General features: G+C 39.5%; 2 protein-coding genes and 2 long non-coding RNA genes across 4 annotated transcripts; all 4 read right to left on the bottom strand.

Annotated features, from left to right (window-relative positions):
* Window positions 1-17,775: 17,775 nt before the first annotated feature.
* Window positions 17,776-29,518, bottom strand: LOC307121080. The gene is made up of 4 exons (XR_013815926.1): window positions 29,318-29,518; window positions 28,073-28,120; window positions 27,449-27,630; window positions 17,776-21,821 (listed from the first exon to the last, which is right to left on the bottom strand). It is a non-coding gene; the product is annotated as an uncharacterized lncRNA (long non-coding RNA).
* A 204-nt stretch (window positions 29,519-29,722) lies between these two features.
* On the bottom strand, window positions 29,723-38,150 carry LOC307121079. The gene is made up of 4 exons (XR_013815925.1): window positions 37,939-38,150; window positions 37,187-37,364; window positions 32,932-33,009; window positions 29,723-31,127 (listed from the first exon to the last, which is right to left on the bottom strand). It is a non-coding gene; the product is annotated as an uncharacterized lncRNA (long non-coding RNA).
* Window positions 38,151-40,830: 2,680 nt separating this feature from the next.
* LOC307120559 (uncharacterized protein) lies at window positions 40,831-52,588 on the bottom strand. The gene is made up of 4 exons (XM_079807659.1): window positions 52,540-52,588; window positions 52,383-52,416; window positions 45,098-45,175; window positions 40,831-41,993 (listed from the first exon to the last, which is right to left on the bottom strand). The coding sequence occupies exons 3-4, from the start codon at window positions 45,168-45,170 to the stop codon at window positions 41,188-41,190; spliced, it is 879 nt and encodes a 292-aa protein (XP_079663785.1). The 5' UTR covers window positions 45,171-45,175; window positions 52,383-52,416; window positions 52,540-52,588; the 3' UTR covers window positions 40,831-41,187.
* Window positions 52,589-58,412: 5,824 nt separating this feature from the next.
* LOC307121181 (uncharacterized protein) lies at window positions 58,413-67,632 on the bottom strand. The gene is made up of 2 exons (XM_079808672.1): window positions 67,561-67,632; window positions 58,413-61,858 (listed from the first exon to the last, which is right to left on the bottom strand). The coding sequence occupies exon 2, from the start codon at window positions 61,854-61,856 to the stop codon at window positions 60,660-60,662; it is 1,197 nt and encodes a 398-aa protein (XP_079664798.1). The 5' UTR covers window positions 61,857-61,858; window positions 67,561-67,632; the 3' UTR covers window positions 58,413-60,659.
* Window positions 67,633-72,089: the final 4,457 nt, after the last annotated feature.

Raw genomic sequence — 72,089 nt, 5'->3', positions numbered from 1 at the left:
AGGAGAGAACCCGAGCATCCTGGTCGCCTGAATGATTGCTTTCTCTCCGGCCATAACCCTTCACCTCTGGGAGCCTTCCATTCCTCCCCGATCTGCACGACCAGATCTCGGGGGCATGGAGGAACCCATACTCGGCCCGGATATTTCGGCATCAGTGTGGGAACTTCGCTTATGTTGAAGGATCTGCTGAGTATGGGTGTGTGTCAATGCCTCCGATTGATGAGACGTTTGCGAACTATCTCGCATCAGGGAGGCCATCGACACTGAGAACTCCCACACTGCCGTCTAAAGCGCTGAAAAACACCTCGCGCTTAAACGGCAGGGCGTACACGTCAGCGGGTCAGGCCGCTGCAGCACTGCATACTACCGCAGTGCTGCAGGCATTCCAGGCCGACTTGCTGAAGGATCTTGATCAGGGGGAGGGCTTACCCCCTGACGCGATGGCTGAGCTCCGCCTCACCACAGATCTGGCTCTCTGTGCTTCCAAGCAAACAGCATGGCGACTATGGTAGCTACGGAGAGACATCTGTGGCTGAACCTTGCGGACATCGGGGCGAAAGAGAAAGCCTTTCTCCTCGATGCCCCGGTTTCGCCCTCTGAGCTCTTTGGCACCTCCGTCGAGGCGGTGGTGGAAAGGTTCAGAGAGGCGAGGGCGCGCTCAGCAGCATTTAGATCATGCATTCCGCGGAGATCCGGGGCCGCGCCCAGGCAGGCGGGAGACCCTGGTCCATCGCGGCCCGAGGGTCAGCGACAGGACCAGCGAGCCAGTGTCGCCTCTCGTGCGCCCCCTCAGTGGTGGAGTAGGGCGCAGAAGAGGCGGGACTCCCGCACTAGGAATAGGAAGGACGCCGGGCAAGGCCGGTTCCAGCGAAGAAGACCACGCTGGGACAAGTCTCCTCCCCCAAGGGCACGTTGAGTGAGGAGGGCGTCCTTCTCCTAGTTTTTTCTCCCCAGGCGCTTTAACACCAGGCTGGGCGGGCCCATGATGAGCGGAGAAAGAGCTACGTCAGACTCTTACGGCCTGCCTGGCCTGGTTGGTGAGTGCGCCCCCTCAGCCCAGGATATCAGGATATCGAGGAGTGCCGCAGGCGAGCGGGTAAGTCCCTTATAAGGGAAATTATTACATATTTTCTGTAAGCTTACGCTCCCTGTTGAGGGCTTCGGGGATCGCGGGATGCAAGTTTTAAAAGGGCCTGTAGTTCCCCTGTTGGGTCGGCTAGAACGATAAAATGTCATTTTAACAAAAACCAGTTGCTTAAGCCCTGTACAAATAAGCTAGTATTGCTAGTGGAAGCCAGCGAACACTATATATGGTACATGCGTTGAGAGCTGTACAGCCCTTTTATTCTCAAGCCTAAAAGGCAATAAAGATGCGTTAAAAATTAGCGCTGGGAATACCGCTCATTTCGGGTGTGTAGCGGTTATATATATATATATATATATATATATATATATATATATATATATATATGTATAAAAAAAAAATAAAATAAAAAAAAGGGGTTTTTTTGTGTTAAGAGAAGGCTAGGCATTTTCCCTCCTAGTATTAAGCTGTTAGCCGCCTCAGGGTAAGGCGGTCTGTATCTTCTCTCAGTGTAAATTTCTGAAGAATCCAGGATCAGGCCATTCTAGAACTGCAGTTAGATCTAGAGCCAGATCTATTTAACGACTGGCACTTCTACCCGAGTGCCCCTTTTGCATGGTGCAATAGTAGCGGCCCTTTTGTGGACCTCGGGTACAGATCTAGATTGGCCTAGGCTTTCTAGGGATTACGGAGATGCACGCCAAGAAGCGTCTGCACTCCGGGTAGCTGTTCCTTTTTTGAATCTAGCTTTATTATTGTCCCTAATGTAGCCTCCTCTTGTGTAGAGTAGTCCGGCCAAGGCCCGCCCCCTTACCTGCGTTCTGGGGCTTTTTCTAGTAATGCAGGTTGGTGCTGTGCAGAATTGATAGCGACTTAGCCAGAAGTCGTGGGGCAGGGTTGAGGCGTTTTTCATGCAGATACAAAAATTCCGTATGCATAGCTCAGCCCGGCTTTCCAGAGCTAGTTTCTAGAGGCCACCAGTTTTTTGGCAGGCGCTGGCCCTGTATAAAATGCCCTGGCCAGTTGATAGTACTCCCCTGACAAGGCAGGGTAGATTTGAGTACCTCCACTCCTAGCTCTGTATCATTCTGCCTCACCCATGGCTCGGGTCGAGCAGCACTTTGCAACCCTTTGTTTATGTTGGTTTGGTCGTGAGCTCCCTTGTAGCCAGAGCATTGCCATGGCATTACCTGTGACTCTTATTTGACTGTTGATGCCCTCACTTTATTTCTGTGTAAAGATGTTTTGTGTGGAGATGAAGATTGTGAGCTTCTTATTAGCAGGAGAGAAAATGAAGAAACGCTTCACCCACAAACTCCTGACATGCACAGAGACGACAAACATCCAGCAGACGAAACTCATGAGTGAACATTAATGCAAACATACATAACCTGTAAATGTAATCGTTCATTTACATATATGTGTAAGATGTCGAACAAAAAACATGTGCGACGGAATACACTTTAAAGTTTGTTTACAAGGTGAAGCAGGTGTGACTCAGCATACACACTTACCAGAACATCTCACGCAGATGTTTTAGACACATTTTAGTCTGTTTTTGCTCTATTTCGTGAAAATAGTTTCAAACATATTTGTTCTGTTGTGCATCTCCAAGCAACGGTGATTCTTGAATTAATCTGCGTTTTGAGCGATTGAATGAATGATTCGCACATTAAGACTTGCCACCACCTACTGGCGGTTTATTTCATATTAACACTTTACATAGACTGTTTCTATTTAAAATATCACACTTTTAAAGTTTAATTTTTACATATTTCTAAATTCAAAAATCATATTTAAAACATTCACACAACATTATGAGCTACACAACATCATGTGTCTAAATACCACTTCAGATGGAGCTTCTGTGCCACACAAAGATGGATCTTTTGATGCTGATTTCATCTGATTGGTAACTTTCTTATTGTGTCTTATTGTTGTAACTGAATTTATTGTTTAATATAAAAAAAATGTATTTAAATTTAAGAAATTGACAAAAGATGATGCGTACATTTCATAAGGTTAGAAAAATGTGCTCTTATGATGGTAAAAATGCCCCTGGAAATGAATTTGAAGGGGCAAATATCACCCAGTATTGGGAAAGTTAATGTCTGCTATTGATCAGAAAGATCCTAAAAAAAATTTTTTTTTTAAGAAAAGTGTTAACGCAGAGCCCTGCAATCTTCTGTGGATTAGTTTAGAACTATATTTATGAAACAGAGCTAAAACAGGCAATATTGTGTCTAAAATGTAACTCAATGTTAATTTTTGTTTGTTGAACTGTTTAAATAAAATCAGTATCACATTTGCAATCGTGCTGATGTTCAGAAAAACAGCACTCTTACGACATGAGTCTAAAAAATTATGAAAAGTCATCCAGATTATCCTCATATCTTGATATTTTGGGGGAATTCAAACTGCATCATAATCACACAGTGAAAGCGTGCACTCTTAAAGCGCACGTGCAGGAGTTGATCTAAACGCTCCACAAACATCCAGCAGAAGCTGTTTATCCACCCAACAGATCAAACCACATTTCTGTGCAGATAACACAAAGAAGAAACCTTTGCAGCATCCATGACCCCCAAACCAGTGAAGAACATTTATAGTGTTTGCCTGCATTACAACAAAATGAGAGAAATCTGCATTTGGTTACCAGAGAGATGAAGTATTTCGAGTGAAATACTCAAGTTTATAACAAGATCTCATTTTTTTGATCGCAGACTTTGGTATTTTGTCAAATCTGAGTAAAACAACTCTTTTTGAAAGTTAAACGTGAGTTGGTCTTTTCTTCTGAAGAAACTGAGAAGTGTCGAGGCCTGGATCAATGTTTCCTGAATGTTCAAGCATGATGAGCTTACACAACAATCCTCATAGTTTAACTCTATACTGTGTTTGCTATATAACCATAACAAGACTTTGAAAAGCATTCAACGTCTTTAACAAGAGAAGAAAAAGCCTGTGAAGCGCCGACTCAGTGTTGACTCAGTTCTGATATAAAGATCATAGATCTAGTGACTAGTGTAATAATTTACAAAGGAAGCAGGCAGCCATTTTTTTTTTACAAATGAGAGTGGAGAAAGAGATGAGAGAGAACTGTTGATTCAGAGCATAACTACTTTAAAAGTGTTTAAATAGAGTGAAAAAAAGTTACTTTCCAGTGAAATCCGGGAGTTCCCTTTCGAAAGGGAACTCGCACTGCGTCAGCTTGACGCTACGGGGAACGCCCACGGCGTGACAGGTGTCTGAGCTACAATCGAATCACATCAGTCCTACTGACCGGCGACAGCCGATGACGTCATCCAGATGCGACCAGGAAGTATAAAAGGGCACCTCTGCCAACATGACACCGCCTCTTCGTCTTCAGTGACTGTTCTGTCTGGTGTTACAAGATAGAGAATTGCATTAGTAGGATGAAGGGCTCACAGAAGACCCGACACTTTAGAAAGTGTGCGGATCCGTGCCCCAGGTATCTGACGCCTGAGGACACGCACAATCTCTGTGTGTACTGCCTGGGGGAAGAGCATGCGCGGGAGGTTCTCGAGGGAGCCTCTTGCGCGAACTGCGAGCGTTTCCCCATCCGAACGCTCCGCTCTCGCCTGGCCCTCTTCTCGAGGGAAGAGGGGCCAGCGTCTGGGGACGGTCCCGCTCACGCCGATGCTGAGCGGTGACGGAAGTCCTCGGGTTCTCAGACGGACTTGGCTCGTCGTCTGGAGGAGGGTGTAATCCTCACAGACGACCAGCCAGGTCGCGAGGGGCGGCTGACGGGGGAGGAGTCGGATCTTTCCTCCTCGTCAGCTGATGCTCTTCCATTTGAGCAGAGGATGGCTGGGCAGGGTGGTGATGAATCGGTTGGAACCGAACCCTCTCAGCCATCTTGCCCCGTGTACACAGAGTTGATGGAGGTTATGGAGTGCGCCACCAACAGGCTGGAGTTACGCTGGCAACGCGCTAGGAGAGAACCCGAGCATCCTGGTCGCCTGAATGATCGCTTTCTCTCCGGCCATAACCCTTCACCTCTGGGAGCCTTCCATTCCTCCCCGATCTGCACGACCAGATCTCGGGGGCATGGAGGAACCCATACTCGGCCCGGATATTTCAGCATCAGCGTGGGAACTTCGCTTATGTTGAAGGATCTGCTGAGTATGGGTGTGTGTCGATGCCTCCGATTGACGAGACGTTTGCGAACTATCTCGCATCAGGGAGGCCATCGACACTGAGAACTCCCACCCTGCCGTCTAAAGCGCTGAAAAACACCTCGCGCTTAAACGGCAGGGCGTACACGTCAGCGGGTCAGGCCGCTGCAGCACTGCATACTACCGCAGTGCTGCAGGCATACCAGGCCGACTTGCTGAAGGATCTTGATCAGGGGGAGGGCTTACCCCCTGACGCGATGGCTGAGCTCCGCCTCACCACAGATCTGGCTCTCCGTGCTTCCAAGCAAACAGCATGGCGACTATGGTAGCTACGGAGAGACATCTGTGGCTGAACCTTGCGGACATCGGGGCGAAAGAGAAAGCCTTTCTCCTCGATCCCCCGGTTTCGCCCTCTGAGCTCTTTGGCACCTCCGTCGAGGCGGTGGTGGAAAGGTTCAGAGAGGCGAGGGCGCGCTCAGCAGCATTTAGATCATGCATTCCACGGAGATCCGGGGCCGCGCCCAGGCAAGCGGGAGGCCCTGGTCCATCGCGGCCCGAGGGTCAGCGACAGGACCAGCGAGCCAGTGTCGCTTCTCGTGCGCCCCCTCAGTGGTGGAGTAGGGCGCAGAAGAGGCGGGACTCCCGCACTAGGAATAGGAAGGACGCCGGGCAAGGCCGGTTCCAGCGAAGAAGACCACGCTGGGACAAGTCTCCTCCCCCAAGGCGCTTTAACACCAGGCTGGGCGGGCCCATGATGAGCGGAGAAAGAGCTACATCAGACTCTTACGGCCTGCCTGGACTGGTTGGTGAGTGCGCCCCCTCAGCCCAGGATATCAGGATATCGAGGCGTGCCGCAGGCGAGCGGGTAGGTCCCCTATAAGGGAAATTATTACATATTTTCTGTAAGCTTACGCTCCCTGTTGAGGGCTTCGGGGATCGCGGGATGCAAGTTTTAAAAGGGCCTGTAGTTCCCCTGTTGGGTCGGCTAGAACGATAAAATGTCATTTTAACAAAAACCAGTTGCTTAAGCCCTGTACAAATAAGCTAGTATTGCTAGTGGAAGCCAGCGAACACTATATATGGTACATGCGTTGAGAGCTGTACAGCCCTTTTATTCTCAAGCCTAAAAGGCAATAAAGATGCGTTAAAAATTAGCGCTGGGAATACCGCTCATTTCCTGCGGGTGTGTAGCGGTTTATATATATATATATATATATATATATATATATATATATATATATATATATATATATATATATATATATATATATATATATATATATATATATATATATATATAAATAAAAATAAAAATAAAAAAGGGTTTTTTTTGTGTTAAGAGAAGGCTAGGCATTTTCCCCCCTAGTATTTAGTATTCGAGCTTTCCTGTAGCTCAAACAGTAGAGCATGGCGCTAGCAACGCCAAGGTCATGGGTTCGATTCCCAGGGAAAGCAAGAACTGACAAAATGTAAAAATGTGTACCTTGAATGCAAAGTAAGTCGCTTTGGATAAAAGCGTCTGCCAAATGCATAAATGTAAATGTAAGCTGTTAACTGGTAGCCGCCTCAGGGTAAGGCGGTCTGTATCTTCTCTCAGTGTAAATTTCTGGAGAATCCAGGATCAGGCCATGCTAGAACTGCAGTTAGATCTAGAGCCAGATCTATTTAACGACTGGCACTTCTACCCGAGTGCCCCTTTTGCATGGTGCAATAGTAGCGGCCCTTTTATGGACCTCGGGTACAGATCTAGATTGGCCTAGGCTTTCTAGGGATTACGGAGATGCACGCCAAGAAGCGTCTGCACTCCGGGTAGCTGTTCCTTTTTTGAATCTAGCTTTATTATTGTCCCTAATGTAGCCTCCTCTTGTGTAGAGTAGTCCCGCCAAGGCCCGCCCCCTTACCTGCGTTCTGGGGCTTTTTCTAGTAATGCAGGTTGGTGCTGTGCAGAATTGATAGCGACTTAGCCAGTAGTCGTGGGGCAGGGTTGAGGCGTTTTTCATGCAGATACAAAAATTCTGTATGCATAGCTCAGCCCGGCTTTCCAGAGCTAGTTTCTAGAGGCCGCCAGTTTTTTGGCAGGCGCTGGCCCTTCCTGTATAAAATGCCCTGGCCAGTTGATAGTACTCCCCTGACAAGGCAGGGTAGATTTGAGTACCTCCACTCCTAGCTCTGTATCATTCTGCCTCACCCATGGCTCGGGTCGAGCAGCACTTTGCAACCCTTTGTTTATATTGGTTTGGTCGTGAGCTCCCTTGTAGCCAGAGCATTGCCATGGCTGACGCCCTTGCATGGTATGGTAGGCCGCTATTAAAGCTAGGACCTCCATGAGGTGGGTGGCGTATGTGGTACTCCCCCCGCTTAGGGGGTACAGGGCGTTTGGTTTGCCGAGTACCCTGCTATAGACAATGTGATTAGGTTCCAGTGCTTGTAGGCACTGCCGATAAGACTGCACCATTGTACAGTTGGCTCCAGAAGAAATTGGAGGCCTCCAGGATGGGTCACCCAGCTAGGCTGGGATGGATTGTAGGACCAGCTGGCTGTGAGTAGCCAGCTGGGGCAGTCTTGGCAGTAGACTCCAGGTCAGGTAGTAGGCCTCAGAGACAGGCCTCCTTGCGAGTGAGTCCCGACGGTTGGGGAGGTTGGCAATTTATTAGCTGCAACCTGGAAAATAGGTAGTCAGCCTTGGTAGGCCTCTGCAAAGTTTGGCCCCATGTGTATTGTGGTATATATTGCTCCCCAACGATGTCGGCTTCAAGTAGCAGAATTGCCCAACTAATAACCCTAGTTAGCAGTTGGATGTTAATTTTTGTCAGCCAGCAGAGAAGCTACTGTCAGCCCAAGGTTATAACAGCCAGTTTTTCACTCCTGCCACCAGGAAGCCGTCCCTGCAGGCCTGCTGTGAGGTGGTAGGCCCCCATTGGGCCTCCCTGAAGGCAGGCTCCCATTCACCAGTCGCTGTGTCAGCTAGCATGGGCTGCTAAGCTGTTGATGGGTGGTAGGCCGCACCAGGCCTCCCTGAAGACTCGGCATGAGGTAGCAGGCCTCACCAGGCCTCCCTTGAGGGCGCAGGCTTGGGCTCAGTCACTTGGTGGGTTGTGATGAACCGTTGGCAGGTAGTAGGCCTCACCAGGCCTCCCTGAAGGAGCACTCCTGTTTGCCAGGCGCCGTGTCAGCTAGCACAGGAACTGCTAGGCTGCTGCTGGGTAGTAGGCCGCACTAGGCCTCCCTGAAGACTGGTCGCAAGGTAGTAGGCTTGGCCAGGCCTCCCTGAAGGAGGGCTCCTGTTTGCCAGTCGCCATGCCAGCTAGCACACAAACTGCTAGGCTGCTGCTGGGTAGTAGGCCGCACTAGGCCTCCCGGAAGACTGGTCGTAAGGTAGCAGGTCCCGCCGGGCCTCCCTGAAGGAAGGCTCCTGTTTGCCAGTCGCTGTGCCAGCTAGCACACAAACTGCTACGCTGCTGCTGGGTAGTAGGCCGCACTAGGCCTCCCTGTAGACTGATTGTAAGGCTTTGCTGGGCCTCTCTAAGGGCCCATTATTGAGTTGTAGGCCTCACTAGGCCTATCCGACTCCTAGCATAAGGTAGTAGGCCTCACCAGGCCTCGCTGAGGGCATGTTTCTGGGCTCCTGGACCATCAAAATGAGAAACAGTTAGCACGAGTCACCTGCAGGTAGCAGGCTGGGCCTCCCTGCAGGCCCGCTATCAGGTAGTAGGCCTCACTAGGCCTCCCTTGAGGGCGAGTTCCTGAGTGAGGATGCTCGGGTAACTTGCAATGCTTGCTGTCAGGTAGTAGGCCTCTACAGGGTTCCCTAAAAAGCCTTTTATCGGGTGGTAGGCCTCACCAGGCCTCCCCAAGGGTGAGTTCCCGAGTCAGAGGTGCTCGGGCAGCTGGCTTAGTTTGCTACCAGACGGTAGGCCTAAGCACTAAATCTCCCCTAAGGCTCGCTAAACAGGCCCTAGGGGCTTGCTATCAGGTAGTAGGCCTCACAAGGCCTCCCTGAGGATGAGTTCCTGAGTCAGACGCTCAGGCAGTTAGCAAAGCTTGCTATCAGGTAGTAGGCCTCACAAGGCCTCCCTGAGGGTTACTTCCCGAGTCAGGATGCTCGGTTAACTGTTGTAGCTTGACTATCAGGTAGTAAGCCTCCCTGAGAAAACGAGTTTCCGTTTTTAAGCTACTTTGACAGTCGGCTTCAACTGCGATCAGGTAGTAGGCCTCACCAGGCCTCCCTCTAAGCGAGTTCCTGAGCCTGATTTCTCAGGCTTCTCTGGCATATATTCCTATTATACAATGGGCCTCACTAGGCCTCCCTAACGGTCTTTGGTTCTCAGTACGAGGACTGCTAACTGGCGTAACGCTGACAGCCAGTGGTGACTTGCTATCAGTGATCTGGCCCTTAGCCGGCAGCATCTGGTCAGGTCTTACCCTGGCGCGACTGGTGTCGCTTTTGCTACTTGGTCCCCAAGGAGGGGATTTCAGCCTGCAACCTGGTTTACCTACCGGGCAGCCCCCTTTAAGCTCCCCTCCTTTCGGAGGGTCGTATGTGAGCTGAAGCTGCCTGGGCCTGATCGGGTGGTCGTAGGCCCCTAGGGTGGCCTCCCAATTAGATCAGCTTTTAGGCCTGTCTGGCCTCCTGAGTGTTTCTATCTGATAATAGCTCAGTAGATCCTAGGATCGAGCAGATTAACTCCCCTCGCTGGCAAGGGTAGAAAGCGCTATGCTGAGTACTGCCCTCCAGGATTCCCGTCTCTGAGATCCGGTCTGAGGAGGACATTATCATTCTGCAGTCCCTTGGACTGGATGCCTCTCCAAGAGGCGAGTACCCAGAGGCTCTGTTATTGAACAGACAGGGATGGCCCGGCTGAAGTGCCCGTTCTAAAAGGCACCAAGCTAGGCCTCCTTGGTGGCAGTAGTGGCTGGCTGGGGTGCCCTAGGGCCCCCTAGCTACATTCCCTTAAAGGAGCCCCCTTCTTTCGAATGGGTTGGATCCAGGCCTTTGAGCGGCCTGGGTAGAACTTCTCTAAGTGTTCGAAGCTTCCTACTCAGGCTTATAGCTTGGGCTATGACCGTAGGGAATGCTGTCACTGACAGCCTTATGTGACCAGAGGGGGAGTGGTTCAGGCATTTCTTTTGAATCAGTTGTCACTGCCAGTGGGCATGCACTCCCCTCGGCATGGCGGCGTTGGTATTTCGTTCCCCGTAGCGTCAAGCTGACGCAGCACGAGTTCCCTTTCGAAAGGGAACGTCTCCGGTTACGTATGTAACCTAGGTTCCCTGAGAACAGGGAACGAGACGCTGCGTTGCTTTGCCATGCCTCAGGGTTTGCCTGCCAAACAGTCCCTGAAGACGAAGGGCGGTGTCATGTTGGCAGAGGCGCCCTTTTATACTTCCTGGTCGCATCTGGATGACGTCATCGGCTGTCGCCGGTCAGTAGGACTGATGTGATTCGATTGTAGCTCAGACACCTGTCACGCCGAGGGCGTTCCCCGTAGCGTCAAGCTGACGCAGCGTCTCGTTCCCTGTTCTCAGGGAACCTAGGTTACATACGTAACCGGAGACGATCTTTCATACTTTTATTTCAAGAAACTGTTGGGGGTTTTTTTGTTCCTGTTGATGCATAAAGCCTAGTTCACACTGCCCGATTTTAGCCCTGATTTTGACTCTCCGACAGGTTTTGTGAAATCGCCGACAAATGCCTGAAATCATAGGCAAATCGGTGCTCGAGTGACAATCACGCAATGTGAATGACCAAAGACGCGATCAGAGAGACTCGCCGATGAGACACAGACGCCCGTGAGATATTTGGCATGCTAAATATCTGGACCTGTCGGCGATTCAAACTCCTGCTGTGTGAAATGAGTTATGACTGAAAAATACATCCGCGATGACCAACAGACAATGAGAGAACAAGATACAGGACAGTGGGAGGTTCGGGGAGGAGTTATAGACCAGAATATTTGTATTTTAATAGATATAGGCTATGTACAGTTATATCAAACAGAAACAAAGCACACACATGTGCTTGATCAGCCGCAACAGTAGCACATTGCAATATTATTTATTTACCTCAAACTCTCTTTGCAGAACACAATCATTGCTCCCTGTGTCTCCACAACCATTTCCTCCGCCATAGCCTAAACTTTTTTTCTCCCTTTTGCTGCAAATCAGAGCACAGACCGCAAGTTTCTGCACTGCAGTCTTTATTTTAATAACAATTCCAGTCTCGCACGAGAACTCCAGTCTGACGCACGTGTGATCTCGCGTTGTTTCCTTCTCACTTCTCGTGTGTGCTTTGTTGTGAAACGTAATTTACCGGCGTCTGCGATTATTCCTCTTGTACAGTCATGCAGTGTGAAACCCCCTGTCGCCGATCCATCGTGCAGTGTGAACGCAGCAATGACTGAATACTGGCCCAGATAGTCATGCAGTGTGAAAAGAGCAGTGATCCGACCAGTTTGAAAATCGTGCAGTCTGAACTAGGCATTAGTTACTTCTCGAGTCAACCTTGGACGAGTGTACGGCGAGCTAACAGGGCCTAACTGATGTCACAACGCGACATCCTGATTTTCTGGAGCGAATTCAGTATCCTTAATCCGTTATCACTCCCTGGAAGCAGATAAGAGAACACAACACACACACACACACACACACACACACACTTCGGAGACTTTGATTGAAACTGAGTTTAAAACTACCCAGGTAGTAAATCTTTCTTCTGTCACGTGACTACTTCTACTTTTTTTTTCTATTTTTTCTTTTTTTTTTTTCCTATTTTTTTCAACCTCTTCAATTTCTTTCCCGGAAGGATCAGACTTTTGAAAAAAAGATACAATTAAGAACATTAGGAAAAGACTTTCTGAATTGTGTTTGGAACATTTTTTTTTTTTTGTCATAACAAACTAGCCTGATTGTATTTACTCTGTTATACTTACGGTACATTTTCAGCTGTTGTTCAATTGACAGTATTGATACAATACAAGTTTTTTTTTTCCCATTTCACATGTTGTAGTGAAATTGCTGTCTCAAATCCTCTTTACGAACTTAGATGTTAATTATAGTGTCATGCTACTGTACCCATTCAATCTGATCTTTTCATTTAGAACTCTACACTAGAGTGTTATTACGGGTTACAATTGCATCAAAACTCGTGTCATCAAACCAAATTATGTTGTTACCCAAAAATGTGCCAAATAAATCTAAATGATCTATAATATAAATGATATATATTTAGCTATAAGCAACCCAATTTGTGTAGATCTGTAATATTACTTCCCTTGTGTAACAAGATTGTCTTAATGTTTAAAATGATCAATTATATTGCATTTTTTTTTACATGTTATGCTTTGTGCGAGTGCTCAGCCTCACAAAAGTATTATGTACATAAATAAACATAAATAAACAGGGAAAAAATAGCACAACAGAACTCAAATCGATGTTTACAGAAAGCAACCGCCCCGCTCCCTCTTTTTTTTTGGACAGTGAGCACCAGTATTGCATTTTCTTTTGCATCTTATCGTGCTTCAATCATAACATTATGACCACATTTCTAATATTGTATTGGTCGCCCTTTTGCTGCCAAAACAGCCCTGACCCATTGAGGCATGGACTCCACTAGACCCCTGAAGGCGTGCTGTGGTATCTGGAACCAATATGTTAGCAGCAGATGCTTTAAGTCCTGTAAGTTGTGAGGTGGGGCCTCCATGGATTTGACTTGTTTGTTCAGCACATCCCACAGATGCTCGATTGGATTGAGTTCTGGGGAATTTGGAGGCCAAGTCAACGCCTCAAACTCGTTGTTGTGCTCCTCAAACCATTCCTGAAGCATTTGTGCTTTGTGGCGGAGCATTATCTGCTGTAAGAGCCACAGCCACCAGGGAATACCATTTCCATGAAAGGCTGTACATGGTCTCAACAATGCTTAGGTAGGTGGGACGTGTCAAAGTCACATCCACATGGATTGCAGGAACCAAGGTTTCCCAGCAGAACATTGCCCAAAGCATCACTGCCTCTGTCGCCACGCCTTCTTCCCATAGTGCACCGGGTGCCATGTGTTCATCAGGTAAGCCACGCACACACACCCGGCCATCCACGTGATGTAAAAGAACACATGATTCATCAGACCAGGCCACCTTCTCCCATTGCTCCGTGGTCCAGTTCTGATGCTCACGTGCCACTGTTGGTGCTTTGGGCGGGGTCAGGGGTCAGGGGTCAGCATGGGCACCCTGACTGTTCAGCGGCTGTGCCGCCCCATACACAACAAACTGAGATGCTCTGTGTATTCTGACACCTTTCTATCAGAACCAGCATTAACTTCTTGAGAAATTTGAGCTCCAGTACCTCACACAGAGCTGCAGTTTTGGAGATGCCCTGACCCAGTCGTCTAGCCGTCACAATTTGGCACTTGTCAAACTTGCTTAAATCCTTACACTTGCCGATTTTTCCTACTTCTAACACATCAACTTTGAGGACAAAATGTTCACTTGCTGCCTAATATATCCCACCCACTAACAGGTGATGAAGAGATCATCAGTGTTAGTCACTTCAGCGGTCATAATGTTATGCCTGATCTGTGTATATATTTATATGGTCCTGGAATGTGTTCAATATTTCACCAGTATTATCAGTACTTGGACTTTTCACCATGTGTGTCACTCTGCTTGTCTGTTTGTGCAACTTGCATCATTGAGCCAGTAGGTGGTGAAAAGTGACTGTCTTTATGAGTGAGAATTTAACCATTAATTTAAACTGATTAGACCAAAAACATTGATTCGTTCAGGAAAGAAACAAGATGCAGAAACTGATCTTTGATGCTCACTGACATCCTTTTAAAACTATTGTTATCCAATGTTTTGGCCTTCAAATACCTTAAAATGCACATGTGTAAATCTGAAGAAAAAAAAAAAAAAATCCACGGGGAGCATGCCCCCGAACCGCCCTAGGTTTTGGGACCTTGGTATTTAAATCCTGTGCACGGCCCTGTTGCAGGATTTACCCCTCAGAACAACTATTTTCAGGATGGGGATCCCCCATAAGACTTGTTTCAACTCGAGCACTGCTATGGCCTAGAGATGGCGGTTGGCGGTTACAGCCGTGGACTCCTCGGCCGGATGATGTGACAAAAAATAATATTTTAATCAAAGTCGGGCGGGCGGCGGTTGAACCTATCAAACGAAAAAATATATATACATTGTTAAATATTGTTACCAACATCCAAAAACAAAACAAAAACGAGCACACTTTGAAATAGTCCAACTTTCATCAGGCAGTAATTTGGCCTAGTCGCGTAGCCTACAATTTATGTTTTAATTTATGAACACAATTATGTTTGTTCAAAGAGAGGGATGGCATATTTCATTGTCTAATTTCAGTTTTTGGTGGTGATTGATAGCCTTACGATGCACATGTAGCCTATGCCGGTTTTATTTTATTTAAACTGTTTGCCAAAACATAGGCTGCTATATGCCTACTACATTAAGATATTTATTTATTTTAATAATTTTTTACTGCCTGCTGTTTCTTTTGGCACATAAAATAGACATGATAGTCTGATAGAGAAGACAATAAAGGTTCATGGAACACACACACGTACACGCATACACACACACACACACACACACACACACACACACACACACACACACTAAAGTTTAAATTAAGTAGCCTATGGTAGCCTACCAGCATTGTTTCCTCTCCAGAGTGCAATAATAAAGCAGAATACAGTGCAAGTTGACGATGATCATCTCTCATCATGTCGCGTCTCGTTGCAGCGTCTGGTAGGCCACTGAGCAAATCTGCAAGCTATGAGCCAGCGGTCAGTATGGAGGCCTAAACGTCTCACAGATGAGACTGCCTGGGTTATTTTGTTTCGATATTAGTTTTATTTTAAAACAGCCAGTCATTGTAACCTACCACTCTGGGAATAGGCATTTAAAAGAGAGACAGATTATGAAGTGATATCAGAAATGACATCGGGCAATGGCAGCGCGAGATATTCAGAAGAACACAAGAGCTAAACTTTTACAAGCTCAACAACTTCCACAGAAAAATAAGAAGGTGAGAAAAATAGTCGGAAAGCTTTGCCCATTAGATTTGCCCTTTCAGCGAATTTTAGTGAATGAACAGAGTCTGCGTTTCTTTAATATCGAGGCTCCATCGTTTGTTGATGCGGATAGATGGCAGATGGATGATGAGTTTTGTTATACGGTTGTGGAAGAAATAAAAGCTCATCTCTTCTGTGGCCCACAGTTCATGTCTGCTCAAATGCAACAGTTCTGTGAGGAAAATGCCTTTCTACATGTGAAGACAACACCAACATGGGCGCAGACAAACGATGAGGTGATGCGTATTAAAAGGCATATGAATATCTCAGGGGGAGGGGCTAGACTGGAAAGAGTCCATGTACAGATTTACTGACCACAATACTACTGGAAAAAGACCTGAGGAGTTGCTTTCCATCAGGAAAATCATTGGGAAGCTGCCATACTTTACCACACCGCACAATGACCAGGAGACAAGAGATCATGATGCTGATGAAAACTTTACACCGATCACCACCGAAGGGTCAGAGATTCACAACTTGAGGTGGAGGACCAAGATCTGGCAGGACAAGAAAACACCAACAACTCCATTCAGCCAAGATCCATAAACTACTGTGTCCAAAGAGAAATTCTGTGTTCACAATATAAAAGGAATACCAGGTTTGTGAAGAAATTCTTTAGTGAGAAAGCAAACGACACTCCAGCTGAACAGCAAAACCAATCAGACAGAACTAGTGGAGTCAGAGACAGAAGATCCTGAGCAAATAACTCCTGATAACATGTCAATTCAGGCTGAGCCAGTAGGAGGAGCTGTTGCTCCGCAGATGAGACCACAGAGACAGAGCTGCCAACTCTGATTTGGTGGGGTCAACACAAAATTTGCAGCACAAAAAAGTATATATATATATACACACACACATCACAGAAAACACTCTCTCTGCATTAGCATTTGAATGGGGTAGTATTGTTTTTGTTGTTGTTGATTTCTTTTTTGCCTTTGATAGATAAGTATTAATTCTGTCTATTAGTGTTGTCAAAAATATCGATATTTCGATATGTATCGATACTGAAATATCTGAAACAATACGATATTCCTTTTCTACAGTATTGATACCAGCCACGCTCTCCTCCACGACCGACAGCGAGTTGACACGCACCCACCAGGTTTCAGAACAGCTGAATTGAGGTAGTTTAATCAACTCTGAGTAGACTGACTCTGAGTTAATTTCTTTTTTGCCTTTGATAGATAAGTATAAGTTGATAATTAATTATGTCTATTTAGACAAAATGCATCTATTTCCGCTTTGTATCCAGTATATCCTATAGACACACACACATACACACAATTTTAAAGCACTATGTGGAGGCATGATTTTGTCTAAATAAAACAAATTGATTATACATCAATCTACAGTATACTTTTACAGGGAAAAAAAAGGAAAAAATCTGTCTGTCCTGTCTGTTGCTCTTCTGTCTGTTGTGCGGCTCTTTTTCGCTGTGGCTGATCTAAAAAAAAAAACAGTGTTGTAGGAAAAACTACTTTAAGTAGTTAAGTTACATTCAAGCTACCCTTTTGAAAAAGTAGCTACCCTACAAGTTACTATCAAAAGTAGCTAGCTACATTAAAACCACTTTTTTATTTTTCTTTACAATGAGAACATTATAATATTTGGGGTTTCAAGCTACATAATGTAATGTAATTATGATTTCAAAGAGTATGTGGTGAATTCAGGGTTAAGGCCAATTTATACTTCTGCGTCGAGTGTACGTTGTAGGCTGTTTGTTGCGCGCATACCCTATGCCGTACCCTGACACGCACCTCTCCAAAAATGTAACAACGCGTCAATTCTATGCAGACCGCACACGCCATGATTGGTCTGCCAGAACCCCTCCTGAACTTATTTATTATGAAGTTTATTTATATAGCACATTTCATACATACTGTTAATTCAAATTGCTTTACATATATGCATAAGAAATAAAAATACCATGTATAAGAATAATTTAATTTATAGAATTGTACTGTATTTACTGAAATCAAAGAATACAGTAAAATTCTGTAAATTAAATTACAGAACTGCTACTGTAAAAATTACAGTAACTGGCTGGCAACCCTGCTGCCAGTATTTTACCGTAAAATTTACAGGTAATTTTTAACACTGTACGCCCCGCAGGGCCTCCGCTTTCTTGAGTCCGCTTCTTGGCACTGTCTGCTACCATTTTATCTATGCCTTTAGCACGTAACGACGCTATCAGCGACTTCTTATACCATTAACCCTTAGTATAATTATGCCTCACTCTTCACAGGGCTTGGAATATCTCACTTTGCATGTATTGAGTCTATATATTAGTTTCCCTTTTAAGTTAAGTTTCTGAAATAAATTAACTTTTCCACGACATTCTAATTTATTGAGATGCACCTGTATAAAAACTAGAAACTAGGCAAACTATAGCAACATACCCAAACAACAATAAGGGTAAAACTGATGTAGCCAGACATTTCATTCAAACTCAGTCATGTGTGGGGTGAAATATATTTAATTAGGCAACTAAAAGCTTTCTGGAGAAATTTAAAATACAGAAAGTCCCAAAAGTAATCTTCATAATATGGCTTTTAGATTTAGGTAAAATTATGAATTTATTATTGATGCAAGGAGAATAAGCAAACAATAAAAATGGACAACAAAAGTTGAATACTTGATGAAGCAAATACACAAAGTAAAAGTGGACACAAACGACACAGATCTATTGACAAACAGGATATCAAAGCATCTCAAGAGATTAAAAGTGAAGGACATTGCAAAGCTACATGACAGTAAATCTTACATCTGTGTGTTTCTAAATACCCTATAAGAATAACTAGTTGGTTTACAAACAACAAAGAACAAGTTAAATCAGCCTCAACAGTTTGAACCAGTAAAAACCTTCTACTTTCCTTCATAAAAGTGTCAACAAAGAATAATATACAAGAACTTCATCTTTGAGTTGATGTAGATCTCACAGTTGAAACTGCTGGTCTAGAGGATGAAGCGCGTTTGACTTCAGATAAAACTTCTAGAGGATATAGAGCTGAAATATCATTACCACAAACCATCCTGAGTGCTTGTGGTGTGATCGGCACTACTGTTTGACGCAATGGTCACTTCAACTAGAAACAGGAAAATGGTGGTCTCGCGGTCTGGATGGAAACATGCCGGGGGTTCGGATATGAATATCATTGGTTTAGTTCATGTAAAACATCCATCATTTGTTTGGCATTTTTTGCACAATAAAATGTAGTGTTTAAATTGTGTTCATTTAACTGTGTTGAATGTAATTAGGGCCTGAGCACCGATGGTGTGAGGACCCTATTGGAATTGCTTAGCCTATTATTATTCTTCTCCCAAATGAATCGCATTTTTGAGGTCTAAACATGCTCAAAAACGAAACTTTGCATACGCGTCAAAAGAAAAATGTGAAAATGTACGTCTGATTTGGGTTTCAGATAGCCTGATGTTGTCGTACTCAATTCTAGTCAGAATATGAGTCTGATACTGCTCCGTTGGGCTGTGATTATGGCGTTTCAACCGAACCAGGAAAGACCTCAATTGGATAGACCTACAACCAATCAGAGCAACGGAGCGACGCATAACGTTAGTTGTCAAATGTCAACAGAACTCGTAGTGTTGCTAAGTCCGCAGTTTTCCCGCGGGCTGTTTTTCCACATCCACGGGTTGAAGCGACCCCAATTATGTGATATTTAGAGCCAGGAATACGAATTTTAGCAGGCAACCCTGCCAAAAAAAACACATTTTACCCCCCAAAGCCCATTTTTCCGGAGAACCCCTACGGAAAGCTATTGGGCTTGTTTTGAGTAGCAATTGGGCAGGTTTTGTTGTGAAAACTTGGCAACTCTGTCACACACGCTGGAAGAAGTAGAAAAAGATGATGAGTGTAAACGATCTTTGCCGGTGTTGTAAAAAATAATTTAAGGATAAACGGAGTACTTACCAACATGATCATCATTTCTGAGAGAAAGAGTGAAGGTGAACGCATATACGAACAAGTTCTCCGTTTAGGATTAGAACAAATTCAACCCAAGCGCTCTTTGGTGACTTGGATGCTTACGTTACTGTTTATCATCTGTCCATCATCGTCTAAAGCCAGCCCTGACAATTTCATTGGTCCAAACAGCTCCTGTTCGGGGATATTTGCTCCACAACGGATCAAGTCCAGATCGAACTGCCCGACCTCAAATGTTGTGGGCATGGCTAAGTTCGGCTGGCATACAGGCCAAGTTTCAGAATTAGGCGTGGCAAAATGGCTCGATAGCGCCACCTAGAACATTTCAATTAAGTGCCATTCAAGCTACATTTCACGTACAAGTATGAAATGCGGTAGACACATGTAACAGCCCAATACCTACAAAAAAAACCCTAGGTGCAAAATCTAAAAACCCAACAGGAAGTGAGATATTTAGAATTTTCTCTGCAACATTTTTGTCATTTTCAGACGATGTACTTTAACAAACTCCTCCTAGAGATTTAATCAGATCAACACCACATTTGGTCAGTCTAATCTAAAGGCCTTAGCGATGCTAAATTGTGAAGATCTTGAGTTTTCGCTGAAGGGCGTGTCCGTGGCGGCCTGACAAAGTCTGATCTTTCGCCATATAACTACATACATACATACAATGTCCGATCTGCCCCAAACTTCACATGTTTGATAAGAGTCCTGACCTAAACACATCTACATGCCAATATTCAGTTAGTCACAGCGCCATGCTGGCACCAGGAAATGGCATGCTTTACACTCCCAGAAACTCATTTAAATTTGCCATGTAGTACCAAACATGCTAGAATCACATTAAATCATGCAACAAGTGGCTAAGTGCTAATGTATGCAATTAACGCCACGAAACAGGAAGTTGTTGTAACTCAGGCATACAGTGTCCGATCTGCCCTAAACTTCACGTTTGATAATACCTGAAGACATCTACATGCCAATATTCAGTTATAGTCAAAGCGCCACCTGCTGGCAGCAAGAAGTGTGGCACATCAAAATGACTTTGCTGTATTTCTCCTATATTTACCCGTTTAAATGCATGTCACCCACTATTCACTGTTTTCCTGGGGCCAGCGGGTGGCGGTGGCCCCGGTGTGCGAGGGCCCTTTCATCGCTGCTTGCAGCTTTAATTTAACTTGTGATCTGGAACAATATTCGCGGATGGCAGGGAAATCACAATGCCGGCTCAACATTGTGATGTCTGTCAGCCATTGGCGATGGATGATGGCATCGTCTATCGGCCCAACCCTATTACATGACACTGTTTCCAACTAAAAACAGAAAACTTTTAATGTGTTTTGGCCATTCATTTACATGACAACAGCGTTTTGAGGGCCTAAAACAAACTATTTTAGATTTTATTTTTTTCATAATACCATCACTTCTGTGTAAACTACAAAAACGTGAATCTGTGAAAAATAGTGGTGTCATGCACATGCATATTACGTGTTCAGTCTATAAGTGCGTAGTTTCTTTACATACATCCCCATCTACTGGCCTGTCAGCAGAATACAGTGTTTTTAGTCGTTTTCATGGATCCGTGTGAACAAGGATCGTTTTGACAACATTGTTATCTGTACGTGCAAAATCACAAAGGAAAAACTTTCAGTTTTTAGTACATTGTAGTTGTGTAAACATACCTACAAACTGAAGAGATTTTAGCTCGATAGTATTATCGTGTCACGTTTGGTGAGGATGCGGCTTCACAATTGAAAGCGCTGGATCTGTAGATAAACTAATTACTGTGATTATGTTTCGTATGACTGTGTAGAGCAGATGATTGATTGAAACTCTTCCCACATGCAGTGCAGTGATACGGTTTCTCTCCAGTGTGGATCCTCTCGTGAGCTTTCAATGTTCCCGACTGATTGAATCTCTTGTCGCAGTGTGAACACTTGTAAGGTTTCTCTCCAGTGTGGATCCTCTGATGTAGTTTCAAATGCCCAGCTCTAACAAAACTCTTCCCGCACTCAAAGCAAACATAGGTTTTCTCACCAGTATGTATTTTCTGATGTAGTTTTAAACAGTGCAGCAGTGAAAAACTCTTTCCACACAAAGAACATAAATGTGGTTTCTCCTCTGAATGAACCGTCAGGTGGATCTTCAGGCCTGAAGCCCTCAAAAAAGTTTTGCCACATTGATCACATTGATGCAGCTTCTCTCCGGTGTGGATTTTCATGTGTTCCTTGAGGGTTCCTTGTTGTGTAAAACTCATTCCACACTGATCACATGTGAACGGTTTCTCTCCAGTGTGGATCATCATGTGAACCTTGAAACTCCTTTTGTGTGTGAAACTCTTCCCACACTGATCACATGTGAACGGTCTCTCTCCAGCGTGGATGGTCATGTGAACCTTGAGATTATTTTTGCATATGAAACTCTTTCCACACTGACGGCAGGTGAAACATTTCTTGTCTCTTCTTTTCAGTAAAGAAATACTTGCAGTCTGTGAGCGAGTTTTTTCTTCAGTTTTGACATGAAGATGTTTCTCCTCTTCACTCTCCTCATTCTCCAGCATCATGTCTGAGATTAAAGGAAGAAAGTTACATTTTTAATAAATCCTTTAAAAGTTTAAGCAGACTATGGCTACATGAAAATAATTCATTGTAGTCTTGCCTGCATTCATCAACCCGGTTAGCAAAGTTATAAGGAAAATAACCTTATGAAATGAAGTTTCAGACTAGGGATGCAACAATACAGTTAGTCCACGGTTCAATACATACCTCGGTTTTTAACCACGGTTTTTGGTTCGGTTCGGTTCTGATGACTTGTCACATAAATTTTTTGTTATTCTATTCTTAGGCGACAGGAACAGCAAGAGGTTAAGGAGAAAAAATACTATTTTTATTGCAATACTCTTTCTTTATTTTACTTAAAAGAATTGAAAAACCTACCTTAAACTTAAAACTTTACTTTAATATAAAATAAATATATATATATATATATATAAAAAAATAATATATATATATATATATATATATATATATATATATATATATATATATATATATATATATATATATATATATATATATATATATATATAAAGATTTACACTGGCAGCTCAGAGCTGTACAGCAGCATTAAAGTATGAAATTGAATGAATGAATGTAAAAATAAAACACTACATAGACTTCACTATAAAATATACATTGATTCTTAGCTACTGTATTAGTTTTTCAGTCAAGAGCATTTAGTGATTTTCTCTTTGTCTTTTGTTGACATTAAAGGGATAGTTCATTCAAAAATTAAAATTCTGTCATCGAGAAATGAATACAGGTTTGAAACAATGTTAGAGTGAGTAAAAAATGACATCATTTTAGACATCCTTTAAGGATTGCGTGTTCACTACTGCGCTGTTTTCTAATATACTGCATCTAATATACAGACACACACGATTTTACTTTCACTTTAGACATAGACTGTGTTTATGTTAACCTTGTGTGTATTTGACAGTATTAGCGCAGTAAAACGATTATTTAGTCCTGTAATCACGTTTGACAGGCGTTTAGTGCACGCGCTCTGAAAAAGTGCATGTTAAAACCACGCACGCGAATGAAACCAGCAAGGCTTTAACACGCATGCAAATAATGAACTTTCGTGATTGTAAATAGTGTTCCGTGAGTATAACTCTACCACTAACGTGTGATGTGAATGTATGTCGCGTTGTTCAGTATATTGGGATCTAGGCAAATGATAGAATTTGTAGCAAAATACTTAATTAAATGCAAAACCGAAAAAACGCAATTCACAGGCGCGTATTGAACCGTGAAGGCCGTACCGAACGGTTCAATATTATATTGAGAATTGTGGCATCCCTATTTCAGACACTACAAAACAGATTTTAATTGACTTAAGCCAGATCTGCCATTCTCAATATTGTTTGGTGTGTTTAAAGTTTATTGAAAAAAAATGTGAACATGATAAAATATAAATATGTGAAATAAAACAGCTCAGATCATGTTTAGTTTGGCTGATGTTGACAATCAATGTGAACATTGATCAAATCCTGTTCCACTGACCGTTTGATCTAACAAGAAAATGAAAGACAATGGAGTTTCAGGCCCAACAGCACATAGAAAGTGTCCCCTATATTATTTATCAAACTGTTTTTTTAACAACCCTTAAGGTTTTTTCCAACTACAAGTGTCATATAAGTGTCATTGCGTTGCATGTCAGTGATGTCATACCCGCATTACCCTAAGTTTCACAGAAACCATGGAAACACTAAAGACGCTTTAATCTTATGTTTTATTACAAATGTGAGCATCTGTTTGGATGCTTTTATCAACGGAAAATTAATAATTTTATATAGCTCAACCCGATTAGTCTTGTTTGAATCTTGTTTTCTTGATTTACGGCGAGTAACAGGTTTCTACCTCAGAGACACTATTTTGTCAAGTGGCTAACATTGCATTGTCAGAAAGAGCTTTATTTGTAGAAACCATAATACTGCATGTTCTCCATAATACAATATGTTTTAAAATAATTGCGTGCCATTTAGCAACATTTAGCCAGCTTTTATTAATATGATATACTAATATCAGGGGTGTGACAAGATTTTGGCACAGTATTTTTAAGAAATCCTCATGGCAAAATTCATGACTGGAGAAATAGTCTGCAGGTGCATTTTAAAATAACAGTTTTAATCAAAGTACTCTCTCAATATTAAAAAGTTCAAACAGAGAGTGACACCGATACCAGAGCTCGGAGGTGGTTACAACTACACAGCCCATCATAAGATAGCTTTGGTATTGGGAGAAAGGCTACTGTATATCGCCTAATTTGCGCGAATCAGAGAGCTTACGTTTACTTTCACTTTTGCTTTGCGATAGCACATACTCTGTGTATAGGGAGCGGCTGGCTGAGCGTGCATTCTACAAGATAACACCGCGTCTACACCGGTCGTGAGCGGCGCGACAAAAGACAACATAACGCATTCAAATCAGTGATGTTGTCTAAACTGGACGCGGCGTGGCGCAATGCGACACAACAAATCTCAGACAGTAAACTAATGCCATGTTCTATTTATGACATACTGACATACATAACATGAAGAACAAATGCTTTGCAACGGTCGCTTTGTCACGTCCAGTGTAGACAATAGGGATGCAACAATACAGTCCACGGTTCAATACATACCTCGGTTTTTAACCACGGTTTTCGGTTCGGTTCTGATGGCTTGTCACATCAGTTTTTTACTATTCTATTCTTAGGCGACAGAAACAGCAAGGGGTTAAGGAGAAAAAAGACTATTTTTTATTGCAATACTCTATAAAATATACATTGATTCTTAGCTACTGTATTAGTTTTTCAGTCAAGAGCAGTGAGTGATTTTCTCTTTGTCTTTTGTTGTTGTATTAACATTAAAGGAACTGCGAACAGCTGCACGTGCCAGAAGGGTGCGCAAGATTCAGTGAACTGCGATTCAGTGAACTATACATATATAAGCGTGAGTTTGGAGAAACAGGCGTACATTTATTCATTCTCAGCAACGTAGCCTGCATGTGTTACGTTATTGTGTTAATAATAACTAAAGCACCTAATTATGTCACACGATTCACGTAGGTCACCTAGTTTGGTTTCAAAACGGCGAATTTTGCAGAAAGGTGAGGGATTTTCATGTATTAATATAGCAAAACAACATATGATTGTTTTGACCATGTAAAACAGCCCTGCATTGCCCAATGAACATGAACAGAAGGAGTGTAAGAGGAATATAAGCATAATAAAATCTCCGCTGCTCTCAATCGAACACGAGATCCGGTGTGTCCCGCAGGTGTCTCTAATTAGCAATCGCTCCAGTGGCCTCGTTTCACCCCCCACGGCACTTGGTCTGCCCGTTCAGTAACGTTAATAAAACTTTAATACATTAGCTCATCCATGATCATGATTTCTGCCTAAGTACCTTCGGATTGTTTTTCATCGGCTGTGTAGGTGAAGACAACTCCTCCCATTAGAGGTTGACCGATTCATCGGTTTTGCCGATTAATCGGCACCGATAGTTGATTGGTGGAACAATCGGTTATCTGCAAAAATCAATACCGATAGTTTTTCCGGGTTGTGTTGCTTGAGCGGCTGAGAAGGGTGCCCTCTCATTACACAATACGAGAGCTCTGAGAAGGTCTGCTGGCATTATATAGCACGAGAGCGGCCTCTAGAGGCCAAATAACAACCATCACTGACGTTGTTTATATTCACACCTGAGGCTGCGCGCTGAACGGAGAGCACACGCTGCACAGACAGCGCTGACACATCAGATGCGCGTTTAAAACAGACAGCGAAACTGTATAAATACAGAACCAGGGTTCCCACTCTTTTTCAGAAACCATTTTCCAGTACTTTTCCAGGACATTTTCAATTTTACTACGGCAGGAATAAAAGACAGGGATCATGCCAAATATTGCTTTCTAAGTCTTTAATAGCCGTACAGTTTAATGCCATTACTTAACAATCCAGCATTTTTCAATATGAGCTCTTAATCATACATTATGACTATGGAAGCTTGTTTACACCACAGAATAGAAAGAAAAGGTAATTGTGACTTTTTATCTTGCTATTCTGACTTTCTCGCAATTGCGAGTTTACATATTTGTGATATAAACGCGAAAATTGTCGCAATTCTTTTTTCCTCAGAATTGGACTTTTTAACTTGCAATTGCAGTTTACATCTCACAATTCTGAGAAAAGAAGTCAGAATTGCAAGATATAAACTCGCAACTGCGCAAAAAAGTCAATTGTGAAGAAAAGACTTGCGAGTTTATATCACGCAATTCTGACTATATCTTGCAATTCTGACTTTATAACACACAAATGTGACTTTATGTCAAAATGATGTGATTAGGGAGCAGCTTACGAGTTAACATTCACTGCATACATTTGAGCAGTTATAGCATTAGCTTTTAAAGATCATTATTCAAAATACTACTCATATGTATCAAACTCAACATTCCTGAACATGTGCTTTCTGCAACTAGCGCTAATTGTTTGGGCCAGCGATAAACTCCTTATACTCGGCTAAAGAAATAACTTTTTCCCAGACAACAACAAGATTTTCCAGGACATTTTACATTTTCTCAAATTTTCCATGTGTTTTCCAGGACTGGAAAATGTGTCATCAATTTTCCAGGTTTCCAAGGTTTTCCAGGACGAGTGGGAACCCTGAGAACACTTCAGTACATGTTTCCAAATCATTATAAAGTAATTAATTTGTTGACTAGATGCTGCATTAGCAGGGAAAGAACAGCAGTATGTATGCACTTTGTAGTCGAGGCTGAGAGGACATTATTATTAGGATTACATTAGCAGTAGCCCAGGCAGTTAAAACAATGTAACAACTCGTGACTAGAGAAAGCGAACTGTATCGTCAAGCATCCAACAGAAATATAAACAAATCAGAAACGTATTGGATTTCAATAAATGTTTTGTTGTTTTGATTAGATAATTGCCAAATGTTCTAAAAAAGCTGACTGTTTGGATTTATATGAAATGGTAACACTTTACAATAATAATCAATTTGTAACATTAATAAGTATTGTTCATTGTTAGTTTTATCTATTAACCTTAGTAAATGCACTATGAACTAACATGAATGAAAGATACAATTGTATTGATCAAATATTAATACATGCTGTAAAATGTATATTACATAATGCATATAGTTCATGTGAGCTAGCTAAATAAGCTAATACATCCTTGTTAACAAATGGGACTTGCAGTCTGTTACCCATGACATTTAAATACATTGTTCTATGTTATAGCTAAAGGAACATTTATTTATATATTTTTTAATGTTTAAATGATTTTCTGTATAATTTGTTCTGTCAGAACTTTTTTAATGTATCCATTTTTACATACATAATTTAGCAATTTTCATGGTTCAGTACCGTTTTTTTTGTTGTATTTCTTGTAATAAAGTTCAGCACTGTTATGTTTATTTATTTATTTTTATCCAGTACCCATTTTAAAAACTATCGGTTGATTAATCGGTTATCGGCGAGTGTGGTCCAACCTAGTTATCGGTATAATCCACTATCGGTTGACCTCTACCTCCCATGATTCCACACTCATTCAGTTTCATCAAGCGACGACTTCTAGTGGCCAAACTTACACACTGTGCTTTTAATCAAAGATCAGGAATAAACACCAACCTCTTTGTACTTCAGTGCGTTTCATTCTGCAGTGTTCTGGATCTCTCATGTTCTCACTGTCCTTCAATAAACTCTGTCTTTGCAGATTTCAGCTCTTCCTGATGGTCTGATGCTCGTCTTCACTTGAAGGCTGATGGGAATATTCCAGCATTTATTGGTGAATTGCAGTGGGAGGAGCTTCACTGAAGGAGGAGGAGCAGATCAGACAAAATCAAGAACAAATCGCCTACTGAGTTTATGTTTTTAAGCTAATTCACAAATGTTGCACGTTTATGTTCACCTATCCCTCTAGTAAAGTAACTTTTAGGTAAATTAATCTCAAAGTGTTTTATGTGAATTCACAAGTTCTACCTCTTTATTTCTAAGAATTACATCCACACTTTATTCCTACATTTATCTTACCTCTCATTAACATACTGGCAAAAAATGTGTAAAACAACTCATTAATAGTATAAACAACGCAATAATAAAATAGAGAAAATAAACCTAGAACAATAAATATACAAATTTGCAAGAAAAAAACCCCCCACCAATTTGCCTTAACAACTTGTTTTTTTTTTGTATGTTCTTGTTTTTATATGGTTTAATACAGATAAATTCAATAAACGCTGTTATGAAACGTACCTTTATCTTGTAGATATTTCAATAGCTGATCGTGTCGTGTTCTTAAGTCTGTTGACATCAATAAAATGAGCTTAATGTGACAATGTACGGATGTGAAGACATCAGCATAATGAATGAGGTGAAAACAGGATCTACAGACGTGAAATAGACTAGTAAAGATGATTATTTCTTAATTTATACTGAAAAATTGCATAAATATAGGCAGATGCTAACGGCACCAATATTTATCAAACAATGTAATTTTTCGATATAAATCGAAATATTTCCTGGGACGCCAAAGGTTTTTTAATTTTTTTAATTTTGTATTTATTCATGTCATTACATTGTTTGGAGCCTAAGAAAAAAATACTTTTTTTACGTTTTTGGGGGATGGGGGATTATATTGTATTCATATGTTAAGATATGTCCTCTGTAGTTGACACCAAGACAAAATAAAATGACATAAAATTGCATGTATAGGCAAAACAATGGGATTTATTTATTTTTTTTAAACTTTGTTTAAAGATGATTCTGAACTATGTTATGAAATATATAATGTAATGCATTGAAATACTATTTTACTTTATGCAATATGTGGGTAAAATGGCCATACTCCCATTCAATACAATGTATATATGCATTTAATTTGAATATTAATGTGTTCTTTGTGCAAAATTTAATGAAAAAAGAAGTGTAATAATGGGAGTAATAGTGGGCAACATTTTCATAATAGTATCTAATATTTCATAGGAATATTGTATGCAATTTCTTTCCCTGTTCACTTGTTGTGTCTCCAAAATGCCTGATAAACATGATTTAAGTCCTAGTGTCCTCTACAGTGGACATTTATGAAATCAATGCCCTGTTTTGTAACAGAAAGTCATATTTTGATTAGAAACCCCATGACATTTTCCTGAGATGTTGATTCATAACAAACAATTTGAAAATTAGTCCGATTTCATTTATAATGATTACAAAATATTATTTCCATAAGAGTGCTAAATATTAATGTCAGACATTTTTAAAGACCAAGAAGAAGTTGTTGTCCTGGTGAAACCTCCAAACATTTTGGTATCTCTGCAAAGCCCCTAATGTGCCCTTACAGGATATCCGGGCTTAAAACTGTGACATGTTATGTCAGAAAAATTCGCTAAAATATAATGTCCTCTACAGTGAACAAAAGTCTATTCCTAGGTCCCAGGAAGATATAGTTATTTTTCCTAATAACTACATTCATAACAACAAAGCAGTTCGCTCGTATCTTACCGTTTTGTAAGTGTACAGATATATCTTCTTCCTTACGCGTTTTAGAGAGCAGACACACGACTAGCGCCAAACATGATGGAAACCATTCAGAAAATGATCGCGTAAAAATGTTATTTAAAGTGTGTAAAGAGTATCTTACAACACAAAAGAGCGTGAACTGTTTACCTCAGAAGACGCGAATGACGCTCGAATGATGGCGTCATCACCGCGAGACGAGATCAACGGATTATCAAAAACACACCAAATACTGTATAAAACGGCAATAAATATCAACAAAACAACATATCAAACAAAAATAAGGGCAAAACAGTTACTGATGTAGACAGACAGCCGTCTCATTCATGTGTGGGGTGAAATTAGGCGTTTAAAAGTTTGAATGGCTTTTAAATAAAAAAATGAAAACTTAAAATTATTAAATTATTTATTCTTAAATGCAAGAATAACAAGTAGACAATAAAATGGACAACGTTGGTGAAGCATATACAATGTGTAAACAAATTAGACGGATCAATCTACAAAAAAAACAATAAATGAAAGATAGCAAAAACAGTTTAATAAGAACAGTCTATATTTTCCATAATAAAGTATACAATCTAGTGATAATATACATCATAAAAAAATGAACATTATTTTACTCATAATAAAGCATAATGATGTAATTCATGCTGCCTTCACTTGCTATCGGAAATGTCGTACTTCCCACTTCTGAAGTCGTGATTGCGAGCTCAACGCATTCAAATTTTGACTTGAGAGGGCGTTCACGTCCAATTTTTTAAAATAGGAAACTAGTATTTACCATAATTTCGACAGAATGTGAAGGCAGCATTATACCATGAAGCTAAATTATTACAGTCCAAAAGATATTGTCCATCTCTCAGTTGAAACTGCTGGTCTTGAATATTAACTTTATTTACTAATTTAGATTATGTTTCTTTGTCTGTTGGTTCATTGGCTGGTTAAAGAGATTTATATTGAAGAGACTTTATTGCTCGATGGTATTGTGTCACGTTTGGTGAGGACGCGGCATCAGACCTCAAAACGCTGGATCTGAAGATGATCTACTTTTTGTGATTGTATTTCGTATGACTGCGTAGAGAAGACAGTTGAGTGAAACTCTTCCCACATGCAGTGCAGTGATACGGTTTCTCTCCAGTGTGGAGCCTCTCGTGTGTTTTCAGATGTCCTGTCCGTCTGAATCTCTTGTCACAGTATGAACACTTGTAAGGTTTCTCTCCAGTGTGAGTCCTCCAGTGTAGTTTCAAAACTGCAGTTGTAATAAAAGTCTTCCCACACTCTAAGCACTTATGATCTCTTTCACCAGTGTGTATTTTCTGATGAAGTTTTAAATTCTGCATACGTGAAAAACTCTTTTCACACATAGAACATGAATATGGTTTCTCCTGTGAATGAACTTTCATGTGGTTTGTTAGGCCTGTAGCCCTTGAAAATATTCTGACACATTGTTCGCATTCGTACGGCTTTTCTCCAGTGTGGATGTTCATGTGTTCTTTAAGGTTTGAAGATTGTCTGAAACTCTTCCCACACTGATCACATGTGAAGGGTTTCTCTCCGGTGTGGATCATCATGTGAACCTTGAGACTCAGTTTGTATTTAAAATTCTTTCCACACAAAGAACATGAATGTGGTTTCTCCTGTGAATGAACTTTCAGGTGGCTCTTCAGGGCTGAAGCGCACGAAAAGGTTTTGCCACATTGATCACATATAAGCAGACATTCCGTCTGTGAGCTAGTTTGTTCTTCAGTTTCGATATGATGTTTCTCTTCACTCTCCTCAAATTCCTCCTTCAGGCCTGAAATGAAAATTTAAAAAAATAATAATAATTTTAATGCATTTTCAAGAATTGATTTCCAGAAAGTATTCACAGTGCTTCACTTCTTCCACATTTTGTTATGTTCCAAAATGGATTATTCTTTTTTTCCCCCTCAATTATACAAACAATACCCCATAATGACAATGTGAAAAGTTAGTTTGAAATCTTTGCAAATTTATAAAAAATGAAAAATATTGCACACACATAAGTATTCACAGCCTTTGTTCAATACTTTGTTGAAGCACCTTGGACACCAATTACAGCCTCAAGTCTTGTTGAGTATGATGCTACAAGCTTGGCAAACCTATTTTTGGGCAGTTTCTCCCATTCTTCTGTGCAAGACCTCTCAGGATCCATCAGGTTGGATGAGGAGCGTCGGCCATGTTCAGATCTCTCCAGAGATGTTCAATCTGGGCTCTGGCTGGACCCCTCAATGACATTCACAGAGTTGTCCCATAGCCTCTCCTTTGTTCTCTTGGCTGTGTGCTTAAGGTTGTTGTCCTGTTGGAAGATGAACCTTCACCCCAGTCTGAGGTCCAGTGCTCTGGAGCAGGTTTTCATCAAGGATGTCTCTGTACATTGCTACATTAATCTCTCCCTCAATCCTGACCAGTCTCCCAGTTCCTGCCGCTGAAAAACATCCCCACATCATGATGCTGCCACCACGGCTTCACTGTAGGGATGGGATTGGGGCCAGGTGATGAGCGGTGCCTGGTTTCCTCCATTCAGGCCAAAGAGTTCAATCTTTCATTCATCAGACCAGAGATTTTGTGTCTCATGATCAGAGAGTCCTTCAGGTACCTTTTGGCAAAATCCGGACGGCTGTCATGTGCCTTTTCCTGAGGAGTGTCTTCCATCTGGCCACTCTACCACACAGGCCTGATTGGTGGAGAGCTGCAGATATGGTTGTTCTTCTGGAAGGTTCCCCTCTCTCCACAGAGAAATGCTGGAGCTCTGTCAGAGTGACCATCGGGTTCTTGGTCACCTCCCTGACTAAGGCCCTCTCCCCTGATCGCTCAGTTAGTCCGGGCGGCAGCTCTAGGAAGAGTCCTGGTGGTTCCAAACTTCTTCCATTTATGGATGATGGAGGACCTTCAATGCTGCAGAAATGTTTCCGTACCCTTCCCCAGATCTGATACAATCCTGTCTCGGAGGTCTACAGACGATTCCTTGGACTTCATGGCTAGGTTTGTGCTCATACACTGTTAACTGTGGGACCTTATATAGACAGGCGTGTGCCATTCCAAATTATGTGCAACCAACTGAATTTACCACAGAGGGACTTCAATCAAGCTGTAGAAACATCTCAATGATGATCAGTGGAAACAGGAGCACCTGAGCTCAATTTTGTCATGAGTGTCATGGCAAAGGCTGTGTAATAAATTTAAAAGATTTCAAACAAACTTTTCACGTTGTCATTACGGGGTATTGTTTGTAGAATTGAGAAAAAAAATTGTGAATTTAATCAATTTTGGAATAAGGCTGTAACAGCTGGTGAAGCAAATACAAAGTGTAAACAAATTAGACTAATCTTTCTTAAAAAAAAACAAAACTTGAAAAATAGCGAGAACAGTTTAATAAGAATTGTCCAAACCTGTAAATAACGTCCATTTTCCTTCATAAAGTATACAAATTAATGATATGCATCATATAAGAATTGTGATTTGTTCATAAATCGTTCAAGCATAAATTTCATATACAAATGTGTCCGTACGCATGCTTCGTAAATGAGACCCATTGTCCCACAGGAATGTTTTGCCACATTGATCTCATATAAGCAGACCTTCAGTCTGAGAAGTTTTCTCTTCAGTTTCCACATGATGTTTCTCCTCTTCACTCTCTTCTATGTCCTCCATCAGGCCTGAAACGAAAAAAACAAAACAAAAAAAAAACAATGAATTTATTTCCCTAAATGAGGTATATTGAAGGCTGATGGGAATATTCCAGCATTTATTTGTGAAGGGATATGAGCGTTAGGAAAATAATTCCATTATAAAACAGGAAACGGCAGCATGTTTCATTCATATGTTGGCATTATTGTGTGTATTTGCACTGTAATGTTTGACAGTTATTCTGTAGTAATTTTGGGCATCTGTGGTAAAATGAAAACACACATCAGGTGCTTGTAAAGAGCATTTAAGGTCAGTCGGGATATACCCTTAAATATTATAAAATATCTCTTTTTAAAAGATTATAGGTAGGGCTGTCACGATTATGAAATTTGGCTGACGATTAATTGTCCAATAAATAATTGCGATTATGACGATTAATTGTCTGTTTTAGGGCTTTGGCGATTAATTGCCTGTTTTAGGGCTTTGTCGATTAATTGTCATACAAATTTTTGTGATTATTTAATTGAATCCCTTGTAAGTCGTCACTTGCAATAACACATTAATACACTTAAAGCCTTTAAATATTAAAGTAATTTAATCAATGAAAAATATGTATCTTTCAGAAATGTGTACATTTAAAGAAACAATGTAAATGTATATGAAAGTATAAATAATAGAAACAATCACCATAAAGTTACCATAACACATAAAGGACTGTCAATATCTCATTCCAAACTAAAGTAAAATATAAATATATTTTACAACTTTGAAAATTCTGTAAATAACAGAAACAATGAATCACAAATATAAACTATGACCATAACAGAACAGGCCATAAAAATCAAATTCTGAAATAAAAACAATCATGCTCCTTAATGGCTTGGTAGATTACGGGAAAGAAACACTAGCATGTTGACTTTTTCTGGCTTAAGACAGCATCTAACTGGGGTGACAATGTTGCCAGCTGTACTGAACATTCTTTCAGAAGCAGTACTTGTTGCACATATGCACATGTAGGCTACTTTCTCGCCAACTTGGAAATTAAAGGAAACCTATGACACGCCAATTCGCTATGCCATTTTGGAGTGCTATCAAGACGCATAATCGCTTTTTAACGTGTTTATCAACGCCGTTTCATTCTATCCCCCTACACTGCCCCTACCCATCACACACACACACACACACACACACACACACACACACACACACACACACACACACACACACACTGCCCCTAAACCTACCCATCACAAGAAACATTCTGCATTTTTACATTTTCAAAAAAAAACATAATTTAGTATGTTTATAAATCCATTTACATTCACGCGGAATCACACTGCGTAGACATACACGTGGAGATTATGGTTTGTTTCGGCGTACACATACACGCGGAATCACACGGCGTAGACATACACGCGGATAGCTCAAAATGCGTACAGATAACACGCCATTTGGCTTTAGAAAGTTAAGCAAAGCCATGATGTCATGTTGATTGGCGTTGTCGGCTTTGAAACTAAATCCATCTTTGTTGAATCACTGGGCTGCTCTAACTCAGGATGGAGAAATCAACAGGGCAATATTATTTGAACGTAATGCTCAGCGTAATGAATTCAGAGGGAGACCGGTAGAAGTAGAGTGCTGCAGGTACGTCGTTCATGAACGAATGATTCTTTAATATGACTCGGGACTACCGAGTTGTCTCAGAGAGTGATCCGTTCATTTTGTTGGCCGCGCGTGAGCGCAAAATCCCATAGGTTCTGTACATGAAACAGAAAATGTTAGTTCATCCCTCGAGTTCGGGTTGAGTCTTTCGTTCTTCCTGTCAGTCCTATAGTAGACTATGCTGTCAGAACCGGAAAGAGAAATTATTAGTTCATCTTTCGAGGTTCGCGTTCCGCCGGGTCCGAGTCTTTCGTTCTTCCTGTTATGCTGAAATGACTCAAATTTTTTTTTTTTTTTTCATTTTGCTGAACGAGATTCAAAGATCCGAGTCTGTAAAATGATCCGAACTTCCCGCTACTAACTACAGGGCCCCCTTGTGTCTTCTAATAGTGGGCAATAATAACGATCACCTGTAATGACCGCGATTAGACCAATTAATCGCGATCAAACGATTATTTTTATAATCGTGACAGGTCTAATTATAGGGGTCAATAACACTGTAGGGTGCCTTTTGGTGTATATAATAATATAATAACTCACTTGCGTGATAACCGTGAAACTATGTAAGGGTGTGTTATATTAGGCTAAGTTTTTAAATTCATAACAATAGCATTACTTGGCTCTTTAGACATTTTCTAGAATTCTTTTAGTTTTATATAAGATGATGCGTGTTATTTTGCTATGTCCCATGCACTGCTAATTACATTTGAATGAGTAAAATAGTCAAATCACAAAATGTAAAAATTTGGTTTTCCTATTAATGTTTTTTTTTTAAATGAGATTACTCAATTTGTGTGTATTGATAATTTGGTAATAAAAAAAGACTTTGTCCCTAGAAAGGTTGTCCACTCTGTCATATTGGGGAATCCGCCCCTTTAGGCCATCCCCTTTAGTGACATTAGGACAAACCGATTTTTTTGGTCTCTTCAGTAGTGAGAATTTCAACAGCTGAGGTGTGTAAGTTGGTGACTTTCCGATTGACACATTTTCTTTGTACGAGTTTGCATATTTGATTTGCCACAGCTTAACATGTCCACCCTGTCTGCATAAAATATGCCGGAAGTGATTAGAATACATTATTTTCAAAATATGTATGTTTAAATATACATAAATTCTCTTAAAAAAAATAGACTAGCTATTTAGCTCGTCACAGTTTGTTGTAAGCTAATATGCTAATTGAAGCTCAAAATGTCCACTTAGACTCGACAGGGTGGACTTAGCATTCATTTGTAGTTAATATTGCACTTTATAGATATTTAATATTATTATTTAAAGAAACATCTGCTGTAGATAATCTTAGAATACTAATATACTAGTTATACACCGATCAGCCATAATATTGACAAGTGAATAACTCTGATGATCTCTTCAGCACCTGTTAGTGGGTGGGATATATTAGGCAGAAAGTGAACATTTTGTCCTCAGAGTTGATGTGTTAGAAGCAGGAAAAATGGGCAAGCGTAAGGATTTGAGCGAGTTTGACAAGGGCCAAATTGTGACGGCTAGATGACTGGGTCAGAGCTCCAAAAACTCTCTATCAAAAGTGCTCCAAAGAAGGAACAGTGGAGAACCGGCCACAGGGTCATGGGCGGCCGAGGCTCATTGATGCACGTGGCGAGCGAAGGCTGGCCCGTGTGGTCCGATCAAACAGACGAGCTACTGGAGCTCAAACTGCTCAAGAAGTTAATGCTGGTTCTGATAGAAAGGTGTCAGAATACACAGAGCATCTCAGTTTGTTGTGAATGGGGCGGCACAGCCGCTGACCAGTCAGGGTGCCCATGCTGACCCCTGACCCCCGCCCAAAGCACCAACAGTGGCACGTGAGCATCAGAACTGGACCACGGAGCAATGGTGATCTGATGATCACGTGTTCTTTTACATCACGTGGATGGCCGGGTGCGTGTGTGTGGCTTACCTGATGAACACATGGCACCAGGTGCACTATGGGAAGAGGGCGTGGCGGCGGAGGCAGTGATTCTTTGGGCAATGTTCTGCTGGGAAAACTTGGGTCCTGCCATCCATGTGGATGTTACTTTGACACGTCCCACCTACCTAAGCATTGTTGAGCCCATGTCCAGCCTTTCATGGAGACCGTATTCCCTGGTGGCTGTGGCTCTTTCAGCAGATAATGCTCCGCCACAAAGCACAAATGCTTCAGGAATAGTTTGAGGAGCACAACAACGAGTTTAAGGCGTTGACTTGGCCTCCAAATTCCCCAGAACTCAATCCAATCGAGCATCTGTGGGAAGTGCTGAACAAACAAGTCTGATCCATGGAGGCCCCACCTCGCAACTTACAGGACTTAAAAGATCTGCTGCTAACATTTTGGTGCCAGATACCACAGCACACCTTCAGGGGTCTAGTGGAGTCCATGCCTCAATGGGTCAGGGCTGATTTGGCAGCAAAAGGGGGACCAAACACAATATTATGTCATACTATGCCTGATCGGTGTATATTCCTAATATATTTGCCCAGTTAGATGCCTTTGGAAACGTTGTTAGATCTATGTTGATGTACTCATCAAGATCAGGAATAAACACCAACCTCTTTGTTCTTCAGTGTGTTCTGGATCGCTCATGTTCTCACTGTCCTTCAATAAACTCTGCAGATTTCAGCTCTTCCTGATGCTCTGATGCTCGTCTTCACTTGTAGGCTGATGGGAATATTCCAGCATTTATTGGTGAATTGCAGTGGGAGGAGCTTCACTGAAGGAGGAGCAGATCTGACAAAATCAAGAAGAAATCACCTACTGAGTTTTAGTGCTGGACGGTATACCGGTTCATACCAAATACCGATGTTTATTTTTGTTATGATATGAATTTTGATTAATGATTAATGAAACAAATGCTGTTATGAAACTTATATCTTATAGATGTCTCTATAGATGATCGTGTCGTGTTCTTAAATCTGTTGACACTAATACAATTAGCTTAATGTGTCAATGTACGAATGTGAAGACATCAGCATAATGAATGAGGTGAAAACAGGATCTATTGACATGAAATAAAGAGGCTTTTCAGCTGCTCTGATAATAGTGATGAGCCATAGACTATCAATACTCATTAAACAAGCCATTCAAGATCAGCTCAGATCATCTCACTTTATTCACTGGAGTCTGAAATCAGAATATGATAAAAGCCTTTAAGTGTTCGGATATATTTCTCAAATGATACAGAAAAAATGCCAAAATATACAAATATGGCACCCATTTATTAATTTGTCGATATGAATCTTAATATAATTCGATTTCCTAATAACTACATTCATAACATCAAAGCAGTTCGCTCGCATCTTACCGTTTTGTATGTGTACAGATATATCTTCTTCCTTAAGCGTTTTAGAGAGCAGACACACGACTAGCGCCAAACATGATGGAACCCATTCAGAAAATGACCGCGCAAAAATGTTATTTAAAGTGTGTAAAGAGTATTTTACAACACAAAAGAGCGTGAACTGTTTACCTCAGAAGTCTCGAATGACTGAAACGCGCGATTGATGACGTCATCACAGCGAGACGGGATCAACGGTAGATTATCAAAAACACACACCAAATACTGTTTAAACCGGCAAGCACATCTATAAAACGACATATCAAACAAAAGTAAGAGAAAGTAAGGCTAACCCTTACGAAAAAGAACCATGGTTTTACTACAAAAAACATGGTGATTATAGTTAAACCATGGTAACCACAAATTAACCATGGATTTGCTACCCTAATCATAGTTTAACCATGGCATTTGTGGTAAAACAGTGGTTATATAAATGGGAATCAATTAGCCAAAAAAACATGGTTACTATTTTCGTAATTATAGGGGAGAGCGGGGCACAACTTAACACTTTTTGACTTTCTCATTTTAGTCTAAATCCACTTGGGGAGTATTTACTTTTTTCCCACATTAATTTCACATGTCTAATACGATTATGTGGTTTTGTTTCATTAATACAGTGTATACTTTTTTTCTTGATTTACCCCGAAAGAATGGAAGTCAAATGTGAGGTGGGGTACATTGTAACGTGGTGGGGCACAATGTAACATGCCCAAAGCTTAAAATGTTATCTGATATAAAAAAAAAAAATCCAAGACAAACTAAAATATTTTCAATAAAATCCAATTATTAACTTTTTAAAATAAAATAATGGCATTTTTTAATAATTAAAAATATACTAATTTTTGAGTTTGACAAAAAACACATCGCTAAATACAGCTATACAGCATAGTTCAAAACATAATAATAATTAATCATTTTTTTACATTAACTCTCGGTCATTATTCACCCTTTTCTCATGGTTTCTCAAAAAAATTCATAAAACTATAGAATATAATAGCAGATTTCTAATAGGAGCACATTGTAACGCAGTGTTACAACGCACCCCACCTGCAAAACTGGGATTAAACCATGGCTCGTGTCTTCTGCTGTTAGATCAGCATTATAAAGAACGATCTCAACTGATAAATAACAGATATAAGATTAAAATAATATCAGATTTGTCTTATTTTAAATACACACAAAAAACAGAGATGAAAAATAAACTTTTTAACTTTTTCGCTTCTCTATCCGTCATCGTGTTAAACCCGCCAATAGCGCTCCAGGTGGATAAGGCTGTCTGTGATTGGTTCCCACAAAAGAGTAACAGAAGCAGTAGAAGTACAAGCACTTTGAGATTTTGTTTAATGTAAAGTGTGTTACAAATAAAATGTATTATTATTATTATAAGTAAATGTACAGGTTTCCAGACTGAGTTGCAGGGCGAAATCAAATCGTCGGCAGATCAGGCTGGGTTTACCCTGTCTACCTTCATCATGTAAATGCGTATTATCTGGTTGCGATAACTTCAAAAGCACGATGATATCAAGAAGAGGTGGATTAATTTTGTGAAGAGCCACCTTGATGGAGAGCTGAGGATCACCACCAACCCCTGCCTCTGCAATGACTTTACACCATATAGTTTTACAAACGTACAAACAGGGATTCACTGATAATCCGCTGCGGAATGGGGACAAACCGACTATCTTCCACCCCGGCCTTCATCCTCCTGTCCCGCCAACATCTGGTGTCATCGTGAGCAGTACGTGCCCACCAATGAGTGTTGTCTTATGTGCTTATGGCAGCTTTCCTGTGAGTGGGTGTGGTTTCAGCACCTACAAGAGACAATATAAATATTAAAAATATTTTATTTACGTTGCAGATTTTTTTTAAGCAAAATCATTACATTAAGCAAACTAACCCTGGAACATGAGCTGCTCCGGAGCAGGTTATGTTCAGAGAGTTGCTATGACTAGGCTTTTTGTATACCCTGAAAGTTACCTCCATTTTTGGAACCAAAAGTTGAGGTTATCTGCTTGCTTACACTTAAAGGGTTAGTTCACCCAAAAATGAAAATTCTGTCATTAATTACTTACACTCATGTCGTTCGACACCCGTAAGACCTCCGTTCATCTTCGGAACACAAATGAAGATATTTTAGTTGAAATCTGATGGCTCTGAAAGGCCTCCATTGGCACAATGCACGGTTCACTCTCAAGACCCTTAAAAGGTACTAAAGACGTCGTTACACAGTCCATCTCACTACAGTGGTTCTAAAATAACTTTATGAATCGGCGAGAATAGTTTTTGTGCGCAAAAAAACCCTAAATAACGACTTATATAGTGATGACGATTTCAAAACACGGCCTCATGAAGCTTCGAAGCGTTATGAATCAGTGAGTCGAATCATAATTTGGCTGAATCGACTCACTGATTCAAAACGCTTCGAAGCTTCATGATTACTTTGTAACGACGTCTTTAGTACCTTTTAAGGGTCTTGAGAGTGAACCGTGCATTGAGCCAATGGAGGCCTTTCAGAGCCATCAGATTTTAACTAAAATATCTTCATGTGTTCCGAAGATGAACGGAGGTCTTACGGGTGTCGAACGACATGAGGGTAAGTAATTAATGACAGCATTTTCAATGACAGTGTGGGGTGAAATATATTAGCCGTTTAAACGTTTTATCTAGAAATTTAAAGCCTAAAGCCATCATAATATCCGAATGTCTTTTAAATGCATCTACTATTAAATTATTTATTCTTAATGCAAGAAGAATAAGTAGATAAAAAATTGACTAAAAAAAACGTACTTAAATTGTCAACAAATGAGATCTCTCTACAAAAAAAGAAAAGAAATAACAATAGAAGAACAGTCAGAACTGTAAAAAACTTATATTTTCCTTCATAAAAGTATGAACAATCTACAAGTGATATATATGCATCATAATTAACATAATATTTAACTCATAATAAAGCATAATGATGTAATTTATACCATGAAGCAAAATTATACTGTATACAAAAATTATTGTCCATCTTTATTGTCCAGATACTGTCCATCTTTGAGTTGATCTGAATCTTTATTTACTGTGGGTAATTTAGAAGACGTTACTTTTTTGGGTCACATGTTGTGACTGGTTAAGAGATTTATATTGAAGAGACTTTATTGCTTGATGGTATTGTGTCACGTTTGGTGAGGACGCGGCGTCAGACCTCAAAACGCTGGATCTGAAGATGATCTACTTTTTGTGATTGTATTTCGTATGACTGCGTAGAGAAGACAGTTGAGTGAAACTCTTCCCACATGCAGTGCAGTGATACGGTTTCTCTCCGGTGTGGAGCCTCTCGTGTGTTTTCAGATGTTCTGTCCGTCTGAATCTCTTGTCACAGTATGAACACTTGTAAGGTTTCTCTCCAGTGTGAGTCCTCCAGTGTAGTTTCAAATGCCTAGCTGTAATAAAAGTCTTCCCACACTCTAAGCACTTGTGATTTCTTTCACCAGTGTGTATTTTCTGATGATCTTTTAAACCCTGCATACGTGAAAAACTCTTTTCACACATAGAACATGAATATGGTTTCTCCTGTGAATGAACTTTCATGTGGTTTGTTAGGCCTGTAGCCCTTGAAAATATTCTGACACATTGTTCGCATTCGTACGGCTTTTCTCCAGTGTGGATGTTCATGTGTTCTTTAAGGTTTGAAGATTGTCTAAAACTCTTCCCACACTGATCACATGTGAAGGGTTTCTCTCCGGTGTGGATCCTCTTGTGAACCTCAAGACTCTGTTTGTATTTAAAATTCTTTCCACACACAGAACATGAATGTGGTTTCTCCTGTGAATGAACTCTCAGGTGGCTCTTCAGGGCTGATGCCCCAGAAAAGGTTTTCCCACATTGATCACATATAAGCAGACATTCAGTCTGTGAGCTAGTTTGTTCTTCAGTTTCGACATAATGTTTCTCATCGTCACTCTCCTCTTCACTCTCTTCTTCACTCTCCTCTTCACTCTGTTCTTCACTCTCTTCTTCACTCTCCTCAATCAGGCCTGAAATGAAAGAGATGGGAATATTCCAGCATTTATTTGTGAACTGATGTAAGTGTTAGGAAAATAATTATAATTCCATTAAAAAATAGGAAGCGGCAGCACTTTTCTTTCATATGTTAGCATTATTGGGCCTCATTCATGAAACATTGGTAAATATATCAATATATCAAATTTGGAGTCATTTGCGCTAGTGTTGTCACGATACTGGAATTTCTAACTTCGATACTATACCTAAAAAAGTATCGATATTCGATACGATTTTCGATACCACGGGGCAAAAATGCTGCATATACTGTCAAATAGATATTTTTAATATAATTTATTTTTTTGTCCGTCTATTGAAAGTCTAGGCAATTAAAAATTTCTTCTGAAGAGATCACTCTATATGATTAAATGTTGATCAGTTACCATTACAATTATCTCACAAATATTTGCTAACTAATTGTGTTGCAATAGCTTACAAACAGCACATGGAAGCTTGATTTCAAATTTAATTTAAAAAGACGAGTAAACAGTAATAAAATAAGAACATGACTAACAATAGCACAAATAAATACAATAGAATAAAGAGACAAATTAAATAGACTGCTTAATTTTTTCAGGTAGGTCTAACAGTAATCAGGTAAGAAGCTGAATTAAAAGTAATCAAATTTAAAATAACATTGGATAATCTTCATTATAAAAAATGAAATACAGATGAATCCATTAGAGTTTCACAAGTTAATCAGTCAAGAGCAGTAAGTGATCGTTTGTCTTTTTGTAGTTTGAATAATAAATAACTGCTGTCCCTTTAAGACCCGACGCACGCATGGATCCCAAACACTCCTGTTACACATTCTTCCTGAACTGTTTACGACTGTGTTTACGTTAATACTCACCAAGATGGACATTGAGACATTTTTTGAGTGTATTTGACCATTAATTCAATTCAATTCAATTCAAATTTATTTGTATAGCGCTTTTCACAATACACATTGTTTCAAAGCAGCTTTACAGAAAGTGCATTTCATAAATGTACATTGAAAAATGAATAAAATTAATAAGCTGGAAAAGGGAGCTCATTTTTGCACTTGTATGTCAGAGGCATCTTATGTGTGTGTGCGCTTCAGATGCGAGCGCAAAATCTGCGGGAATGAGTAGAATTAACGTTATGTGCAATCCTGCACGAAATTCAGACCCGCCACGCCAACACTAACATGCAGTCATAAGGAAAAATCCAGCAGAACACGCGTTCGCCGTGTTTAGAGGGTTAACCGGACTGAATGAGAGGAGGTGGGTGCGTGTCGGTCGAGGAGAGCGCGGCTGGTATCGATACTGTAGAAAAGGAATATCGTAATATCGATATTTTTGACAACACTAATTTGCGCATAAAATGGACCTTTATGAAAACTCTCCTCCGGATTCACAAACACTTTGTATACCACGGATTCAGTAGTTAAACGTGTGTATATTAATACTTTCCAAACATTTGTAAATGGGTGCGCGTGCACGCTCATTCATGATTAGCATAGTCCCCGCCCATGAGTTACAAATACACAAATTATCCATCCAGGAATGCGGAGTAATCTTCTGGACTTCCGTCTGGTTTGGCTCCAGTATATTGCATACATGCTAAAGAGATCAATTGGCCATATGCCTAGCAATAACCATTCAATTATCGTGTGTCCACCAAAGCATTTTTATGCTAAAAAAATTGTCTGGTGCTCTTCTGAAAAAAGCCGGCTGGTGGCGCTTGAAAACAGTTGCTATGATAGAGAATATCCTTGGCAGTAATGTGTAACTAGTATCTCATTTTGAAGAATATTACTGAATATAAAAATACAGTAACCAGCAATATTAACATATCCATTGTTGTTCAGTCGATGTACAAGTAGAATGATTGGTTGGTGTAGTATTTGTCCCATCCCTCCTCAATTGAGATTGGACGGCTGGGTAAAAAGGGACCGTGACAAGTTCTGCCTATTACCCAATGTTGAACAGAAAAAATAACGGGGCAAATGAACTCGTGAAGTATTATTATGGTATGTCATCAGTTTGCCTAAATTATAACAGAACGGTCAAATGTTTTACGCACCATTTACTCCTGGTAGAGGGCAGGTTTAAATTTATTTCATACAAACTAAGATTTTGAAATTACGAAAATTTTTGTGAATCCAAAAAGGTACGTCTGAATGGCTTCACGACAATTTACCCACAAATTCATTCTGATTGTGTTTCATTTTGGGCATCTGTGGTAACACATCAGGTGCTAGAAAAGAGCATTTGAGTTCAGTCGGGATAAACTCTTAAATATTATAAAATCTCCCTATTTAAAAGATTATAGTGGTCTAGAAATTTAAAGCCCAAAGCATCATAATATTTGAATAGCTTTTAAATATAAAAAATTATTAAATTCTCAATTCAATAAGTAGACAACAAAAAATGGACATTAAAAGTCAACTGGGGGAAGCAGATACAAAGTGTAAACAAATTAGACGGATCTCTCCACAAAAAAAAAAAAGAAAAATAGCAAGAATAGTTAAATAAGAATCGTCCAAACCTGTAAAAAAATGTAAAGTCTATTTTTCTTCATAAAGTAAACAATCTAGTAATATTTAACTCTTAATAAAGCATATTGATTTCATTTATACCATGAATCACAATTATATACAAGAATAAAACTAAGATACTGGGTCTCATTCACTAATAATTGTGTGGATTAATTTGTATTTGTACGCACAGGAGAACTTCTCATGAAAAATCTCCACCTGTATTTAAGATTAAATTAAATTGTATCATTTAATAATATCAATATATCATTTTATATGTGGATTATATAATACAATCAATGTAATTATAGACATGTTAGGATTAAATATAACTTTGTAACTCGATTATAAAGCCATACAGAGTACATTCTTTTGGCACACGTGTGGTTTCAGTTGTTCCAATATTTTTTCGTAAATTTAGGGGGAAAAAAAGAAAAAATCTTTGATGAATTGTGATTTGTTCATAAATCGTTCAAGCATAAATTTCATATACAAATGTGTCCGTACGCATGCTTAGTAAATGAGACCCATTGTCCCACAGGAATGTTTTGCCACATTGATCTCATATAAGCAGACCTTCAGTCTGAGAAGTTTTCTCTTCAGTTTCCACATGATGTTTCTCCTCTTCACTCTCTTCTATGTCCTCCATCAGGCCTGAAACGAAAAAACAAAACAAAAAAAACAATTAATTTATTTCCCTAAATGAGGTATATTGTAGGCTGATGGGAATATTCCAGCATTTATTTGTGAAGGGATATGAGCGTTAGGAAAATATTAATTCTATTATAAAACAGGAAGCGGCAGCACATTTCATTGTTATGTTAGCATTATTGTGTGTATTTGCACTGTATTGTTTGACAGTTATTCAGTTGTAATTTTAGGTATCTGTGGTAAAAAGAAAACACATCAGGTGCTAGGGATGAAACGGTATGAAAATTTAATATCACGATTATAGTGACCCAAATTACCACGATTATCAATATTATCACGGTTTTGTTAAAAAAGAACAGATGCACAGACTGAAACCATTTCAACAAGCTTTATATTTGAAAATCAACAAACAACAAATAAATAAAGCAGCTCTATGCACTTTATAAGCAAAATTCTACTCTGTGGGATTTCCTTTCTTATAATGGCCGTTGTCAATAGCAACGCATTATAACAGCGCGCACCCACGTATCACAACAGGCGTGCTCTCGTTTCATTCAAATGCAACTTGCGTGTCTGTTTTTGATTGTATTGAAAATGAAATCAGAGCACTTTACTATTAATACTACTATAATTATTGCTATAACTTCTTGTGATCATCTTGTCTGGACGATGGTTTTTTACACTGTACAAAATGAATTTATAAACAGGTAAGATTTAAAACATTAATCTTAATTCAATATGTTCCCGTAATTATTAACGTGGTAAAGAAAATCTGTGTAATAAGTGTACAATGAATAACCATTATTATCCCTTAAATGTCACCCTAGTCTTGTCTAAACTTGTTTGTTCGTCTTTGGAAAGCAGCTTTCGTGGAAGTTTCACGTTATTATGTCCCAGACGTAGTTTTGGTATTGAGGTCAAAGTCCACTTGCCTTGCGTTCGCTTTACAACAGTGGGTGGTCACGAAAACGGCTCTGCAGATTTGAAGTGTTTACCCTATAGCAGCGACTTTATTCTTGCATGTTCTGCAGACAGGGTGACCATCCCCAACTGAGTTTTTCTCAGGACTTTTGTAAGAGCCAAAATATGACCACACCTCAGTTTTGGTCCTTTTAGAAGGCTGAAAAATCTCCCAAGCGCTGCCACTGACTCCTGCCATTTCTTCTCATTCAAAAAACAACACCGGTGTCAGACTGATGCTGGACAGGATTTACCGCGAGTTTTCAAAATCATGATAATCAAACATGGTTTTAATGATAATTCAATTTTAGACGATATTACTAACCGTCAGTACATTTTATCGTTAAACGGGTAATCATCCCATCTACAGGGAGTGCAGAATTATTAGGCACGTTGATTTTCTGATCATATTTTTTTTCCAGGCACATTTGACCAATTCCAAACCACAGTAATCCTAATAACTACTATTGATTTAGTATTTAATAATGTATAAGTGATATATAATTGTTCATGAAGGCTGGAAATGAAAATCACCTTATATTCAGGTGTGCAGAATTATTAGGCATGTTTTCTTTTACAGATAAATTGAGCCAAAAAAGAGATTTAACTCAGACTGAAAAGTCAAAAAGTATTAAATGCCCATGAGAAGGATGCAATACTAATGCAATACTAGACATTGCAGTTAAGGCATGACCATTGGACAGTGAAATGCTCGTTGGGTCAGCAGGATCTGACAAAAACAGGTGGTGAAGAAAAGACACCTGTTAACTGCAAAAGAATGAAGAATTAAGGTGAAGAATTAAGGGTGAAACCATCAGGAACCCTTTAGTCTCCAGCGCCACCATTTTCCAGAGCTGAACCTACCTGGAGTCTCCAGAAGTGCAAGGTGTCAGGATCTCAGAGACTTCAGTTAGGTAAAGAATCCTAAAAAATGACCTAAATTAATGATAGTTAAGAATCACAAGCTGAAGTGTTGTAAAATACACGAAGAAGGTTTTTTTATAGGCTTTATGGACAGATAGGTTGAGAGTGACTCTTGAAGGGCCAGCACCACATCCTCTAGTACCACTGTTTGAAGAATTAATCTTCCAGAATCTGGCAGTACGTTTTGGGAGTTCATGTTTAGTCCATCTCTGCAAAACGGACTTCAGGATGGACTAAAATGAACTCCCAAAACGTACTGCCAGATTCTGGAAGATGAATTCTTGACATAATCCTGACACCTTGCACTTTCCGGCCAGTTCCGCACTGATCTACGTCATATTCTCGCGCATGCGTCGTGGAGGCACACGCGGAAGGCAATAACAAGCTGGATAAAGGTGTTATTTTGATTTTTTTTTTTGCGCACAAAAACTATTGTCGTCGCATCGTAAGATTATTGTAGAGTCACTGTGGTGAGATGGACTTTGTAACGACATTTTAAGTGCCTTTTATCGGTCTTGGGAGTATAAGTGTACTGAATGCCAATGGAGGCCTATCTGAAGCCTTTCTCAGCATCAGCTTTCAACAAAAATATCTTCATTTGTGTTCCGAATATGAACGGAGGTCTTACGGGTCTCGAACGACATAAGGGTGAGTAATTAATGACAGAATTTTCATTTTTGGGTGAACTAACCCTTTAAGCACTGCGGGTACGGGCCGGTGCAGATTTACAAAATCGGACCCGCGGACCCGAGTCACAATGACAGAAACACATTCACATTCCATAGTTGCGGACACAATTAGGTTTAGAAAAAAAAATCTACGAGTTTGAACTCAAAAGGTTATGTTATCGTTGTCTATAGCCTACAGTGGACAAACACAGCTGCATCTGTAACTACAACTATAGCTGTAATATCTGTGAGAAATGCCATACCTGGCAAAGGTTAATATTAAAGGGGTGGTAAACCACGATTTCACTATTCTAACTTTAGCTAGCGTGTAATGTTGCTGCTTTAGCATAAACAACATCTGCAAAGTTACAACGTTCAAAGTTTAAAGCAAAGGGAGTAGGCTTGCTACGATAGTCGGTGTTGCCGGTGTTACCGGTGTCCAGACTCAACACCGGTTACATCACTTGCCCACCGTGGCACCGGCCACCGTCTTTTTGATTTTTTTTTTATAGTAATAAAATAATTTAGTTCAGTTAGAGAACAGACAATACAAATAAAAACTGAACGTATCTGCTTAATAAAGCAGGATCCGATCGTGAGTCTCGGAGGCGGCAGGAGTCATTCATCAGATTTAAGAGTGAGGAGCTGACTGAGATGATCACGGAAGATTTGGTTTCAAAGCGAAACGTAAAAGCGCCTATTTAAGGGAGTTTGTCATTTGTTTTGTTGTTGTTTTTCATTAAAAATAATAGGCTAATGAACCCACAATTCAAGCAACCCGCAGCCGATTTGGCGCTAATTAAAAACCGAAAGTAAAATGTGCACGGCCGCACAGAGCGCACATTGTTTACTTTCGCCTTTTGCGCGCATTTATTTTTGCCGCGCGCACCCTCGCGCTCGTGCGGGCGCGTCAAGTATAAACGAGGCTTTACGGGCGAACTAACAGTGTGCATTCATGGCGTGCATCTCAATCATAGACTGATCAATGCTTGATCAGTGCCCTGACTACTGATTCTGAACTAGGGAACTGATTGAGACGCACCCATGGCCTCACAGAGCACGCATTTACAGACGAGCTGTCATTCACGGTGTGTGAATACGCAACACTGGCGCGTTTTCAGTTCAGAGCGGTCGTGTGCATGTTACTTTCGGTTAGATAGAATTAGTGATTTAAAAGCCTCCGCCGGTGATACCGGTATTACCGGTGTTGTCACACATCAATTAACCGGTGGGAAAATTTCCTCACCGTCACATCCCTAAAAGGGAGATATTTGCTTTTAAAGAAATCAGTTTCTAAGAACTACAGCAAACGGCCAGTAGGCGACTACACACATTCCTCCAGGGTTGGTGACATCACCAGCCCCAATATTTACATAAACCCCTCCTCCGAGAATATTAACTAAGGGGGGGTGAGGCCATTTTGTATCGCGGCGCTGTTGTGGTATAAGTTAGTTAGGCTGGAGTGTTGTTGCCGCGATGCAGAGGAAACGCTGTTATATTCATCCGGATTGCAGGTCTGGGGTACTTGCTCTGTTCAGCCTTCCTTGGGACGGGGGTGCGTTGCAGAGCGTTTAACATACAGCATGTTATATGCACGTGTGTTTGAGTCAGCGGGGAATCAGGCGCGCGCAGGGCTCTCTGCAGCACATCTAACAGAGGAAAACATCCACCGTCTTCGCGATTTCAATGCCTGATTTGCACAACGTCAGCTGCGTGAAAAAAACACTGCCGGTGTGTGAATGCACGACGCGCGCGCTGCACATTTCACGGAGGACAACACAAACTTCCACAAACTTCGCGAGTTCAATACAGGATATGCACAACGGCTTGACATGAAAGCTGGATTTACAAACAGAAGCTGTTTACGGGCCACAACCTGTAAGTAGGGCTGCTCGATTATGGAAAAAATCATAATCACGATTATTTTGGTCAATATTGAAATCACGATTATGTAACACGATTATTTCACATGACTTTGGGAATGTGTTGTATTTATTAAAAATACACCTTTCAACAATTCAATTGAAATTGTAACATTTGTTGTACTTTTTGAACTATTAAAATAAATAATATAACATATATTCAAATCAAAGTATAAAAGTATTCACGTAAAAATGATAACCACAAATAAATAAGATCAACAATATGGTTCGGCTAGATATGCTTTTCAGGTACGTCTAACATTAGTTTTCAGGTACAGAAATGTATCAAATGTAAAATAACATTGCATATTTGAGTGCATAAATTAAAGATGAATCCTATTAAACTTACAAAAGCTACTCAATCCGGATCGGATATGCGTCGTCTTTATCGACTGTATAAAGTTCACTTAAGGCATATACAGACTATGTCTGCTAGGATACTCATCAAGATGGACATGTTGACATACGCTTTGTGTGAGTTTGTCCGTTCAAGAGCAAGACTTAAAAGAGAACTCAATATTTGCGCGCTGAGAGACGTGTGCGTGCTCTCGGATGAGCGCACAGAGATACATTTTCTCACAGCGCGCGCGGCTTCTCATTCGCGTCTTCTGGCACTAAACCCGGGTGATGACGGGCAAAACGACTGGTCATATTCAAACATACGGCAGCACTCGCATGCTTTGAACAAAGTTTACAAAGAGAGAATTATTTGAGAAATATGAGGGGAAAAAAGGACGTTTACACGGCACCCCTGCTCTCGTCAGTTTTTGTTTCTTTATTAGATTGTCACAGGTCACTCTGTGTTTAATTTTCAAGTGGTTAAACAAATTTGTGGTGTTCCTTCCGTTGCAGCCACTACCATGTAGAAAATCTTGCACGTAGCATGTTTCTGCTCGTCGTCTGATTCCTCAAAGCCAAACTGTTCCCAGACAACGGAGTTGGTTTTGCCTTTTTTGCTCACCAAACGCTGCTGTAACTGCCCTCCTTCTGCCATCTTTACTCGCACCGAGTTTTTAAATTCCAGCGGATGATATGCACACGAGTCTCACGACCTGAGAGAGATTTGTGGCTTCGGGAGGGGCGGATGAACACGTGCGCGTTTCATTCAGAACGCAAGACAAAATAAGAGTGTTCTTGCAAAACTGAACATGGCAAAATAATCGTTTTTTCTCGATTGTACTATTTTGGTGATCGTTGGGAGGCAAAATCGAAATCGAAATCGAAATCGAAATTCGATTAATTGCACAGCCCTACCTGTAAGTCTGATTTATTTTTCATCGATGTGTTTTCCTGTAATAGGTTGTAGCAAGGAAGTAAACAGATGACAGCGCTGTTCTGCAAACCAGTCTGTTAAATGCTCATTCATACTTAACGTTATCCGACGAACACCTATCGTTACAAACACTAACGTTAAAATCTCAACAGCGAACCTGGCATTAGTGTAAATGATTCTTTGATTAGAGCTTTTATGTATTGTTTATCTTCAGGCATGCTAAACATGGTTCTGTGTGTGATTTGGCTAACTTACTAGTAAAGCCAGTGCTTAGAGTTCGTTTTGGGTTAATAGTTCTTGCGACAGATATTTGGCTGTAATCGTTCTAAAAATACAAAAGTAACAGTGCCATTCAGTAGCGATCATTATAGATCCGCAGTCTTTACACTTGAGGACTGAACAGGTTCTGCTCGATCATCTTCACTCAAATGTTCTCATATGGTTTTATTGACGCCGACCAAAGCACAGCCTCCAGGTGAAGGTAAGGGGCGTGACGTTTCCGACAACCGCGCACTGCGGTTAGCGAATCAGAACACACTAGGCCAGCTAAACAATCAGAGCCCACTGCGTATTTTTGAGGGACCGGCTTCATACAACCCGGAAAGCATCAGACCGTTTTACAAGGAGGGACAGAGCAGTGTAGAATAAAGGTCAAATATATGAAAAATAAGGCAATTTTTTTTAAACGAAGCATGAACACATGTTACAGTGCACCCCACAAACACAGTCAAGCCTTCAAAAGAATGTGCTTTACCACCCCTTTAATTGAATAGCTAGTGACATCAACAGGACATTTCGTCACCTTTGTGTCCTTGTATGTGATGGGCTGAACTTTATTCCTACATTTATCTTATCTCTCATACATACTAGCAAGGAATTGTAGAAAAAACTAAAACAATTAACATATAAAAAAAGAAATGTACAAATTTGCAAGAAACAAATAAGCCACCAATTGAGTGTGACTTAACTATTTGTGTTTTATATGAAGCATGGTTTATCACAGATTAATGAAATAAATGCTGTTATGAAACGTATATCTTGTAGATGTCTCAGTAGCTGATTGTGTCGTTTTCTTAAGTCTGTTGACACCAATAAAATGAGTTTAATGTGTCAATGTACGGATGTGAAGACATCAGCATAGTGAATGAGGTGAAAACAGGATCTATTGACATGAAATAAAGAGGCTTTTCAGCTGCTCTGATAATAGTGATGAGCCATAGACTAACAATACTCATTAAACAAGCCATTCAGGATCAGCAGCAGATCATCTCACTTTATTCACACTGTTCTGAGCTACAGATTGTTGGAGTCTGAATATAAGATGAAAGACTATAAAAGTGTTCAGAATAATTGCAGAAATAAAGACAAAAACATAGGACACCCATCTTTATCAAACATTGTAAAAACTACAATCATACAAAACTACATTAATATAACATTAAAGCAGTTCGCTCGTATCTTACCGTTTTGTATGTGAGAAACAGATTTATCTTCTTCCTTAAGCGTTTTAGAGAGCAGACACACGAATGATGTAAACCATTCAGAAAAGGGCCGCGTAAAAATTATATTAAGAAGTGTGTAAAGAGTATTTTACAACACTAAAAAGCGTGAACTGTTTACCTCAGAAGACTCGCATGACTGCCTGCAGGAGCGCGCGAATGATGATGACGTCATCATCGCGAGACGAGATCAATCAAAAACAAAACTGTATAAAACGGAGAAATATCTGTAAAACAACATATCAGACAAAAACTGTTACTAATGTAGACAGACAGCCGTCTCATTTAATCTCAGTCATGTGCGGGCTTATTGCATTTAAATGTTTTATTGAGAAATGATGGCCCAAAACCACACTTTGAATGGCTTAATGCAACTAAAATTGGCAAATTATTTATTCTTAATTCACAAACAATAAGACAACACTAAAAATCGAATAAAATAAAAATGTACCTGGTTAAATACAAAGTTTAAACAAATGAGACATCTCTCAACACAAAAAAAACTGTCTGAACCTGTGAAACAACCCATTTCCCTCCATTATAAACTACAAGTGATACATATGCATCATACAAAATGAACAGAATATTTAACTCATAATAAAGCATACGTAATTCATACCATAAAGCAAAATAAATGATTTGGAGCATTAATTTACTGGCATTGAGATATTGAGCGATGTTTCAATCCCCTCACAGATCAAATGTAACGTTTAGATCAACAACACTAACATTATCACTCTAAAAATGAAACTTGAAACTGACCCAAAAAACATCCACATTTGAATGACTTCGTTCATTTAGTGCTGAACTAAATCAGTCTGCAGACACCAGAAAATATATATATATATTTTTTTTTGTATTATTATAATTCATCGAACAGTAAAACTGACAGAAATAAGGACGGAACAGATATAACTTCTACAGGAATGAAATTACATCAAATCATGTAAAGTTTCACAGACACAAGAAAGAAAGAAAAAAAAAGATACTTAATACTATATTATAATACTATAAACACATACAGAGGAAACAATTATGCATCAGTGGCATTATCAAAAAATCATCACAATATTTCAAGAATCTGTCTCTTTTCTTGTTTTTAATTCAACCTAAGAGATTGGAGAAATGCATCAGTTTCAATTAAGAAATGTGAGAGAATATAACATAAATTGCTTATGAATAAAAAAAAACTCTCCAAAAAAATAAATAATGTAAATAATTGAAGAATTACTTCTACCTTTATAGTAACATATATATTTTAACTGAAAGGATTTGGAAGAATCAAGGAGGTGAGTAAAATATCAGGACATTTTTTTTATTTTGAAGTGAACTAATCCTTTAATCCATCCCTGCCGGGGGATTTTCCTCTCTTCATAAATTGAAGCGCTATTCAAACTTCCTTAATTGTCAAATCAGAATCACAGAAGGCTTTGAAATCAGTATCTATAATTGATGTCACGGACACTACATCCATATTTTTCACAGTCTATGTCGGGGAGCACCAGCTCATTTGCATTTAAAGGGACATACACAAAAATGGTGTGTTTTCGCTCACCGCAAAAAACTGGCAAATTTAACATGCAATAAAGCATGACCTGTGATGTATTTTGAGATAAAACTTCACATACACACTGTAGGGACATCAGAGACTTGACATCTTTTAAAATGGGCATGATGCAGAGCCGATTTTCCCAATACATAGAGTTTGCAAGTTGTGTAGGGCCCCCGAACCACCAGCTATTAAGGGCTGTGTTTTACTTTCGTTTTTGATTTTTGCTTCCAACAATTATGAAAACATGATGCCGCTTTCCATTCCTTTTCTTCAAAGCAGTGCGCTGTCACCATACGTAACATCCAAATAAGTAAAATCATGTAACGTCACATATAAAAGCATATTGAGCTGTGAAAGAGATGCTGTTCAACAGACGGCTTTCCATCCACGTGATCCGAGACGGAGAGAAACAGACAAGGACAGGCTACTTTGGGCTTCGGTGTGCGCTTAACGGTCAAATACACGCAAAAATATGTCAAAATGTTAATTTTGGGGATTTAAACACATTCAGTTATGTCTTTGGTGAACAGATTATTCTGCTGCTCTCTCTGTCATTTAATGTAAATCAAACAGCAAAAGAAAACGAGAGTATCATTCACTGCTTTTCTCTGAATAACATTAGTAACTTTAAAAAGAATCACTGTTTATTTAATTCATAGAATGAAGACTACGCAATGTTTTATTTTATTTTCATTACTTTATTCTATTTCTGTATAGTAGGCTATTATAAGCAGTAGGCGAAATTCATTTCATTTCAATAATGATGTGCCCTCACTGGTGAAGTGAAGCCACACCCACTAATTCACTTGCATTTGCGTTCATAAATAATAATAAAAAAAGTGCCTATCAAGGAGAAAATTAACCAACTCAGCATTCGTTTTGAAACCTTTCTGGGTTTTAAGCTGCCTCCACCTCTCAAGCGCATCCCCAATATTTAAACAGCTTTTATTATACTTTTGTATAAAATTTTAGATGGATGGCGAGGCTTTTTATAGGACGGATAGAATGTTTGATCTCTGACCTCTTTCGTTTGTTGGCTTCCATGACTGAAATGCGCTGTGTTTTCCACCGACTGGCAAAAATACAGTTGGGTAAATTGGCAGAGGGTGGGATCCATAGACTGTAAAAAAAAAAAGAGAACATTGTGTCTGTGACGTCACCCATTCTGAAGAGCAGTTTTGAAGCGTAAAGTAGGGACGAGCTGGCCGTTGCCATCTTGGCCGCGCGTCATCACACGTCACTCCCGGATAACAGAAAATGAGCAAAAAGGCGGGACGTGGGTGGAGCTGAGTTGACGTGATGACTAACAGACAGCAGATAAATGGTTATCCACCTGTCACTCAAATTGGCCACGCCCTTAATTATGCAGAACTTTAAGGCTTTATATAATGTAAACAAATGAGTTATAAAAAAAAAATCATCCCCTCACAGTTGTCATGAAGGCCAAAATTAGCCCTATAGACCAAAACCACAATTTGTACCAGGCTCTAAACAGGTTTTTTTTTCTGCTGTAAAGTTGGGCATTTTAACATGAGCTCAATGAGATTCTGCTCCTTCTGGAGCCTGTCACTATATGTGCCATAGTCGATGAATTGCAGTTTAAAGGGATAGTTCACCCAAAAATGAAAATTCTGTCATCATTTACTCACCCTCAAGTTGTTCCAAACCTGTATGAGTTTATTTGTTCTGCTGAACACAAAATAAGATATTTTAAAGAAGGTTTGTAACCAAGCAGATAGAGCAACCATTGACTACCATAGTAGGGAAAAAAATACACTTCCGTATTGGCTTCAAGAGAAACTGGAGGAGGTAGCCGCTTGGTGGGATCACACAGACCAAAAAGAACAGACATTCTGACACGGAAGGCTCATTTTCAAAGGAGAATAACTGACTGTAGCATTGTATTATTGTAACCGATTCTACTCAACCCGCTCCGAGCGTGGGAGGCAAGAAGGCTAAAGACTGCCGTCTCTAATGTCCGTCGCTAGATCGCCTCTTGAGATCTGGGGAGTGAGGTTTACACGCAGAGCTCTTACTGGCATACGGATTCTTGATATCAACAATTCAATTTTTACTAGATAAAATACTAAATTCTTGATTTCAAAAATTCAATTCCTGATATCAACAATTAGCATTTCTGCTATCAATATTTTAATTGTTTATATCAAGAATTCAACAATTGAATTTTAATTTTAATTGACATTTCACTAGTGAAAATACAATTACTGATATCAAGAATTACATTTCAACTAGTAAAAACTCTAATTATTGATATCAAAAATAAAGATTTTTACTAGTAAGAATTGCATTTCTGATATGTGAAATTTGAATTTTCACTAGTAAATAAGTGAAATGTCACCATAGGCAGCCATTCAAATACAATTGTTGAAATCAGGAATTGATTTCTTACTACACTCTAAAAAAAAAAAAAAGGTTCTATATGGCACCAAAAATGGTTCTTGGCTCGTAATCATAGGGGAACCTTTTTTAGTGCTATATAGCACCAATTTTGGTGCTTCAGTGGTTCTTCTGAGGTGCTATATAGCACCTTAGTCAAAGAACCACTGAAGCACCAAAATTGGTGCTATATAGCACTAAAAAAGGTTCCCCTATGATTACGAGCCAAGAACCATTTTTGGTGCCATATAGAACCTTTTTTTTTAGAGTGTAGTTAAAATTCCAATTTAAGAATAACACTTAATCAGTCTCAGTAAATCAGGTGTACGAAACAATCATATATCTTGTAGAAATAATACAGTATGTACTGTAAATCAGTATGAAAATAAACCCTTTTTAATTACATAATGCACATTCTAGCTCATGCAAAACTCAAGATAATCTAAATCTAGCACATTAATTGTCCGTTACCTTTCTCTACCCCACTACCTTGCCGGATCCATCATCTCCTGTTGTTCCAGGACTTCAAAGTCAAAAAAGTAAGGACTGTGAGGAACAAGTTCAAAACAAATTATACTTTCCTTCATAAAAGTGAAAACAAACTGCAAGTGATACGTATGCAGTAAGAAAACTGAACATAATACAATTTTCTAAACATTAAACAAAATTATATACAAGAATAATACATTTTAGATATTGTCCTTTGGGGAGGAATTCCATCTTTGAGTTGAATGAATCTCACAGTTGCTGATCTTGAAGATTTACTTTATTTACTGTGACAAATTTTTATCCCAGTTGTTTGTTGTGGCTGGTTAGGACAAATTTATATTAAAGAGATTTTATTGCTCAGCGGTGTAAGGTCCAATTGGCCCAACTATGGTTTCCAATAGAGCGGGTGAAGGTTTCCAGCATCTTGTCTTTTCAGTGTGGCAAGTGATTTAATTCCAATTAAACTTGTCACAAATTCCATTTTGTCACAACCTCAAATTTAGGTTAGAATGCCAAATGATTCTTGGTCATTTGTATAATAGTTTAACTACACATTTGATTATTCGATTTAACTCTTATTGAAATTACACATCATCTGGATTCATATAACACTTTGAGACTCGCACCGGCCGGGTATACGATCTCAATCACAAAATAGTCTTGGTTAATAACAGAGGCAATTGACTAATTGCTTACTTTATAGGTAACCGCACCATGCTTATTCATTTCCAAAAGTATATTATTTAGTCCCATAGATCTCTACACACGCCTGTACACACCAGAACGAATATCGCACGCACTTATCGGCAGCGTTTTTCGCCGCATCTTGAGTGTTCACACCCAATCGATTTTCATTGGCGATGCGCCGAGTGAATGTGCAAATTCAGTAGACTCATTGGCCGGCCAGTTTTTAAAGAGCCGTGTCAAAACAAAAAAACAAACCCAAGGCGTTTTTTTTTTTTATTACGCTTTTACGTCTGCCATTTTGCTCATCTGTGTGCACACTCACCTTTGTTTTATTTGGCGCCCTTTGTATAGTCACCAGAGGTTAAATGTTGACGATAAACACGCACAAAAATCGTCCCGCTGTAAACAGGCCTTAAAAGGTAAGACATTTACATTTTTACATTTATGCATTTGGCAGACGCTTTTATCCAAAGCGACATACATTACATTCTACATTTTGTCAATTCTTGCTTTCCCTGGGAATTGAACCCATGACCTTGGCGTTGCTAGCGCCATGCTCTACTGTTTGAGCTATAGGAAAGCCATATATATTTAACCAGTTTCCCATGTACTCTTAGCTAGAATAATATTACAATAACCAGGGATTGAGGCTCACCCTCTTGACATTGGTCTAGCAGTTTCTTTACTAGCCCCTACAGACTAAGTACACGCGACTAATGCCAATGTGTTAAGCAGAGCTCTAAAACTTCAGTCTGTGTGCTCCAATGCTCCTCCTAATCTGAGTTTTAGTCCATTACTAACCTGAGTAGATTAGTGGAGTTATGGATTTAACGTAATCTAATAGAGACCATTTCTAATAAAGTCATTCAGAATAACAACTGTAACAATTTATTTGTCAGGTAAATGTTTCATGCAAATTACATAATCAATTCACAGATAATCAATACAAAACATCTCAGAAATAAAGAGTAATGGCAGCATCACCTGACATCTGAAAGACACTGAGCATTATGGGCTAATCCACTACAAATCGGCCCGAGCCTTTTGCAGCATTTCTTTAAATACCATGTCAAAACATCCAAAATGAATTTACATTAATCAAGGTCCCATACCTGGGTAGTGTAAACCTTTCGGGGACAGAAGGAAATTTGCATGAAATACCCTGGGAAAGGGGCACACCCTCCATAGTAGGCAAAATATAGCTAAATTCGTAAACCCTTTATTACCTATTGGTTTACTTCTGTGGGGATTGGGCCATTGTACCAGTGTTTAGAAACCATATACAACCCCAAATCAGAATAAGTTGGGACAGTATGGAAAACGCAAAAAAAATAAGAAAGAAGTGATTTCTAAATTTACTTTGACTTGTATTTCATTGCAGACAATATGAACACAAAATATTTCATGTTTTGACTGGTCAACTTCATGTCATTTGTAAATATGCATCCTTTCCTGTCATTCAGACCTTCAACACATTTCAAAAAAAGTTGGGACATTAAAGCATTTACCACTTTGTAATGTTGCCATTCCTTTTCACAACACTTAAAAGACGTTTAGGGACTGAAGACACCAAGTGATGAAGTGATTCAGGTGTAATTTTGTCCCATTCTTCCTGCAAACAAGTCTTAAGGTGGGCAACAGTGCGGGGTCTTCGTTGCCACACATTCTCTATTGGAGACAGGTCGGGACTGCAGGCAGGCCAGTCAAGTACCCGAACCCTCTTCCTCCGCAGCCAGGACTTTGTAATGTGTGCAGAATGTGGTTTTGCATTGTCTTGTTGAAATATGCATGGACGTCCCTGGAAAAGATGTCTTCTTGAAGGCAGCATATTATGCTCCAAAATCTCTATGTACTTTTCAGCATTAATGGTGCCTTCACAGAAGTACAAGTTACCTTTGCCAAGGGCACTGACACAACCCCATACCATGACAGACCCTGGCCTTTGGACTTGTTGCTGGTAACAGTCTGGATGATCCTTTTCTTCTTTGGTCCGGAGCACACAGCGTCCATTCCTCCCAAAAAATACCTGAAATACTGATTCTTCTGACCACAGTACACGTTTCCACTGTGTGATGGTCCATCCCAGATGCCTCCGAGCCCAGAGAAGTTGACGGCGCTTCTGGACACTTTTAACATAGGGCTTCCTTTTGGCACAGTCCAGTTTTAACTGGCATTTGTGGATGTAACTACGTATTGTGGTACTTGACAAAGGTTTGCCAAAGTAGTCCTGAGCCCATGTGGTGATATCGCTTCTAGATGAATGACGATTCTTGATGCAGTGCCGCCTGATGGATCGGAGATCACGGTTGTTCAGCTTAGGTTTGCGCCCTTGTCCTTTACGCACTGAAATTCCTCCAGATTCCTTGAATCTTTTAATTATGTTATGCACTGTTGAATGTGAAATATCCAAATCTCTTCCTATCTTTCTTTGAGGAACATTGTTTTTAAACATTTCAATAATTTTTTCACGTATTTGTTGGCAAACTGGCGATCCTCTGCCCATCTTTGCTCCTAAAGGATTAGACCTTTCTTGGATGCTGCTTTTGTACCAAATCATAATTACAATCACCTGTTGACATCACCTGTTTCAAATCACATCATTATTTAACCATTTTACCTCATTACTAGCCCTGAATTGCTCCTGTCCCAACTTTTTTTGAAATGTGTTGCAGGTCTGAATGACAGGAAAGGATGCATATTTACAAATGACATGAAGTTGACCAGACAAAACATGAAATATTTTGTGTTCATATTGTCTGCAATGAAATACAAGTCAAAGTAAATTTAGAAATCACTTCTTCTTTTTTTTGCGTTTTCCATACTGTCCCAACTTTTACTGATTTGGGGTTGTAGATTTTTGGGTAAATTTCAGGTGATCTCGGCATGTGGAGAGAAGAGATGGGGGAAGAGGGGGATGAAGGGAAGGAAGTAGTTTGACGTCTAGGATGAGGATGCTAATGTCTAAGATAGTGTTCAAATGCTAATTTCCAGAAATGTCTCAGAGAGTAGCCCGCTCTGAGCCCAGACAGCTTGGCTCCAGTCTTACAACAGTGTTATTGTGTCACTTTTGGTGAGGACGCAGCGTCAAAACTGAAGGTGCTGGATCTGAAAATGAACTACTTACTATGATTGTTTTTTGTATGACTTTGTAGAGGAGATGAATGAGTGAAACTCTTCCCACATTCAGTGCATTTATACGGTTTCTCTCCAGTGTGGATCCTCTCATGTATTTTCAGGCCTCCTGTCTGACTGAATCTCTTGTCACAGTGTGAACACTTGTATGGTTTCTCTCCAGTGTGGATCCTCTCATGTGTTTTCTGGCCTCCTAAATGACTGAATCTCTTGTCGCAATGTGAACACTTGTAAGGTTTCTCTCCATTGTGAATTCTCTGGTGCAGATTCAAATCTCCAGCTGTAATAAAACTCTTCCCACACTCAAAGCACACATGAACTCTTTCACCAGTATGTATTTTCTGATGTTTTTTAAAATTCTGCAGATGTGAAAAACTCTTTCCACACAAAGAACATGAATGTGGTTTCTCCTTCGAATGAATTCTCAGGTGGCTCTTCAGACCTGAAGCCCTCAAAAATGTTTTGCCACATTGATCACATCCATGCAGTTTCTCTCTAGTGTGGATGTTCATGTGTTCCTTAAGGATTCCTTGTTGTTTGAAACTCTTCCCACATTGATCACATGTGAACGGATTCTCTCCAGTGTGGATCCTCATGTGATCCTCGAGACTCTGTTTGTGTGTGAAACTCTTCCCACACTGAACACATGTGAACGGTTTCTCTCCAGTGTGGATCATCATGTGAACATTGAGACTGTGTTTGTGTGTAAAACTCTTCCCACACTGATCACATTTGAATGGTTTCTCTCCAGTGTGGATCCTCATGTGATCCTCGAGATTCTGTTTGCGTGTGAATCTCTTCCCACACTGAACACATGTGAACGGGTTCTCTCCAGTGTGGATCATCATGTGAATCTTGAGACTCTGTTTGTGTGTGAAACTCTTCCCACACTGAACACATGTGAACGGTTTCTCTCCAGTGTGAATCCTCATGTGAACCTTGAGATTCTGTTTGTATGTAAAACTCTTCCCACACTGATCACATGTGGACGGTTTCTCTCCAGTGTGAATCCTCATGTGAACCTTGAGATTCTGTTTGGATGCAAAACTCTTCCCACACTGACGGCAAGTGAAACATTTCTTGTCTCTTCTTTTCAATAAAGAAATACCTTCAGTCTTTGAGCGAGTTTCTTCTTCAGTTTTTACATGATGATGTTTCTCCTCTTCATTCTTCAGCATCATGTCTGAAATGACAGTAAAAGTAACATTATAAATAATTTAGGGCTGTAAATTTTTTTAATTTTTAATCGTGATTAATCACATCCTTATTGTGAAATTAAGCATACACCATTTATCTTGTTCATTTTGTCATCATTTGCTATATCCAGCAAAATAAACCTTCAGATTGAAGGGTGATTCTCACAAAACAGTGAGGCTTATCCACCTGGCACGCTATTGGTGGGTTTAACACCATGACGGATAAAGAAGCGATGGATCGTTGGTCTGATTGGTTGAAGGACTATTCAATTGCGTACAGAGTCATTTGAACTATGCATGTTGATCACGCCTCTTGTGGTCTGATTGGTTGAAGGACTATCCACTTGCGTACAGATACATTTGAACTATGCAATTGATCACGCCTCTTGGGGTCTGATTGGTTGAAGGACTATCCACTTGCGTACAGAGTCATTTGAACTATGCATGTTGATCACGCCTCTTGTGGTCTGATTGGTTGAAGGACTATCCAATTGCGTACAGATACATTTGAACTATGCCATTGATCACGCCTCTTGTGGTCTGATTGGTTGAAGGACTATCCACTTGCGTACAGAGTAATTTGAACTATGCCCGTTGATCACACCTCTTGTGGTCTGATTGGTTGAAGGACTATCTCGTCCTCACTCATGGTCTGCAATGCGGGGCAGAACTCTAGGTTTGGGCTAAATTCTAAGCTCGGAGCCCTCTGTCCCCTTGGACAGTGCCCCTGATATACATATATTTTTTTACTCTATTCGAACATTTGTAAGTGTGAAGTCATAAAAACCACTGCCACAGGTAATCTGACATTCTTTTTTTATTTTTTATTAAAAGATACTTTTATTATCACTATTGCCTCAATGTTGTATAGTGTCTTTAATGGATTGTTTAGTGATTTGGTCTTAGTGACTTAGGAGTCCTCTTGACTACTCCTATTGTTTCATGGATTTAGGAGCTAGTTTTAGTGCTAAAATGTTTTGTTAAATACTCTTATGCCAAACACACCAAACGCAAATAGATCGTCAAAACCGTGTCTGGTTGGACGCTTGAACATTTTGAATCCATTCGCAGCGAATTGGACGCACATATAAATCGAGCGTTTGAAGCGAAACAGACGCGCGCTCAAGGAGAAATATGTCAAAACACCACTCTGCCTCTTTTTAATTTCACTAAAAATATATATTAAACATTAATAGCCACACAAATGTGGTCCAGGCAATGCACTGCCTACATTATCTTCACGGCATGTATATTTAAATATCCTAAACAAATAAAGTTATGAAACTTCTCTTTGCCCTCAGTCAAAATGATTTGGCAGACAGCAAATGACAGATTCATGACACCAAAGATCGCCCGTTAGATATACACAAGATTAATTATATCTGATGTTTAACCACTACAGAGGCATCAGAGCCAGCGGCAGACTGCAGAAGGACTGGCCGAGGAAAGGCTGTTCTCGCCTGGATTTCACAACTCCAAAAACGCAAGATCATTTTTTTTAAATAGTCGCTCTCTTTATAAATAAACTATATATTTGAGCTTTAAACAACTACATTATCACCTGAAAAAGTCTTAAAACTACATTTCGTGACACAATAACAGTAGTACTTTTAAATAATGCGGGGTTTCTCATCACGTCACTTTACCACGTGATGGCAGCAAGCAGGCTCCTGATTGGTTAACGCGCCGCGAATTGACGCCAAAACTCAAATTTTTCAGCTTGGGCGTCAGATGCGAATTTAGCTTCCAACGCGTGAACGCACCAATAGCCCCACTCGCGCGTATCACGCAAGACGCCCAATTCACGTCAAATTCACATAATTTGTGCAAATCGCAGGACCTCCAGACGCCCGTCAACGCGCCTTTCCATTGACTTAACATTGAAATCACTCGCTCCTGACGCTCTATTCGCGTTTGGTGTGAACGCAGCATTAGAGCAAAAATTTTGGAGTCCAAAAATTAGGACTGACACGCCCATTATTTTTAAGAGTTTCTCCTAGGGCTGCATGATTAATCTAAATCGAACTGCAATCGCGATTTGGCTTGTGCGTGATTATGAAAGCGCAAAGGCTGCAATTTTAATTAATTAAATATATGCCCAGCTGGTCAGTGAAGAGCGGCTCTGTGATCAGTAAACGCTGCTCAATCTCTGAAAGCACTGAGTTTGAGTCGCTTATAATGCCTTCACGTGCTATCGGAAATTTGATAATTCCGACTTCTGAAGTCGTGATTACGAGCTCATTGCATTCAAGTTTCAGAATACAGGGGCGTTCATGTGCAATTTTTCCCTAGGAAACTCGTATTTACAATAATTCCGAGAGCACGTGAAGGCAGCATTATTATAACGGGCGCTTGAAAAAGCAAAATGTGTCAAACATCTTCACAAACTACTAATGAGAAGTGTTCATAAACCTGTTGTCCAACAAAATACAACTTTTAATAACATATTTTAACTCACTTCATATCGTCAGTCGAGCTGATGTGGCTTCTTATCACAGAATGTCAATCAGCACTGCAGATTTTATTATTATGAAAATACCAGAGAAGACTTAAATAACTCAAATACACAATGTCTTGCTGCAGTGGTGTTTATTGTCGTCATGTTTAAAGCTACACTGTGTAACTTTTTTTAGTTTATTCTTAGCTAAAAAAAGTTCTTTCAAAAATATATGTGCTCATTAATGTATATTTACTTCTTTCAAGTAATAAAGTATTCTCGTAAGTTTATAATATGCCATTGTAAATACACACGGGTGAGGGGTTCGAATGCGGGTCACCATGTTGCCCCTCCATCTTGAAAGTACATTAGCCAAAGAGGGACATACCCTTAAATTCAAGCTTCGCCTTTCGCGTTTTAACACTCGATGGCACCGTGTCCAATGTGGACGAGGTCGAACTGGAAGCCATGTTAATCTTGGACTAAATCGGCCACCGTAGGAGTTAAAACGAAATCAGAATTGCGAGGAACAGAAACTAAAATTCACTTGATGGTCATATACATGTTCACCACTAGATGGGGGAAAATATCACACAGTGTAGCTTTAATCAAAGCGTTTCTATCTTCGTTTTATTCAGCTTATAGCGCTATAGCTTCGCTTCACATTAGGGATTTCCCAAAGGGATTTCCTGAACACTATTACTTCTCTGACGTAAATGTAGAGTTTCTGCTCGAGGTTACCCTCTATCCTCAAGTATGAATGAAACTTTAGGTTAGAAAAAAAGAAAAATAATACTTTTAAATAAATGTATGACAATCCATATGTTTTTTCTTCCATGTACAGGAGTTTAAATCCCCACAGTGGATGCATAAGAGGCTCATATTTCATATTAAATACATATACTTTAAGAAATTGGTATCACAGATTATATATATATATATATATATATACAATAAATCCTAAGACCTTTCTAATGATTTTTAGTCATAGGATGTCTGCATATTAACAGGTAACCCATATTTTTTTTAGTTTTCTGTAAAATATTATTATTATACTGTCATATTTATTATTGGCTTTGGGTGCTCGAGCCCCTGCCCTTTTTCAAAATGAATCAAAAGTGCCCCTCTCAGACAAATATCAATGATAATATCGTGGTCAATAAAACTAAATAAATGTGATTATAATAACATGACAATGTATACAATAGTAACGAACGGCTCAAAAGTTGGATAATTTCTGTTGAGGCGTTGCTATGGGTTGCGTGCGTTTTGATTGACAGCTGATTTTCCACTGTTCAGAAACGGCTCTCGAGCCAAATATGGTCCTTTCAGAGTGTGTGGCCTTACGGGAAAAAAGTAAACCAATATTTTTTTTGTCATCTATAATCAGAGCTAATGTGCTGATTTAATTACAAATCTATATATTATATAAGTATTACACAATTCACCAATGCCTGTTTGTCATATACACCAACCAATCGTGATCTGGCAAAGCAAGTTCAAATTCCATTGGGCGATGTGAAGCGGTAATTTTCTGTTCTTATTCTTAAATCGGTTGAAAATTACACGGACAGACGAACTAACGTTTGTGGAACGATTTCCTGTGGTTTGTGTCATTTTGTAAATTGCATCACTAACTAAATGGATTTTAACTGACAACAAACAAATCCCTGCACAAAACCACAGCAGCAAAAGTCGCATTAATGGTAAGTAGTGTTAAATTCACTTGTATTTATGTATATTGATACACCGTTTACTATTTCATGAAACTATCAAAGTTAACAAAACCCAAGTGCCACCGTCACCTACAGGCCTATTATGTGAAGTGTAGGCTGGCGACATGGTTACGTGAAATTACTTTATTATATTAACTTACCATTTTTGAATATTATGCAGCATTATAAGTCTCTTATGTTCATCAAGCCTGCTTTTATTTGATAAAAAACAGCAATATTGTAAAATATTACTAAAATAATGGTTTTCTATTCATTACTCCACATCATTACTCCACTCTTCGGTGTCACATGATCATTCAGAAATCATTCTAATATGAGGATTTAATGTCAATGATGGAAACTGTGATACTCTTTTCAAGATTCTTTGATTAATAAAAAGTTAAAAAGAACATAATGTAATAATATTTCACAATATTAGGATACAGTTTTTTCTGTATTTTTGATTTAAATAAATGCAGGCTTGATGAGCATAAGGATATATATATATATATATATATATATATATATATATATATATATATATATATATATATATATATATATATATATAATAGCCCCTTTTTTACATTTGAGCCCCTGCCCCTGAAGAACTCTCTGCACGGCCCTGCCCTCGATTTATAAATCATGTGCACAATTAACTATTTCGTTCCGTCTATTTATAAATCGTGCGCACATTTTTTAAATTTGTTCCCTCAAATTGCTAAATCGTGCACACGATTTACTAATTCATTCCCTCAATTTATAAATCATGCGCATGATTTAGCAAATCGAGGGAACGAATTTGTAAAACGCGCGCACGCTTTATAAATCGAGGGAACGAAATAGTAAATTGTGCGCACGATTTAGCCTACTAGTTTTTTACTGCATGTCATGTGCGGGGCTCCGTAGGAGCTACTTTTGTGAATACGGCCCCTGATAGTTATACTTGGGAAAATGTGGGATTTTTTTGTGTATAATTTATGATTTTTTCCCCTGAAAGATATATTTAATAACTTGACTATAGTGAAAACACATTTAATAACTTAACTGTAATTCACTGTGCTGTTACCTAATTCAGTTCACACATCACTGCTGTCCTGCTGGTGATACTACAAGACTTATTAACAAGCCATTCAGGATCAGCAGCAGATCATCTCACTTTATTCACACTATTTGCTGCTAGAAACAGATTGTTGGAGTCTGAATATATGATGAAAGCCTATAAAAGTGCTCTAATATTACTATTATTTATCACATGATACAGACATGGCGGTAATATAAAGACAAACACCAATGACACCAATCTATTCCAACCATTGTAATTAGTCTAAATTAAGCTAAATATAAGTTCGACTTCCTATAAATGACTGCATTCACATAAACATAACATACCGTCTTGAATGTGCAGAGAAACAGGCAAATGACAAATTCTTCTTTATGAATAAACATTTGGTTAGCAGACACACAAATAGCACCGAACCCAATGAAAACCTTTCCGATATGAAACAGTTATCGTTGCTTAAACAAACGAACTTACCGCGAAATAGCGTGAACTGTTTACCTCAGAAGACTTGAGTGGAGTGCGCGGGTGGTGACGTCATCACCGGGAGACGAGATCAACGGTAGATTATCAAAAACACACTAAACCGTGTTTAAAACGGCAAAATATCTATAAAACAACATATCAAACGAAAATAAGGGTAAAATAGTTACTGATGTAGACAGACAGCCGTCTCATAGTCATGTGTGGGGTGAAATATATCAGGCATTAAAAGTATTATAGAGAAGTGTAAAGCACAAAGCCATCATAATATTTCAAATGCTTTTAATCTGATCTTAAAGCAAGAAAAGTGAGTAGACAATAAAATGGACAAAAGTAAACTGTGAAGCAAATACAAAGTGTAAACAAATTAGACAGACCAAAACAATAAATACATGAAAAATGACAAGTTTGATAACAGTTTTAATAAGAAAATGAAGTTATTTTACTTCATAAACGTATAATCTGCATCATAAAAAGATTTAACATGATATTTAACTCACAATAAAGCATAATGATGTCATTTATAACATGATATTCAAGAAAAAAACATCTAGATGTTCTTTGGGCAGGAACTTCATCTTTTGAGTTGAACAGTTGAAACTGCTGGTCTTAAAGACAGACTTTATTCACTGTGACAAATTTTGTAGATGTTTCTTTTTCCTGTCACTCGTTGAGGCTGATTAGGACAGATAGCTCGATGGTATTGTGTCACATTTGGTGAGGACACGGCGTCTGACCTCAAAGCGCTGGATCTGTGGATGATCTACTTTTTGTGATTGTATTTCGTATGACTGCGTAGAGAAGACAGTTGAGTGAAACTCTTCCCACATGCAGTGCAGTGATACGGTTTCTCTCCGGTGTGGAGCCTCTCGTGTGTTTTCAGATGTCCTGTCCGTCTGAATCTCTTGTCACAGTGTGAACACTTGTAAGGTTTCTCTCCAGTGTGAGTCCTCCAGTGTAGTTTCAAACGTTCAGTTGAAACAAAAGTCTTTCCACACTCTAAGCACTTATGAGCTTTCTCGCCAGTATGTATTTTCTGATGAAGTTTTAAGTTGTGCAGATGTGAAAAACTCTTTCCACACAAAGAACATGAATATGGTTTCTCCTGTGAATGAACTTTCATGTGGCTCTTCAGGCCTGAACCCCTTGAAAATATTCTGCCACACTGATCACATTCGTGCTGCTTTTCTCCAGTGTGGATGTTCATGTGTTCCTTAAGGTTTGATGATTGTCTGAAACTCTTCCCACACTGATCACATGTGTAGGGTTTCTCTCCAGTGTGGATCCTCATGTGAATCTCAAGACTTAGTTTGTATTTTAAACTCTTTCCACACAAAGAACATGAATGTGGTTTCTCCTGTGAATGAACTTTCAGGTGGCTCTTCAGGCCTGAAGCCCACGAAAATGTTTTTCCACACTGATCACATTCAAGCAGTTTCTCTCCAGTGTGGATGATCATGTGTTCCTTAAGGGTTCCTTGTTGAGTGAAACTCTTCCCACACTGATGGCAGATGAAATGTTTCAGTAAAGAAGTACTTTCAGTCTGTGAGTGAGTTTTTTCTCCAGTTTTGACATCATATTTCTCCTCATCTTCACTCTCGTTCTTCTCCATCAGGTCTGAAATGAAAATAAAAAATAATAATTTTAATGCATTTTTGCAATTGATTTCCACAAATGAGGTGTATTAGAGGACGATGGGACTATTCCAGCATTTATTTTTGAACTGATATGAGCGTTAGAAAAAGAATCATAATCCTATTGAAAAGAAATGTAATTTTGGGTGTCTGTGGTAAATAGAAAACACATTAGGAAAGTCATTATAAAACATCTCTATTTAAAAGATTAAAGTATTATCACATCTGACATGAACAATACTCATGACACCCATCTTTAGAGTTAGTTTTTTTATGATTCCTGTCATTAACTGTACATGAATGAATATATCCATATGAATAGAAATAAAGTTCGATTTCTAGCAACTATGTACATAGCAATACGTTATTTAGATCATAAATTTATTGCCATCCCAGCAAACAAAAAAGGTCCCCAGAATGTCCATGTGTAGGGTCCTCTTGACGTCCAGTGGCCATTTGCAACGTTTAGGGGACTTTCGCTTTAAATGGTTATTTCACCCAAAAATGAAAATTAGCCCATGATTTACTCCCCCTCAAGTCATCCTAGGTGTGTATGACATTCTTCTTTCAGACGAACACAGAGTTATATAAAAAAAGTCCTGCCTTTTCCGAGCTTTATAATGGCAGTGATTGTTGCCTCATTTATGAAGTCCTTAAAAGTGCATCTATCCATCATAAAGGTGCATCCATTCATCATAAAGGTGCATCCATTCATCATAAAGGTGCATCCATTCATCATAAAAGTGCATCTATCCATCATAAAGGTGCATCCATCCATCCATCATAAAAGGTGCATCAATCCATCATAAAGGTGCATCCATTCATCATAAAGGTGCATCCATCCATCATAAATGTGCATCGATCCATCATAAAAGTGCATCCATCCATCATAAAAGTGCATCTATCCATCAGATAACCACTCCACACAGCTCCAGAGGGTTAATAAAGGCCTTCTGAAGCAAAGTTGAGCGTTTGTGTAAGAAGAATATACATATTTAAAACTTTATAGACTAAAATAACTAATTTCCAGCAGATTGCCGCACACATTAATTTAGAGAAAAGAGAAAGCCCTGAAACCTTGACGCATGTGCATTGACAAGAGCAAAACAAAAAAATCAGTCATGAATTAGAGTAAAAAAACAAGAATTTTTAAAGAGAATTGGAGGAGGATTTCGATTTCGAAGAGAAGAGGGACTTGAGTTTGTTGCCCAGCCCTATCCACGAGAGGCTTGGGATGCACTTCGCTTCGGAAGGCCTTTATTGACCCCCCAGAGCCATATGGAGCAGTTATATGATGGATAGATGGAATTTTATGATGGATAGATGCACTTTTATGGACTTAAAAAAATGACCCAACAATTCACTGCCATTATAAAGTTAGGAAAAGCCAGACTTTGATATAACTCTGATTGTATTCGTCTGAAAGAAGAATGTCATATACACCTAGGATGACTAGAGGGTGAGTAAATCATGGGGTCATTTTAATTTTTGGGTGAACCATCCCTTTAACTGCGTTTTATTTAACTTTTCGGCAAACCAAAGAAAACAGACATGTAGAAATTGTAAAGAACAAAGTCCATTTATTTTAATTGAACAATTGTAAAGGTGGTGCACTCTTCCTGCGTGCGTGTGTGTAAACACGTAGGCAGCTGTGTGTGTTTGGTCTCTGGTTGTCAGCTGTGGGGTTAGTCCGATGGCAATTTTTCCCGTTGGCTTCTAACCTAAAACAACAAAAAACATTCAGTAGGGTTATGATTTTATATGCCTAGAATAATAATTTGTCCATTGAAAAAAAAAGACAATTTTGATTTCGTTAGACCATGGTCCAAAATAGCCTATATTTAAAGGGATAGTTCACCCTGAAATGAAAATAAAGCCATCTTTTACTCACCCTGCTGTTGTTCCAATGCCCCATGTCCTTCTATCTTTTTTGGACTTCAAAAGCATTATTAAGAAAGAAAAAAAACGTCTTGCACGCTCTCCTCCATATAAATGGCAGAAAGATAGAAGGACACGGGACATTGGAACAACAGCAGAGTGAGTAAAAGATGGCTTTATTTTCATTTCAGGGTGAACAATCCCTTTAACACACATTGGAAGATAACGTTAGGCCATGACCATCCCAATTTGGGCTTTTGTCTTTTAGTGTGTATTTACTTTGGAAAGTTCAATGTTTAAGCCCTATTTATCAATATCAGATAATGTAATCTCATTTCAGCTTAACATATAGCATCGATGTGTTAGCATAACCACGGTAAACTTAAGCAAACGTTTTAAAAAGGTAACTTTTCATATAATTTAAACACAAGATGAACAATGGTTATGGTAGCTGATGCCTACTAATCTAAAATTAAAATTACCTTTTTGAGCGACAAAAGAGAAAACTCAAAACCGGCAGGACCGTCTCTACGCTAGAGCTGCATCTAATGACACATTTTTTTTGTTGATTAATCTATCGATTATTTTTCGATTAGTCGATTAATCTAACAATTCTTTTTCCAGATTAATCTGATGATAATTTTTTACTGATTATTGTATATCAAAGAGGGTAGTGAATTTGTATATTATTTTAACATGAAATCAATGATGACAATATTAATTGTATTTCGGGAAGGGTAGTGTACATAGTTTGCCATTTTATAATTAAATAAATGAACACAAGAAGCATTTTAAACATGTATAACTAATGATACTATTCATCATAAAATGTATACAGAGTAGGCCTAATTAGGAAATGTTGTTTACTATAATAATTGAGTATGATTTACTTATTGATTTGTGTCAATAGCAAACGAATATGCACTTGTATTTATCTGCAAAAGGTTCACATACAGGAGCTTTCAGCATAGTGTTAATGTATAACTATTTTGAAGATATACATGCGCAGCT

Source organism: Gobio gobio (assembly GCF_949357685.1).
Source record: "Gobio gobio genome assembly, chromosome: 24".
Taxonomy (NCBI): Eukaryota; Metazoa; Chordata; class Actinopteri; order Cypriniformes; family Gobionidae; genus Gobio; species Gobio gobio.
Note: the sequence above shows the minus strand (reverse complement) of the source record. Positions and strands in the feature narration are given on the sequence as shown.

Bases quoted from the DNA above. Each gene is read 5' to 3' on its own strand.
- LOC307121181 (XM_079808672.1), bottom strand. From the start codon at position 61,856: ATGATGCTGAAGAATGAAGAGGAGAAACATCATCATGTAAAAACTGAA.
- LOC307120559 (XM_079807659.1), bottom strand. From the start codon at position 45,170: ATGGAGGACATAGAAGAGAGTGAAGAGGAGAAACATCATGTGGAAACT. The intron at 41,994-45,097 runs GTCTGCTTATAT...CTTTCATTTCAG, and splicing joins GAAAACTTCTCAGACTGAAG to GCCTGATTGAGGAGAGTGAA.